General features: G+C 51.5%; 4 protein-coding genes and 1 long non-coding RNA gene across 11 annotated transcripts in view; 3 read left to right on the plus strand and 2 right to left on the minus strand.

Moving 5' to 3' along the window:
* TMEM269 (transmembrane protein 269) overlaps positions 1 to 11,343 on the minus strand; it is a 16,734-nt gene extending 5,391 nt beyond the window's left edge. The window contains exons 1-5 of one of the 5 annotated variants that reach the window (XM_047724504.1): positions 9,330 to 11,343; positions 8,107 to 8,215; positions 5,131 to 5,269; positions 1,068 to 1,165; positions 347 to 490 (exon numbers count right to left, since the gene is read on the minus strand). In XM_047724504.1, coding sequence (XP_047580460.1) covers positions 347 to 490; positions 1,068 to 1,165; positions 5,131 to 5,269; positions 8,107 to 8,215; positions 9,330 to 9,344 — 505 coding nt within the window. In that variant the 5' untranslated portion in view covers positions 9,345 to 11,343. The other 4 variants (XM_047724502.1, XM_047724507.1, XM_047724505.1 and 1 more) reach the window with 4 other exon arrangements.
* Positions 11,344 to 17,652: 6,309 nt separating this feature from the next.
* C4H1orf50 (chromosome 4 C1orf50 homolog) lies at positions 17,653 to 25,489 on the minus strand. Of its 3 annotated transcripts, none has more exons than XM_047724510.1 (5): positions 25,339 to 25,489; positions 25,095 to 25,210; positions 20,144 to 20,230; positions 19,495 to 19,626; positions 17,653 to 18,173 (listed from the first exon to the last, which is right to left on the minus strand). In XM_047724510.1, exons 1-5 carry the CDS (start codon positions 25,406 to 25,408, stop codon positions 17,976 to 17,978), a joined length of 603 nt encoding a protein of 200 aa, XP_047580466.1. In that variant the 5' UTR covers positions 25,409 to 25,489; the 3' UTR covers positions 17,653 to 17,975. The 3 variants fall into 3 exon arrangements, with proteins under 3 accessions (XP_047580466.1, XP_047580464.1, XP_047580465.1); XM_047724508.1 differs by having other exon boundaries at positions 25,095 to 25,219; positions 25,330 to 25,489; XM_047724509.1 differs by having other exon boundaries at positions 25,330 to 25,481.
* Positions 25,490 to 25,723: 234 nt separating this feature from the next.
* P3H1 (prolyl 3-hydroxylase 1) lies at positions 25,724 to 44,839 on the plus strand. The gene is made up of 15 exons (XM_047724501.1): positions 25,724 to 26,251; positions 29,372 to 29,524; positions 31,771 to 31,960; positions 32,226 to 32,357; positions 33,243 to 33,382; positions 38,288 to 38,377; positions 38,661 to 38,713; positions 38,883 to 39,004; positions 40,555 to 40,682; positions 40,854 to 40,949; positions 41,334 to 41,484; positions 43,104 to 43,221; positions 43,558 to 43,633; positions 43,849 to 43,989; positions 44,380 to 44,839. Exons 1-15 carry the CDS (start codon positions 25,787 to 25,789, stop codon positions 44,530 to 44,532), a joined length of 2,208 nt encoding a protein of 735 aa, XP_047580457.1. The 5' UTR covers positions 25,724 to 25,786; the 3' UTR covers positions 44,533 to 44,839.
* A 5,005-nt stretch (positions 44,840 to 49,844) lies between these two features.
* Positions 49,845 to 54,762, plus strand: CLDN19 (claudin 19). Its single transcript, XM_047724511.1, has 5 exons — positions 49,845 to 50,383; positions 51,555 to 51,719; positions 51,830 to 51,914; positions 53,729 to 53,881; positions 54,603 to 54,762. Exons 1-5 carry the CDS (start codon positions 50,161 to 50,163, stop codon positions 54,649 to 54,651), a joined length of 675 nt encoding a protein of 224 aa, XP_047580467.1. The 5' UTR covers positions 49,845 to 50,160; the 3' UTR covers positions 54,652 to 54,762.
* Positions 54,763 to 55,596: 834 nt separating this feature from the next.
* Positions 55,597 to 59,062, plus strand: LOC125099027 (uncharacterized). The gene is made up of 2 exons (XR_007127009.1): positions 55,597 to 55,801; positions 58,848 to 59,062. It is a non-coding gene; the product is annotated as an uncharacterized LOC125099027 (long non-coding RNA).
* The last annotated feature ends 936 nt before the right edge of the window (positions 59,063 to 59,998 follow it).

Raw genomic sequence — 59,998 nt, forward strand, 5'->3', positions numbered from 1 at the left:
CTACCCTCCCTTGCGTTGTGACCTTGGGCAAGGCAACTGCCCGTGGTAGAGCTCCGTTTTCCCCATCTGTTGTGGAAAACTGGAGGACGACCTCTAGTTCCAGATTCTGGGAATCTCTGTGCACCACCCGAAGGGCACACAGTGAGAAAAAGTTACAGCTGGTCGGAGAACCACAGGCCTCTGCCCCCCACCAGGGCTCTGCCACGGCAGCCTGAAGCCTTCAGCGGGCCTGGGGCACAGGTGAAGGAAGGAAGAGGGACTCCACAAAGCAGGGGGAGGAGTCAGTTACGCACCCCCCCAGCCTTCTGGTTCCCGACGCTCAGCTACAAAGCTGGGGTTCACTCACCAGTTGAATAGAAACACAGGCGGAAGGTAGCAGCTAACACATAGATGATGCCCAGGAACCCGCTCAGAGGCCCGTCCACGCCGAGGAGCATGGCTGAGGCCAAGCCGAAGGTGGTGTAGACCGCAAAGTCATTCAGCTCCACTCCTGCTCCAGAAAGCCAAGGTTAGAACTTATACTCATTTGTCTCACACCTTAGTCCACTGTGGTGGGCTCCCCCTGGCTCTGCCTCATGTTGACCGTGTGGCCTTAGACAACTCTTCCCCTCTCAGGTCTTACTTTCCCACCCTTCAGCATCCAGCACTGGACTATAACAGGATGCAAACTGACAAGCTATGGAACCCTTTTTGCAAGCACAATCTTCCACGAAAACATTTTCTTGTATTTTGAACGAGCTGCTCTGCTGGGGGAATTGTTCATTTCTCCACTCCTGACCACCACTGCAGCCACCCAATCCCTGGATCTGTCCCAACTGGGGAGGCGGGGCAGAGAAGGAAATGGCAAGGCCAGGGCAAGGATGGCTGAAGCTAACAAGTGAGCCAGCAGGGGGTTAGCTCTAGACTGTGGGGCTCATAGGCGGCTCTAGGGCTGCTTCTGCCATCCTTGGAGGGCTGGGAACAGGACTGGTGAATGATGGAGGCTGGCTGGATGTGAGATGGGGGAGGGGTGACCTGAGGTGAGGGCTCCTGGGGTCAGGGATCAGGGGTCTGAAGCCTGGACTCACCTGACTTGGAGCAGAGGCTGAGGTGTCTGGTTATCGCCTCGACTGCCATGTCTAACAGGAAGCTGATCAGAAGCATCCAGGAGGCACAGTGGCATCTCCTAGAGTGTATGGCAGCAGGCCCAAATAGGACAGCTCTTTCATGGTCTCCACTGGCCAGCCCCTCCATGTCCCCCCAGTACACCCACACACTCCTTACACTTGCACACAGGCACACATCCCTGCCCTGCATGTTCCCCCTCTCCTCTGCCATACTCTCAAGCCACCATCTGAAAGGGGTGCTTGGAGCCCCCTAGATAATCATTAAGGTCCCTTCCAGCTCTAAGTCCCAGGCATATCTGAAGGCCCAGGGGTCCTATGTTCTAGCCCAGCCTTTGCAACCACCTCACTGTGGATTCTCAGATAAATCATTCCCAACATCTCTAGGTCTCTCTTCCTCCATCTGTAAAATGAGGGGTTTGTGCCAAATGATTTAATAGATATAGGCCTATTTAGATGATCTATTTCTCCTAGTGCAAGTTTTGGTAACTTATGACTTAGGGAATTGGTCCATTTCATTTAGGTTATCAAATTTATAGAGTTGTTCATGATTCCTTTATTACACTTTTAATGTCTGTGGGATCAGTAGTGATGACTCCTCTTTCATTTCTGATATTTGTATCTTGTGTCTTCTCTTCTTATCTTTATTTTTCCTGTTTAGCTTGATTAGAGGCTTGTCAATTTTATTGATCTTTCCAAAGAATCAGCTTTTGGTTTCATTGATTTTCTCTATGGATTTTTTTTTCAATTTCATTGATGGCTGCTCTCATTTTTATTGTTTCTTCTCTTCTGCTTACTTTGGATTTAATTTACATTCTCCCCTCTAATTTGCTAAGTTGGAAACCTTACATTGTTGATTTTACATCTCCATTTTTTTCAGTTCTTCTAGACTTTTTTTTTTTTAGAGAAGTTTTTAGGTTTAGAACAAAATTTAAAGGAAGCTACAGAAATTTCCCATATACCCCTTGCCCCCACACATGAATAGCCTCTCACATTAGCAATACCACTCACCAGATGGTACATTTAGATTCTTGGTACATACCAAGGATGAACCTCCGCTGACACATCATAATCACCCAAAGTCCGTAGATTACCTTAGGGTTCACTCTTGGTGTTGTACATTCTATAGTTTTGGACTAATGTGTGATGACACGTATCCATCATTATACTATCACACTGAGCATTTCCACTGTCCTAAAAATCCTCTAGGCTCTACCTATTCATTTTCCCCATTCACCCCTGTCAACTACTGATCTTTTTATTATCTTCAGAGTTTTGCCTTTCCAAGTATCATATCATATTATTGTAATCATGCAGTAAGTGGCATTTTCAGTTTAGCTTCTTTCACTTAGTAATATGTGCTAAAGATTCCTCCATGTCTTCCCATGGCTTGATAGTTCATTTTTTTTTTTTAGCACTAAGTAACACTTTTTGGAAATACCACAGTTTATTCATCTGTTCACTTACTAGAAGAGATCTTGGTTGCCTGCAAGTTTTGGCAATTGTACATAAAACATCATAAACATCCAACTGCAGATTTTCATGTGGACATAGCTTTTAACTCATTTGGATAAATACCAAACAGCGTGATTGCTGGATCATATGATAAGAGTATGTTTAGCTTTGTAATAAACTGCCAAATTGTGTTCCAAAGTGGCTGCACCATGTCATACTCCCATTGTCGCTCCACATCCTTGCCAGCCTTTGGTGTTATCAGTGTTCTGGACAATTGGTTTGGCTGATGAGTGTGTAGTGGTATCCCATCATTATTTTAATTTGCATCTCCCTGATAACATATGGTGGGGAGCATCTTTTCGCATGCTTACTTGCCATCTGTAGTTCTTTGGTGAGGTGTCTGTTAAGGTCGTTGGTCCATTTTTTAATTGTTTGTTTCCTTACTGATGAGTTTTTAAGCTTTCTCTATTTTAGATTATAGTCCTTTATCAGATGTACCTTTTGAAAATAATTTCTCCCAGCTTGCAGCTTGTCTTTCAATTCTCCTGACATTGTCTTTCACAGAGCAGTTTTCTTTTCCAGTATATGCATTTGATGCTATACATTTCCCTCTAACTACTGCTTTTTCTGCATCTCACAAAGTTTGGTAAATTGTCCTTTCATTTTCTTTTGGTTCAAAACACTTTTCTTCTTTAAGCCATGTATTATTTAAAATCGTGTTCTTTAACCTCCACATATTTGGGGATTTTCTAGTTATCTTTCTGTTACTGATTTCTACTTTAATTCTATGTGGTCTAAGGGCACACTTTGTATGATTTCTATTCTTTTAAATTTAAATTCACTCTTATAGCCTGAATGTGTGAAGAGAAGAATGTGTATTCTGTTGTTCCTGGATAAAATATTCTATAAACATCAATTTGATCCAGTTGATTGATGGTTCAGTTCAGTTCAACTATCTCCTTCCTGATTTTCTGCCAACCGGATTTGTCAATTTCTCGTAGAGGGGTGTTGAAATATCTAACTATGATAGTGGATTTGTCAAGTTCTCCTCGTGGTTCTATCCATTTTCAGCTCACATATTTTGATGCTCTAAATGATTTCCAAGATCTCTTGCAGACCCTACATTCGAGGATTCCATGCTGCAGTCCAGCACATGCTCCCAGACAGCTCTGAAAGCAGCCACCGCAGACTCAGGCAAGGCTGATCTAGGCTGCCATTCCTGAGTCTACACCCTGACTGCAGTGCTCAGATTGTCAAGCAGAAGCAGAGAGCCTGACCCCAGACTTCAGCAGTCTCTAAACAACCTCAGGACTACCTTCCTTTAGATCCATACCTATGTGTCTATAGGAAGCTGGGTTTACCAACCTGCCATAAAAACTACACTCCCTGGCTCAGTCATTTAAATGTCTGTCTTTGGTTCAAGTCATGATCCCGGGGTCCTGGGATTGAATCGCGCATCGGGGGGTCCTTGCTCAGCGGGGAGCCTACTTCTCCCTCTGCCTATGGCTCCCCCTACTTGTGCTCTCTCTCTCTCTAGCAAATAAATAAATAAAATCTTTAAAAAATATATACTCCTAGGGGGCACCTGGGTGGCTCAGTGGGTTAAAGCCTCTGCCTTCGGCTCAGGTCATGATCCCAGGGTCCTGGGATCAAGCCCCACATCAGGCTCTCTGCTCAGCGGGGAGCCTGCTTCCCCCTCTCTCTCTGCCTGCCTCTCTGCCTACTTGTGATCACTCTCTCTATCAAATAAATAAATAAAAATATTTTAAAAAATATATATATATATACTCCCAGAAGATTAGACTAGAAGAAGATAGAAATTTTCTCTTGCAGGTATGATCTACTTTATAAGACTCCACAAATCCAGACTTAGAGAATCATAACATTTTCAAACTGGAAGGGAACTTAAACATCATCAGGTAAGATCATCCTATTTTATGGATGAGAAATGGATCCAGAGAATTCATGCGCTGATGGTTACAGAGAAGCAAACAGTTAGGAGGCGGATATCTGCATTATAAAAGATTTCTCTTTAAAGAACTGATTTGCCAAGGCATTGAAATATGATTCAATTTACAGAAATAGAACTTCCCTATAAAATATAATTTGCTTTGCTTTGTAGGGGCCCATATATATGTCTCAGATTTTCCACAATAGTGCTAATTGTAAATATTCCCCACGTCATAGGTTCAAATTTAAGAATCAAAAATTTCAAATGGTAGCCTGCCTACCCGAGGATTATGTAAGGGCCACCAGAACAGAACCTCTGATTTTTCTCGCAAAACTATTCTAGACTGCCATAGCCCGAAAGCACTACAGAGATCACAGTGCAAGCTCCTTGTTTTAGCGATGGGGAAACCAAGGCTCAGGATGTGACCTAGCCAAAGTCACATATCAGGATGGTAGTAGAACTGAGGCTAGGATCTTGGCCCCATGACTCCCAACCCACTCCGCTTTCTCCTGCCCCTGGTTGATTCTGTGCCTCAGTGCCTGGCTCCCTAGGCTCCCCACTCCTTCCTTCAAGCCATTGGCTCTAGCTCTTGACTAGGAGCCCGCTGGGCCCCAGACCTACTTGCAGAAGCTGCAGAAGATGGAGAAGAGCCCCAGGATCAGGTTGGCCAGGGACAAGGCGTTGGTGACATCCTTCCAGGAAAATTCATTCATCTGGAGACAGCTCTCGTCATTGGTCAGGAAGAAACTGGTGCACGGATCTGGGGCTCAGGGGAGAGGGGTAAAGGGTTCCCAAGGTCAAAGAGTCCCAAAAGAGGTTCCCAGGGACCAGGCAGTTCCTGTTCACCGGACCTCATTCCCGAACCGCACCCTCCCAACACTGTTTCACTGACCGTAGTGAGAGAGACAGGAGGCAGATGGCGGAGACCAGGAGGTAAAGACAAAGCTGCTGAGGATGAGTGTCTCGGGGAAGGGCAATAGCCAAGCAAGTGAGCCCGCAGGCCAGTTTCCACACCCTCTGTCTCTACCCCTTGCCTATAGTGCAGACCTCCCTCCAGCCCATGTGGTGAATTCTATTCTATTCTTTTTGAATAAAAAAGAATGCTGGGGAAAGGTAACCCTCTCACTCCCCAGGAGTAGCCCAGGGGGAGAGGGTCCCTGAGGGGTAGAAAGCTCAGAAGAGACGGCTATGGAGTCAGCTTCCTTTGTCCTGCCAGCTGCGCTCACTCCCTCAGGACAGAGCTGCTGTTGGGGTGCCCCCAAGGTCCTGTTCTGACAGGCCTCGACCAGAACAAGCAGGTCCAGCTCCCGCAGAGGAAGAGGTGAGAAACTAGAAATGAACATGGACAGCATAGAACGTGGACACCACACAACGTGGACAGGACAGTGGATAGTTCACAAGCCCCTTCCACTGTGTTCTCTCTCCTGATCCTGACGACCTCAGAAGATGGTGCTGTCATGATTTTATGGATGAGAAAACTGAGGTTCAGAGAACTGAGACATTGGCTCGAAGTCACATGCTAGGTGCATAGAAGGTAATCCTGTGGCTGGGTTCTCAGTCTGGTGCTTTCTCGGCTCAGGACACAGCTCTGGGCAGGAGGAGCTTTGTGGAGTAGGAGACCAAGGAGGAGCTGGGTTGGCCAGCCCTGGAGGGCAGCATCAGCCTCCCGCTGTGGGAGCAGCCGGCCGGGCTTCTCACACCTCCCAGTCCCTCAGGGCGGTGGGGAATCAGCTGGGCCTGACGATTCTCACAGCATGGCTGGCTCCACTCTTCCTCTAAGACCAAACATGCACTCCGTACACACAGACTGCTTGTGACACGAAGTCTCTTTGGGAGAAAGAGCCCAGGGGCTCTCTGGAACAGGGAGGCCCCGCTGTTTGCTGCCAGCACGCTACCCACAAACAGTAATCCTGCCCCCCCACCCAGAGGAAAATATACAAGTTCCAAGGTGTTTTCAGGACCTCTTCCTCATTTAATCGTCAGTCATTTGAGAGGGGAGGAAGTTGATCCTCTGCCTCCACTCAGCCTGTGTCTAGCCCTGGGCCCTTCTGGTCTGGGCAAGAGTTAAGACAGAGTAGGGTCCTTTCCCATAAACCCAGTCACGGAGATGTTAGAGGCTGGGAGGGGCTGGGTTTGGAGTTTGGAACTGGGAGTTTATCAGGGCAGCCTGGTGGGGCTCACTGCTCCCCCAGGCCATTTACCAAGACCCTCTGGACTCCTGAGACCCCTTCACATCAGGGCCCCTCCAAACGTAAGACAGGAAGAATGCTGCCTGAGAAATCAGGGAAGGGAGGAAGGAGAAGGAGCCAAGGGCTGGCTGCGAACTCCCTCCCCAGGAAGCGCCTCCTCCCAGGTTCTCCTGGGCCTCAGGGCTGACCCCCACAAGACGAAACACCTCAGCGCCCTGCCCAGCCCACTCCTGCCTGGAGAGCAGCAAGCCAGCCTCTCTGCCCCTCAGAGGCAGTCAGCACATACCTGGGGCATTTCTGCCAATTACCAGACACACCTCAACTGCACTACTTTGGTTACTTTTTAAAATTAGTGGTCAATTATCTATTATATTAACCCTTTCATTCAGGAAGCACTTTCACATTCATGGCTTCCATTGGCTTCGTGAGGTCGACCAGGTGAGGGTTACTATCCCTACTCACAGGGTAAGGCAAAGAAGACTCAGAGAGGAGAAGAACTTTGCTCAAAGTCACACCAGAAGTGGCAGAACAGGACTTACAACGTCACCTTAATTGTTCTTTCCCTCCTACTCTGTACTCTGCTGTCTACCAACCAATAGAACAGAGCATCATATTCCCTGTAAGCTCAGACCAAGCTAGGTCCTGGGGAAAATGTTCATGGCATGCCGTCTACCCAGAGAAACAAGACTCCTGCATGCATGTGGGGACTCCTAGACTGTTCGTCTTACAGGTGAGGAAACTGTTTTCAAGATAGTCAAGTGACTTGTCCCAGTGAATGATGGAACCAGGATTTGAATCTAGACTCCTCTTTTCCAATTAAATGCCATTTTCAGCTTACTCCACAGGTCCTGGGTATGAAAGAATGCGGACCTCAGAGTAAGGGCTCTAGAAATCCAGAGAAAAAAGGAGCAATCCATTCATTCAGCAAACATTTGGTCATGAGGAAGATTCAGTGCCTGGTGCTTGGGACACGGAGGAGATTAAGACCTGGTCTCAAGTCCCAAGGAGCTACGGAAGGCAGAGGTATTCAACCTCTGCACAGAGAAGGGGAAGTGGACAGGCTGCCAGGGGAGCACAGAGGAGGGGTCCAGCCTGACAGGGAGCTTAGAGAAGGCTTCTCGGATGAGAGGGTCCGAGCAGAGGCATTGCTGGAGTGTGGCCGGCAGGACTAGATCATGTCACTCCCCTGACTTTGTGCAAGCTGTCCGTGGCTCCCCGGGCGCCCAGGATATGGAGTCCATCTCTTTCCTTTGATGTATAAGCCTTTATGATAAGGTTGGCTCCATTGTCAGCCTCCTCTCTCGACTGCCCCTTGCACTGGCTCTCCCTCTGCTCTCAGGGAAGCCTGAGCCCCTCCCCTCCCCGGAGCCAGGCGCCCCTCTACACTGCAGCGTCTCTGTGTGCTCACCGTGAGACCCCGGGCACTCTGCATTGGCGCAGCCTATCCTGTCTTCCTCCTCTACTACAGGGGAAGCAACTGGAGCGCAGGCTGAAGTCCCCTGTGCCCAGCATGAGGCCTGACAATAGAAGTTGTTCGATGATTGTTGAGTTAGTAGAGGATGTCCCTCTGGTGCTCCCCCAACATCCTCTGGCTGCACCAGGTCACATCTCTCCCCTGCCAGAGTCTGTTCAGTCTATCCTCCGAGAAGCCTTCTCAGATGAACTCTCAACCATCCAGACCCTCAGCACACCCAGCATCTACCCAACGCTTACAATCTTCCATTTACTCATTTTTAAATACATGTGTTGATGCCCGCTCCGAGCCAGGACTGTGTTCTGGGGACGGAGAGAACAGAGCTCGGCTGCATCCTCAAGAGGCAAGGAGTCTGGTAAGGGAGGCAGATCCGTGTAGGGAAGTCAAGGCAGCGTGGCAAGGCTCCTGTGGGACAGGGCACGTCCCCTTGCTGCAGTGCGCCAGGGAAGACCAGCCTATCTGTGTCTGCTGTGGCAGCAGGGGGAAACATCCAAGGACGAAGGGGGCCCCCTCCTGGCAAAGCGAGGAAAGGTGCCAAAGCATAAAGAGGAGGCTGGATTCCGGGGGGGTGGGGGGTGGTAACTGGAGGTGCGGTGGGCAGGGAGGCCGCAGTTGGGGATATGCCCGTGTGACCCTGTATCGTCGCGGTGTTTGGCCAGAAGGTGTCTGGGTCAGATATGGCTGGGAGTGGAGGGGAGAACGGGAAGAAAAGGAAGCCAGTCCCGAGGGCAGCGAGGGCAGAAAAGCCAGCAGGAATGTCAGGCCGCGAAAACCGTGGGCAGCGGAGAAGAGAGAGGCGTATGGCCCCGGGGCGGTGCAGCTCCTGTGCCTGAAAGCCAGGCGCGAACTGGAGTGCGCATGCGCTCGGCGGGGGACACAGGGCGCAGCCACTCCAGTTAGAGATGCGCGCACGCCCCGCCCCGCAGGCCGCCTCTCGCCACAGTAAGCCACAACCCCCTCCCCGCCTGCGGTTCCTCCGGCGGGTCCCGGCCCCACCGGGCTACGTCGCCAGCCTTAACGCCACCCCGCACCGGAAGATGGAAGAGAGGGAGCCAGGCTGGCCTCCAGGACGGTTCCCACCCCCCCACACACACACACCAGCCCTCCTCCGGGGGCCTGGTCGCAGGGGAGGGACGTGCGCTGCCTCCGATGCCTACCTGGGGACCAGACATCCCTGGAGGGGGGTGAGGGCGGCACTCTTAACCCGCTTCCTGTGCGGTGGAGCAGGCCAGCCAGGGCCTGGAGGAGCCGCACAGGTCCCAAGCCTCTTAGCCCTGGCTCTTAGCTCACAATCCCCGCGAGGCAGGGGAGGGGCAGGGGGCTCTAGTTGGCAGAAAGACGGGCTTCAATTTGCAGAGGAGCCTAGGCCACCCTATGGGCGCCTTGGGGAATGGAGGGATCAGGGAGGAGAGGACTGGTCTCTCTATGGTGGCCAGCAAGGGGAGGCTTGGGCGGTGAAAGCCCAGAGTGCAGCCAGGGTGTGTGGCAGGCGGGCTGGAAGGGCTTTGGGGAAGGTAGGCATCTGGCTGGGGTCCAAACCGTGAAGGGCCTCCAGGGCAGGGCCTTGGTTGTCTGGCTCGCCACTCTATCTTTGCACCTGTAAGAACTGCTTAGGCATATGGTAAGTCCCCTTCCCGCTCCAGTGTCTGTCGGGTGGATGAATGACAAGCCGAGTTATTTATACTTAGTCCTGAAAATAGTTTAAAGTAGGGAAGTGACATGGTCAGGATGGTTCAGAAAGATGACTCTAGCAGCTACTGTGGATGAAGTCTCTGTAAAACTACAGGAGAATTGAGACAGCCTAGAGCAAGGACATACTGTGGGACCGCAACAGAAGGGAACGGGAGGAAGTAGCTGGACTAGGAGCGATTGTGAAAGCATCCCAAGGGTGTGGGAGAGAAATGAGAGGGAGAAGGTAAAAGCCGCTCTGAGGGGTCTCAGTTTGGCAGCTGGATGAATAATGTGCTACAGGAAGAAGCTTGGGTAGGTTCCCAGACACAAGTTCTGATACCTGCCCCACATCCTCCCACCTGCCCTAATGCCAAGTTAGCGCAGCAATGGCTTCCAGGACCCCACAGGACAATATGCAAGAGAAGAGATGGAGTTGGGTGGTCAAGGGACACTTTGCTTCTCCTAGCAACCTGGAGGGGAAAGAGGAGCGTGCCCTGAGTGGCGACTAGCCACCTGCACTGTGCTCAGTGCTCTACAGACATCATCATCATCTTCCTGGCCATTCTCAAATGCTCTCGGCATTAGTATTAGCATTCCTGTTCTCCAGAAGAGGAAATAGAGGATTTGTTGATTTTCATAAATGATGGAGCTACGACCTGAACACAATCCAACACTAAAGTCAGACCTAAGGTGTCCGAGAAAATAGAAGAGAAAACGAGGATGGAGGCAACAAGAACAAGAGTCAGGTCAGCTTCTTTCTACCCTTTGTACTTACCTTAATTTGTCCACGCCACATGGACCTTTAGTGGCAGATTAAAAATTACAGCATATGCATTCTAATGCTGGCTTTAACAATTAATCAAGTTCATATGGCCGCTCTAACACCACCAGATGTGTAAATCTGAACACGTTACTTTGCTTTCCTGAACCTATTTCCTAATCTGTAATATGGGATTGTTGTGTGAACTAAGCGAAGTGCTCAGGACAGAGCAGAAGCTCCGTCATTATCATTATTATTATTCTAAGGACTCAATCATGCCTCTGTTAGCCTGGACATCACCAAAGCTTCCTTCTGAAGAGGGAGAGGAAGCAAGGGCAGCTACAAAAGACACATGTCCCCAGCTGTCAGAAGTTTCTAGCTTCCTTCTGTTCTGGATCTTACAAGGAAGTAGAGGACAAGAACGGTAAAGTTAGACTGTTTACACTTGTACTAATATGGTTGCCACTGGCCACACATGGCTCTTAGGCACCTGAAATGTGGCGAGTCTGAATTGAGATGTGCTGTAGGTGTAAAAAAACACCAGAGTTGGAATACTTAGTTCATACATATACATATAAATAAATAAATATATATATATATAAAAAATTATATATAAATATAACTTTTTAGTATTTGTTGAAAACATTTAGGATATATCAGGTGGACATCAAATATATTATTAAGTTCACCTGTTTATATATATATATATATATATTTTAAAGATTTTATTTATTTACTTGACAGAAAGAGACACAGCGAGAGAGGGAACACAAGCAGGGGGAGTGGGAAAGGGAGAAGCAGGCGCCCATCTGATCAAGGAGCCTGATGTGGGGCTCAATCCCAGGACCCTGGGATCATGACCTGAGCCAAGGACAGATGCTTAATGACTGACCCACCCAGGTGCCCCACCTGCTTGTATTTTTTAATGTAGCTACTAAAAATTTAAAATCATTTGTGACTTCTATGATATTTCTATTAATTTCTATTTATGACACTGACTTAGATCCCTTGCAGGATATAAGTACACAGACATAGCTGTCCATGCACTCATACATTATTAGAGTATTTTTTATGTCCCAGGCACTATTTCAGGTGACAGAGCAGTAGACAAGACAGACACTGTTTCTGTCCTTACAGAACTTAAGCTTGAGGGCGGAGGAAAGGCAAGCAGTATGTCTGCTCATGAAAAGGGCGATGGAAAACAAAGCAGGCCGAGCAGTCACTCCGACAGGGGAGGGGTTGGTATTTCTGACAAGGTGATCAGTCAAGTGATATGCAAGCAATGACCTAAATGACGAGAAGCCGCAAACTATGCAAAGATCTTGGGGGCAACTTTCTAGACAGGAACACAAAGCCTCAGATGCAGAAATGAGCTTGATTTGTTGAAAGGACAAGGTCATCGGGAACAGGGCCAGGTATGGAGAACGCTCCCACAGAAACTTGGCAAGAGGCTTGGATTCTATTCAAGTGTAATGAGAAATTGTTGGGTCATTTTTAAACAGTGGGGTTATGCCCTGAATTCTCTTTGTAAAGGATGATGTCCCCAGTCTCTGTGGAGTTAGACTGAAGCAGGGGGAGAAAGAGGGCAGGGAGCGGAGCTGGGAGGCTGCTGCGCTAGTCCAGGCCAGAGTTACCAGTGGTCTGGCCCCAGGGGCTGGGGTGGAGGTGGTGAGAAGCTGTCAGATTTGGGATAATATTTTGAAGACGGCTGAGAAGACCTGTTGACTGCTGTGGGAAGAACAAGCAGAATCGAGGATAACTTAGACTTCTGGCCTCAAAAAACACAGGGAGCTAGGTGTTGATGGCAGGAGAGGGGCTCAGGATGAAACACGTCTGGGGCAGAATTCAAGACTTTGGGTTTGGACACGTTAGGGTTGTAATGATGTCAAGTGAGGCCGTTGATAGACAAGGCTGAGTGAAGCTGGGGAGAGACCGGGGCTGGAGGCAGGCTAATGAGTCAGCAGGATGGGGGTGGCGTGTGATCCCTGGGGACAGATTAGATCACCTAACAGGGAGAAGAAAAGAGGGCTAAGGAACAGGCCCCAGGGCAATCCAAAAGCTAAGTGTCAGGAGACAGAAAAGGTGTAGTCAGCAAAGTGGGAAAGAAGGCAGGAGATCCTAATATCCCGAATCAAAATGAAGAAACGAGCTTTCAAGTAGAGGGTGGTCCACTGAATCAGAAACTTCTTTAGAAATAATTACTCCAGGCACTTGTAGCTCCTTCCTCCCAAGCTCCAGCTCCTTAAGGGCTGAACCCCATCTTGTGCGTGAGGGTTTTGCACAGGCTTTAGTGCCAGAAACATGGGCTCCACACTTAGGAGTTGCATGACCTTGGGTAAGTTACTTAACTTCTCTGGGCCTTGATCTACAGCCCCTCCATGCTCATCACTACACACCCAAGGGAATGCCTCCAAAAGCATCCCATTAGCACAACTTACTGTCACTTTCGTGGTTTAACTTCCTTACACGACTATGTTAGGATCCCCTAGGACTGGTAATAGGCAGACTTGAATCAAACAGGACTGTTTGATCTATAGAACCATGGGACTGTTGCTTAATCTTTGGGCAGATGTTCCCGCTTTTTAAAACAGAGATACTGGGGCGCTTGGGTGGCTCAGTGGGTTAAAGCCTTTGCCTTTGGCTCAGGTCATGGTCCCAGGTTCCTAGGATGGAGCCCCGCATCAGGCTCTTTGCTCAGCAGGGAGCCTGCTTCCTCCTCTCTCTCTCTGCCTGCTTGTAATCTCTGTCAAATAAATAAAATATTAAAACAAAACAAAACTAGAGATACTATTGGTGCCTGGGTGGCTCAGTTGGTTAAGCATATGCCTGTGGATCAGGTCATAATCCCAGGGTCCTTGGTATCGAGCCCCATGTCAGGCTCCCTGCTCTGTGGGGAGCCCACTTCTCCTTCTCCCTCTACCCTTAGCCCCCACTTGTGCTTGCTTTCTCGCTCTCTCTCATGCTCTAATAAATAAATAAAATCTTAAAAGTAAAACAAGGATACTATATACCTCATAGACGGCTGTTATATGAAAATTAAATCTGATAATGATATGCTTGGCAGGATAAAAGCTCACTAAGCTGTATTTATCATCTTGGTATCTACAACACCAATACTCTCAATGCCTGTGGACTGAGAGGTAACTTGAGAAGGTAAGGACATAGCAAACCCTCCTTCCAGACAGCTAGGATGGAGAAAGGGAGGTGTAGTCAGCTGCTACTCACACCCAGTGAGCCGGGACAGGGCCGGCATGGTGAGCTAATAAAGCAAATATAGATCGCTCATCATTCTGGGAAATATCAGGGATGTCTCCCCCTTCCATATTTTGTTGAGTGGAACCCCACCATCCATATCAGTATTCAAGCTAGAAATTCAAGCATATCTGAGAGTCCTTCTTGTCAGTCATCCCCCGCCATCTTATTAGTTAACAAGATGCAGTCTATTGTGGCTTCAAAATGCCATACTTCAGGGCGCCTGGGTGGCTCAGTGGGTTGGGCCTCTGCCTTCAGCTCAGGTCATGATCTCAGGGTCCTGGGATCGAGCCGAGCATTGGGCTCTCTATTCAGCAGGGAGCCTGCTTCCCCCTCTCTCTCCCTGTCTCTCTACTTGTGATCTCTCTCTGTCAAATAAATACATAAAATCTTTTTTAAAAAATGCCATACTTCATCAAATCCAAGACGCCAACCCTTCTAAGACACGTGAGACACACCATTATGTACTGCAGGTCTAAGAAAGAAAAAAATGCTGCCACTGAAACTGACATGCCACTGACTTTTAGAAGCATCCAAGTTCCAGAGATATTAAAATGTGGGGGAAGAAGAGTACATCTTACAGTTGATGAAACTGTACAACTCATTCCATCACTGCTCCCTTAGCTCAGACCTCCACGATCGCTTGCCTAGACTAGGGATGGAAGCTCCTACTCGTCTTCCCTCCCCTCATCTTCTGATGTCAAAAGAGATTTATACAAGGCCAATATTACCAACTCCCTACCCCAAATCTTTCAATTAAGCCTTCTCCTGTGGCCCCTGGCCTGCATTCTTCACTTTAAATTGGCTGCAGTTCCGCAGATGTCATATTGCTTCTAGCCTGGAATCCCTTTTCCTCCCATTCTTCAACTACTTATCTCCGAGCTATTAGAAGTGAGAGTTTTCTAGCCAGGGCTTACCTCACCCCAACCCACCTGCCTGCCGGGACTGGTTTGGTTAACAAGGCTTGTTAAATGGAGATCCCTTTCTTCATTCACAAATAAATGAACCCTACTACAAACTCCAAAGACAACTGTCCTGCAGAGGACAGTCGGGGTCTCCAAATAAGCTCTAACTCTTGTTTTTCTTTCTTCCTTTTTTTTTTTTTTTTTTAAGATTTTTTATTTATTTGACAGACAGAGATCACAAGTAGGCAGAAAGGCAGGCAGAGAGAGAGGAAGAAGCAGGCTCCCTGCTGAGCAGAGAGCCCGATGTGCTGTGCGGCTCGATCCCAGCACCCTGGGACAATGACCTGAGCCGAAGGCAGAGGCTTTAACCCACTGAGCCACTCAGGCTTGTTTGTTCTTCAACACCTATGTGGGCGTCTGTTCTTCCAAGAAGTCTTCCCAGATTCTCCAAGCTGGGTTAGGTACTCTGAGGTGCATGCAAACCACTGTCCTAGCCCTTTTTATTCCATATTGTAATTGTTGACTCGGTTTCTCCCCCACTAGGCTGAGAGCTCCTTGGACACAGGTGCCTGTTTTACTCAGCTGTGTTATTCTCCAAAACCTGGATCCTAGAAGGCACTTAATACTTATAAAATGGTTGAATGGGATGGGGTGGAGGCGGGTTTTGGTGCCTGGGTGGCTCAGTTGGTTGGGAGTCTGCTTTGGCTCAGGTCATGGTCCCAGGTCCTGGGACTGAGCCCCATACTGGGCTCTCTGTTCAGTGGGGAGTCGGGCTTCTCCTTCTCCCTCTGTGCTGTCAAATAAATACATAAAATCTTAAAAAATAAAAATAAAATGGTTGAATGGGTAGATGGCTGGGTGAATGGAAAATGGTCACTGTCTATAGCCAGTGGGTGCTAGTTTCTCACTCTGAGATGCTCCCTTGCCATGGACTTTCCCGAAGCTTGGTAATTGGCGGAAGAGCAAAGAGCAATGGCACTACCTGGTGGTCAGTGCGGGAAGCGCACCTTACTGAACGCCAGGACTTTTTTTTTTTTTTTTTTTGGCTCCAGTGGTTATGAAATGTTGAGTGAGGAGGATTTGTATTTTAAAAAGTTCAAGCTGATGGCTGTTGTGCAGAATGGATTGGAGAATGGATCCATGAGGAAGCGGGGATGCCAGCTGGGGAAGTGATTTTGTCAGAGCGGAGTCCAGGTCCAGATCTGTGACTTGAACACTACCATGCTTAGCCACTTGCTAATACTGCCTCTTTTTCCCAGGACCTTCTTCTCTCCCTCTCAACTGAGCACTGTGGCAGGGATTCCAATGATTTCTGCCTTCTGGCATTCCTGCCCTTGTGTAATTCCTTCCTTCGAGCGTGGGCCTGCCTCTGACTTGCTTCTAACAGACAGAACACAGCCAAAGGATGAGCTGTCACTCCCGTGAAGAAGACTACACAATACTGGCACTTCCGTCCTGCTGGCAGACTCGTCCTTGCTGGTTTTCATCAAGTTGCCATGTCAGGGAGACCCATGTGCCAAGGAACTGAAGTCAGTTTGGGGTTAATAAGAGTCAACAGACTCAGTCCAACACCCTTGAGGAACTGAAATTCTGCCAACAGCCTAAGTGAGCTGGGAGACAGACCCTTCTCCAGCCTTCAGATGAGAACCCAGCTCTGGCCAACCATGGGATTGCGGTCTGTGAAAACCCTGAAGCAGAGGGCCCAGGGAAGTGTGCCTCAACTCCTGACCCAAAGAAACTACGAGATCATAAACATGTGCTGGTTTGAACCACCATGTTTTTGGTCATGTGTGCAGCAACAGACGACTAATAAGCACCAGCTCAAAATGTGTCATTAGCATGCAGGTCAGGAGCTTGTGAAAACCTCGGGAACCTTCTGCAGTCAGAATCAACTATTGTACCACTAATATGTGTGTGTGTGTGCGCACATGTGTCCCCAAGGCCATACCCAACAGAGGCTTTTACAGCTGACTTGTCAAAGCATTCCCCTGTGAAATGAGTGACGGAGTATTACCTGGGTGACCCTGTCAGGTTCTAGCCCCATCCTGTGCCAGAGCTGCACTAACGGCTAACTAGCCTTGACCCAAACTTTTTTTTTTTTAAATTTTCAAGTTTCTTATTAAATTCTAGTTAGTTAACATATATGCAATATTGGTTTCAATAGTAGAATTTAGTGATTTATCACTAAATTCGTAAATACGTAAGTACTAAATACTTACGTACAACACCCAGTACTCATCACAACAGATGCACTGCTCAATCCCCAACACCCATCTAGCCCGTCCCTCCCACCTCCCTCCAACAACCCTTAGTTTTTTTTTTTTAAGATTTTATTTATTTCTTTGACAGAGAGATATCTCTATCTCTCTGTAGGCAGAGCAGAGGGCAGAGGGGAGGGCGAAGGAGGCCCCCTGTTGAGCAGAGAGCCCCATGCAGGGTTTGATCCCAGGACCCTGGGTTTATGACCCGAGCCGAAGGCAGCTGCTTAACCAACTGAACACCCAGGTTCGCCCATACCTTTTTTTTTTAAGATTTTATTTAGCTCAGTTTGTTCTTTACAGTTAAGAGTCTCTCTCATGGTTTGCCTCTTTTTTCCCCCTGTGTTCAACCTCAACCCAAACTCAAACACTTTCAGGTACAAAAAGACAAAAAAAACAGTCTTCTCTGGAAAATGTCTCACCAACTTTATGTGAGAAAAAGTAACTCTTCTTTTTCTAATACTCTGACTTGTGGGAGAACAGCTGGAGATAAAGGAAAAGGAAAGTACATTGGCCAATACTCTGAAAGTGACTTGCTGGGTACCTGTGACCTAGAGAGGATCCAGAGAGACTGACAGGATTCATTACCATCCTAACTAAAAGTAATAATGATAGCATTTATATTCACACAGGGTCTCTTTTCTTTTTTTAATTTTATTTGAGAGAGGAGAGGTGAGAGAGAGAGCACGTGCACAAGACCGACTGAGTGCACACGTGAAATGGGGGAGAGGCAGAGGGAGAAGCAGACTCCCTGCTCGATCCCAGGACCCCAGGATCATGACCTGAGCCAAAGGCAGACACTTAAATGCTTAACCAACTGAGCCCCCCAGGCGCCCCACAAAGGGTCTCTACTCAACAAGTTCATGATTCACCCACAACACCTTAATTCGCATGCTACCTCCCATCAAGGCGGAGAGCGGCAACAAGGAGGTGACAGCACCTTGCCGTGAGAGCTGTTTATGAGTGTCCACTCTCAGTCAGTCCCTGGAAGGTGGGTTCAGTGCTTCGAGGCAGAGCTGCTGACTGGCTTAGCAACTTGTTCACTGTGTTGATTTTGGCGTCGTGTTTCTCAATGTCCTCATACGGAGTCCAGGACAAGTCATGCTGTAGCTTGTAGGCACCAAGGAAGTCATGTGGACAACCCGTCCCCCATTCCTAGAGAAGGCAAAGGAGTCAGTTCTCATCAGGGTAGGAGGTAAAGAAATTAGGTTCGTTTCCTCATTTTATGCCACGAATTTCTTTTTTGGTTTTTCCCTTCAGACCAGTCAGAATCATCCTCATTGCATCACACATCAGATACCTCTCTTAACAGAGATAATGACTGTAAAATAACTTAAGTGTATTTTTCATGTATATTTTTTCTAAGAGTCATGCCTGGGCTCACAACACCTCGAATTTTCTAGAAAACATTTATTAACCCTATGCCTACATTTTCCTCAAAGACCAGAGTAGATTTTTATGCAAAAATAAACTTTTTTTTTAAACCCTTGAATAATTAATTTTATTTCTGCTTATTAGGAAATTAATGGTCATTATTGGTTAGCCTGGATATATTTTGTTTCAAAAGTATATGCCATCCAGTTATAAACATGGCAGGAAAACCTGAGATTTTTATATAACTTTCAATATCACAATTGAAAAGTTTTGAGATTATTTTATAAATATGTAGACCCATATGCACATGATCCTTTTGGATAATTCTCAGTATATTCCAATCATCAGTTAGCAAGATGAAGCTTTTTTTTTTCCCAAACAGAAACATCACCAGTTAGCAAGATGAAGCTGTTATTTTTTTTAAATTTTTTTAAAGATTTTTATTTATTTATTTGACAGAGAGAGATCACAAGCAGGCAGAGAGGCAGGCAGAGAGACAGGAGGAAGCAGGCTCCCTGCCGAGCAGAGAGCCCGATGCGGGACTCGATCCCAGGACTCCGAGATCATGACCTGAGCCGAAGGCAGCGGCTTAACCCACTGAGCCACCCAGGCGCCCGAAGCTGTTATTTTTTTACAAACAGAAACACTGCCTGATATTTTCCAAAGTTGAGAATATATATAGTCAAGTAAAAATGTACTTTATTTCATCGAAATTTAAAAGAATGTTATTATTATTTGTTTCAAAATATTCACTGTAAAAAAAACAAACAAAAAAAACCAAAAAACAAGAAGGGGGGTAATTTTTTTTCACAGACAGTAAGAAAAGAAACATCCTCTGCCCTCAATTTGATGTATCATATTCATTTGAAAAAAATAACAGCTGGATTCTTCAGTAAAAAATTCAATAGTATTCAAACCCAACTTATTTTATTAATTGTCTTAAATATTGTCTTACTATCTAAAAAAAATCTTTGAAATATAAAAATGTCACTGGGTACTTGTTGATGTTTCAACAGTGACAAGTTTCTCATAATGACATATTAATATTGTGATAAAAGCTAACGACAGCCATTTCTACCAGTAAAAAAATAAATGTTCTTACCTTTGGAGAAATAATAGAAAAATACTGCTGACCACTGTCCCGTTTATAAAGGTAGTAAATGTTGCCAGGTTTTTTTACTATATTACAAGCTACGTGGTGTAAGTCAGCGTCTCTGTGAGCGTCTTCCAGTATCTAAGAACCGCAGAGATGTAAAAAGTTAAGTATTAGATGTAACAGGCACTCACACTGGGTGATTACCCCAGTCAAAATCTGGAAATTCCTCAATGCTTAGGAATTGCTCCCCCATAGCAATAGTCACTACTAGAATTCAGATGGTTCTGAAGACACAAAAGTTAAGACTGCTACTAAACTGTAAAAATGCCTTTAAAAGAATTATATTTCAAAATGTCGAACACAACTGGCTGTGAATGGCTTTTCAATTTCTTAACTGTGTTTCTGTGGTAAGTACATTTCTTTTATAACTGAGAACCTATCTTCCCCCTCAAAATGCTTCGCCTCACTGAAACTGTCTCCCAGTGAAAAAGCTTATCTTGTACATAACCTCTTGAGCCTGTTCTAGTTCACTCAACACTTCTCTATTTCTAGAAGGTACTGAAGACTTAAATAAGTTAAATGATTATAAGTGAGATCAGTCAATCCTGTGAATTAAATGAAGAAAATGAATGCCTGCCTAAAAGCCGTTACTTACCTTCCTGGCTTGTTCTTGTAAATGTTGGATTTGTTCAGCTATGACGGTCAGTTTGTTGGTGGCATTTGCTCGGATGAATTCATCAGCCTAAAAGTGAGACAAAAGCAAAGGGTGGGTGGAAAAAGGATAAGACTTCTACAATGTTCTTATTTAGAGCCCAGAGTGAGGAGTCACCTCAACATCTTCGCTTACGCCTAATATTCTTCCTGTCCTCCCCATAACCCCAGGAGCGCCCACTCCTCTCTTTCGTCAGCACTGCTTATGAGAAGTCTCCCCTGACATGGCCCCACACCACAGAAAGGTCCTCCTTCTCTTCTATGTCCCATAGCTTTCTCCCTTCTTCACTCTGTATTCTAGTCACCACTGCACTTCAGTCCTCCTCCATGTCCTACTCCCATGTGCTACCACATACACTGAATACATGTAACATGTTCTCATCCTTACTCTTTGCCTGATTAAACCCACTCATTCCTCAGGCCTCCCTCTATTTTCTCATGCTTAAGTGTTTCTGAAAGCAGGGACAGGTCTTACAATAAAAATCCAAAGTTACTTGTGATAGGGCTCTTATCACCTCTTATATAGTAATTTATATACAGAAACTACCTATTAATCTGACATTACCTCAGCTAAATTATTTACATCAAACCTAGCTATATTTTAACTTATATTTGTATTCCTAATGGTTATTTCAAATGTATTTTTAAAGACAGCACTAGTATGTACACCTGAAACAAAGTTATGTACACAGGAGACTGCCTGTCATGTGCTAGGAAATGCAACTGAAGGCAACTGAAATTGCTTAAATAATTTTCAAAGCCAGAGAGACAGGTGTGACCAATTTATGTACTGGGAAGGGTCATCACTCAGACATCAGAAATCTGTCAGAATTCCAGTTTACTTTCAAAAAAGCCGATTAGGGGCACCTGGGTGGCTCAGTGGGTTAAAGCCTCTGACTTCGGCTCAGGTCATGATCTCAGGGTCCTGAGATCAAGCCCTGCATTGGGCTCTCTGCTCAGCAGGGAGCCTACTTCCCTCTCTCTGCCTACCTGTGATCTCTGTCAGTCAAATAAATAAATAAAATCTTTAAAAAAAAAAAAAAGCTGATTAATGTCCAGTGGTATACAATTAAGTTAAAGTTAAGAAGAAATTAGGAGGGTGAACTAGAACTAAAAACTATCAAGAGAATTTGCTGGTTAGTTAAGGACGCTCAAAGTAAAAGTCAGTTATAAGGCAGTACCTGACTTATCATGCGAAAACACAAACAACTTAATAAACAGGGTCAATCACTTATCTGTTCCACAAATACAGATTGAGCAACCACTGTGTGTCAGACACCATGCCAGCCCCTGAGTACACTGGCAAGTCAGAGAAAGAGGGCCCACCTCTGACAAGATTATAGCCTAAAACACTAGCCTTTAGAATATGAATCAAGTAACATATGTAATTTTTAATTTTCTAGCAGTTGTGTTAAAAGTAAAGATAAGTAAAATTATTTCTAATAATATACTTAACCCAATATATCAAACAACTTTATCATTCCAACATTTAATCAGTATAAAACAATTTTAATGAGATATTTTATTATTCATACTAAGTGTGTTTTTTATACCCCCATACTATCAACTGGGATGCCAAATTTTGATGAGAAATCCTCAATCTGTATAAAATTATAGTTAAAAGAGTCAATTCACATACTCAGCTTGTTCCAAATATACTTTTTTTTTTTTAGTATATGTGCTGCCGAAGCGAGCACTGTTCCAAATATACTTAAGAGTGTCCAATAACTGAATCAATTATCAGATTTTAAAATGCAAATTAGTTAAAATTACATAAAATTTAAAATTCAGTTTCTCAACTGCACTAACCACACATTCCAAGTACTCAACAACCATATGTGGGTAGAAGCTACATAATGAACACCACAGCTCTGGTGAGTAATACAGACACCAACAAGAAAGACAATTAGAGCTAATATTATATGGACTCAGAATAATGATGCACTATTATGAAGGAAATAACTCTAATTATGTGGTAGAAGGAGATCAAAGGTAATGAGTGAAGTAACTGGTTTAGTAATAGGGAGTGAAGACGACTGTAGGGATTGGAATATATGTGTAGCCTAGAGGGAAATTCAATTTAATAATACTTCATTTGGATGGGGTGGGGTAGAGCCATTCTACAGACAAGGCCTCACCAAGGATGTGACATGTGACTTAGGTATGAACAAAAGGAAAAGGCCAGCCAGGCAAAAACTGAAGATGTGTCTTTAGAGTAGTTAGTGAGGGGGTTGTCAAAGGGGGGTGGGGCAGGGGGGGCGCCTGGGTGGCTCAGTGGGTTAAAGCCTCTGCCTTTGGCTCAGGTCATGATCTCAAGGTCCTGGGATTGGGCTCTCTGCTCAGCGGGAAGCCTGCTTCCTCCTCTCTCTCTCTCTGCCTGCCTCTCTGCCTGCTTGTGATCTCTCTCTCTGTGTCAAATAAATAAAATCTTTTAAAAGGGGGGGGGCAGGGACCAGATCACACAAGGCCTTAAGGCCCATGGTGAAAGTGCTGCATTTTGTTCCAAGGAGAATGAGGCACCTTATGGTCAAGATGAGAAAGTAGGTGGTTTCTAGAGCTAAGACAGTTTTAGGTTAGGAGTGGAGTGGCCTCATTATTAGTCTTTTTCTTAAGGGGGTTAGCAGCAAATCTCTTCCTTATAAACAAAAGAGCCTAATTCAAACAGAAATGAAGAGAAAAGTACTGATAATTACTAAACACGAACTCTGGTCCCAATCATTGTGAGGCTCTTCAAAAAAATTATCTCATTTAGTTTTTTTTAACATCTTATGAAGATGGAGATTATTTCAGTCTCATTTTAGGAATTATACTCAGAGAGGTGAAGCAACCTGCCCAAGAGTTCACAGCTAATAAATGGCAGTTGAAGATTTGAATCTGAATCAGATCAGTCTGATTCCAAATTTCATGCCTTAATACCGGCCCGTGTGTTTTCTGAACACACATTAATACCAAAATGGCGTTATCAGCTGTCAGTCCTGCTAGAAAGTACATTTCAAGACACAGACAGTAAATATGCTTGATTCAACCTGTTTGTCTCTAGTGTTTTTAATTCAGAGGCTCAATATCAATATTGGAAAAAAACAGGCAGCAGAATAATGCAGCCTCTGTATAATCTGTAGATTATATGCTGTAGGGCAAAAACAGTGTTCCGTCTCTGTTTCGGGCTACTCTAATAAACACGATGGTCACTCGGTAACTTATGAAAATGTTTGCCTAAGCTTTGGGCCTGGTTGCCTCCCTCCCAATAAGTGATCTAATTAAACAGACACATGAAATTCTCCTAATCCATAAAAGTTATACTTTGCTCCCCAACTTCTATAGATAAGAGAAGTTTGAATCAAAGGCACCTTCCTAAGCATTTGAATATGTCTTAATTAAAAACAAAACAAAACGCCCAGGGAGGGCCGGGGTGACTTGGTTTCAGCTGATGTTGTGATCTCAGGGTCATGAGATCGAGCTCTGCACTGGGCTCCAGACTCAGCATGGATGGAGTCTGCTTGAGAGTCTCTCTCTCCTTCTCCCTCTGCCCTTCCCACTTGTGTAGGTGTGCTCTCTCGAGAGCTCTGCCTCTCTAAAATCAATCAATCAATCAATCAACTTAAAAGACAAAAAAAAATCCCTGAAATACAGAGATGAATATGTGAGGGAATTTGAGCACATTAGTAATTATATATTTTTAAGCAAAATAAAGACCTCTGAATATAACCAAGGCCAATGCAAGAGTGCATACAAGGATGAAGGGATATCAGAAGCATTAAAGCAGCAGGCCTATATATCTACATTCTAAAGAGGGTTGTACAACTAAAAGTCTTGACAAAAATTACATGGAATTTGCTTTTTCACAGCTTTGGCTGTAGAAGCTCTCCTAGTTGAAACCCTGCATTTTACAGATAAAGAAACTGAAGTCAAGGGGTGCCTGGGTGGCTCAGTAGGTTTGCATGAGATGCTTGATTTTGGCTCACGTCATGATCTCAGGGTCCCGGGACCCACAATGCGCTCAGTGGGGAGTCGGCTTGAAGATTCTCTCCCTCTCTGATAAATAAATCTTTAAAAAGAAGGTGAAGCCCGAGAAAAGTAATTTGCTTCAAGTCACATGCAAGTTAATACCAAAAGGCGGGAGAGCGCCTGGGTGGCTCAGCTGGTTACAAGAAAGATTCCTGATGTCAGCTCAGGTCTTGATCTCAACTCGGTGAGTTCAAGTTGCATGGGAATCCACACTGGGTGTGGAGCCTACTTAACAAATAAAACAACAAAAAAAAACCCTCTAAAGTGGGATTAACACCCATGTGTCCAAACTTCCAATGCTTTTTCTGTTATTTCACATTTCCTCTTTTTTTTTTTTTTTTTTTTTTTTTTTTACTTTTGGCAATGAATGTCTAAGCACTGGGCTTGGGAATGTTGTATCCAGTGAGTGAATGACAGCACAGGACAAAACTTTTAAGAGTCCTTGTCCTTCCAGAAGATGTTACTTTCTAAAAGCATTCAGGTCACAGATAAAGATTTTATGGGAGGCAGTTTACAGTAAGTGGACTGCAGAATCTGCGTTAGAGCGATCCCGAAATTTCCACGGAAACTTCTCTTCACCCGTAAAATGGGAAGAACCTATGTACTTCTTACCTTCCAGGGCTGTCCTAGGGCCCAAATGAAATACTGAATATTGGAAATGCGTGCAAAACTTCCCACCAAAGAATACGGGCACTCCTGTTGCAGCTGAAGGAGCCTTTGGTCTCAGAAGTTCAGAGTTCGAGTCAAGGGCAATCGGTTTTCCCGTGTTGTAAAATGCAGACAAAACAAATGCTACCCCACACTAGGTGGCTGTTGAGGTCCCAGTCCTAAGACGCAGGGCCAAACGTGAACCAAGACGGTAATATACTTCCCCAGCCGCACTTCCTCACCTTCTGCACCTGCTCTGCGAGCGCCACGAGGTCTAAGGGGTCCCCGACCCGGTGGGTGTGGTAGGGGCTCACCAGGGCCAGGCCGCCAGGGGTCGCGGTGCGCTCCACCAGGGCTCCTGCGACACATACCCAGGAACACAGCCCGTGAGCGTTCGCCCTCGGCCTCCCGCGCAACCCGGGAAACTAGCTGCTCCGTGAGGGCTTCTTTCCCCGGCCGAACTCCCGCCCTGCCTACCTCCCCGACCTGTCGCCGGCTGAACTCTTTGGTTTTCGGGGACCTCCTCCGCCTGCCCCAGCCTCTTGGCGTCCTCCATGACAACACCTGAAAGCTCCCTACCACCCTCTCGCCAGGAGACGGAAGAGCATGCGCATAAAGGCCCGTGGGCGGAGCTTCCGTGTTCACCGGCCATTGGACATCACCGCCGAGGAGCACCGCCTGAGCCTGGGGGCGGGGCCCCGGCCAAGGCCCAGAGCTCCGCTGAGGGGCGGGGTCCAGGCTTGTGGAAAGCCGAAAAGGTGGTGCAACGTTCCCGGGCACGCGCTGCCTGGCAAGCGGGGACAGGGCTCCACTCAGGGGCGGGACGGGGCGGGAGGTAGGGGCGGGACGGGGCGGGGGGGGGCGGGACTCCTCGGGGGTGGGACTCCGGCCTCCGTGGCGGGTGGCTGGCTGTCCCGTTAGGTCAGAGGAGGCAATGGCTGCGCGCGCTTTGAGGCTGCTGACCACACTGCTGGCCGTCGCCGCCGCTGCCTCCCGGGCCGAGGTCGAGTCCGAGGCGGGATGGGACATGGCGGCGCCGGACCTGCTCTTCGCGGAGGGGACCGCGGCCTACGCGCGCGGGGACTGGGCGGGAGTGGTACTGAGCATGGAGCGGGCGCTGCGCTCGCGGGCCGCCCTGCGCGCCCTCCGCCTGCGCTGCCGCACCCGCTGTGCCGCCGACCTCCCGTGGGAGCTGGACCCCGGCTCGTCCCCGAGCCCGGCGCAGTCTTCGGGAGCCAACGCCCTGCACGACCTGCGGTTCTTTGGGGGCCTGCTGCGCCGCGCCGCCTGCCTGCGCCGCTGCCTCGGGCCGCCGGCCTCCCACTCGCTCAGCGAGGAGCTGGAGCTGGAGTTCCGCAAGCGGAGCCCCTACAACTACCTGCAGGTCGCCTACTTCAAGGTGCAGACCTGCGGGGGCCTGGGCGGCGGGGATCCTTCTGGGCGCGGTTGCAGATGACCCGGGCGAAATTGGGGGGCCGGGGAAGTGCCCGCGGAGAGGGAAGGTAGCCTCCTGGCCGGAGACCTCTCCTCGGACCCGGGGAAAACAGGGACCCTGCTGTGAGACCTGCCTCGCCCGGTTCGCATAGGCAGATGATAACCCCAAAGGTTCAGCTTGGCGTTAAGGCATGGACCTAGCAAAACTTGGCCTTGTGTTCCCGGGGAGGCCTCCTAGAGGCAACTAAAGCGGCAGCTTGGGTCTCTCATCCAGATTTCATTTTAAGTGCCCGAGTGAGAAGCTAGGACCTTTCTACAATATCTTCCTTCCGGTTCACTGTTCAGTGATGCTTTTCCTGCTGCCCGAGTCCAGCAGCTCTTTCAGGACGTGAGGTTGCCACGTCGCCAGTAGGGGCTGTCTAGCCACTCCCTGTAGCGGGACCCTCCAGCTATTGTCAGGTTTTCAAAGAAAATGAGTATTTTTAGGGATTCCAGAGTGGCTTAAGTCCAAGTGTGTGCATAGATTTGGAGTGCCCCTGGCATGCATGGTGATGATGATGACGGTGATGGTGATGATAACCAGCACATACTTCCAGGCACTGTTTTAAGTACTTTGTGTTTATTGATTTATTTGCCCAGATCCTCTCAATGTCCTGTAAGGTAAGTGCTATTATTAGCCCTATTTTACTGGGGGGGGGGGGGGGGGGGGGGGGGGGGGGGCGGGGGGCGGGGTAGGAAGAAGGAGCTGTGTTGCATATTGTTACATCCATAATTTAACAGACCTTCAGTTCCATCTAAAGAGAGACTTAGGGAACCGTGGGGACCACAGACTTCCGCCTCTGCACAAGTATTTTGCTTACACAGTTTGCTTACATTCCTCCTTGTTACTGGGAAAAGTACCGTATTTGAGACCAAAACACGTGGGTCACGTCTTTGGTCTTGTCACTTAACAGCACGCTCTCAGATACTTTGACTAACGTTTCCTGAATACCTGCTACATTCCAGTTCTGGTGCAGGTCATTGAAACACTTGACTTTATATTGTTTTGTCTTATATCACTTCCCTAGTAAGAATCACTGTAGAAAAGGCTATTAAAAGAGTGTGTACATAGGCTGTGGGAGCACAAAGGAGGGAGAATCTAGCTTCATCTCAGAGAAACAAGGGAGACTGAAAGAAGACGTGACAACTGAAGTCGATCCCAAATATCACTAGAGGAGAGGAAGGATGGCCATTCTAGGTAAAGTGAGGCCAGACTGCTAAGAGAGTTCTGCAGGCTTCAGGAGCCTGTGTCAGACTCAGCTTTTAGAATGCGAGTTCTGGAATGTGGAATAAGCCTTGGGAGAAGGAGAAAGTGGTGGCAGGGCTAACCATTAAGAGATGAGCTGGTTGTCCATTTGAGAGAAGGAAATTTGGTGCCTCGGTGCTTAGGGAGTAAAGGACTGGGGTGCAGAGAGAAGGTGGGAGAGACCAGGAAAATGCATGAGCAATGCACAAAGATAAGGGCAGGAGAATAAATCCATGAAAGGGACAGACTTGTGAGAATTTCTAATTGTACAGTTAACAAAACAGGTACAGAGATGGGGATTAATGATGTGGGGTCACCTAGCTATTCTAGGGTCAAAGCCAGGACTGACTCCTTGTTCAGCATGCATTTACTATTACTGATGGAAGAAGGAAAAGGAAAAAATTCTTAGCATATTAGTAATACCAGCTAAGATTCTTTGTGCACTTGTAGGTGCCCAGGACCAGGTGTTAGAAGCTGCATGTCTATTGCCTCGTTTTAACATTACCAACAAGCCTGTGAGGCAGTGAGTGCTTTAGCTCCAGATGGCAGATTAGGGAACTCAGTTTAGAGAGTAAGCTTTAAGTATCTAAAGCCCCAGCAAGTGATTAATTAAACCTAGCTTTGTCACAGGTCTGTCTGACACTTAAGCCCGTGTTAATCATTAGATCATCAGTGATTTATTTTGGCTTCTACCTAAAGAACCCGTGTAACATTGATAGGCTGGAGTCCATTGCTGAGGTCATTGTGGTGTGTGGGACACTTTTTTCTCCTCAGATTTCATAACCACTTGTGGGTTTTTTTTTCCTTTTTAATTAACATATAATGTATTATTTGTTCCAGGGGTACAGGGTTCCAGGTCTGTCAATCATCAGTCCTACATAATTCATAGCACTCACCGTAGCACATACCCTCCCCAGTAGCCATCCCCCAGCCACCCCATCTCTCCCAGCCTCCTCTCCTCCAGCAGCCCTCAGTATGTTTCCTGAGATTAAGAGTCTCTTATGATTTGTCTCCCTCTCTGGTTTCATCTTGTTTCATTTTTCCCTCCCTTCTCCTGGGATCCTCTGTCTTATTTCTCCAATTCCTCATATTGGTGAGATCATATGATAATTGTCTTTCTCTGATTGACTTATTTTGCTTAGCGTAATACCCTCTGGTTCGATCCACGCCATTGCAAATACAACCACTTAACCTCATGAGCCCTGGGCTTTGAGTCAGAAGATGCCATATCCTGATTTTGTATAAGACCTTAGGATTTTTCCATCACCCATCCATCTTTTCCTTGAATGTCTCAAAAACACTTGATTATATTTTATGCAAAAAAAAAAAAAAAGTATCTTCTAGGGAAATCCTTAGGCACAGTCTAATCATTAACTGCTCTTTCCTCCCTATTTCTAAATTCTTAAAGCCTTAGACTTTTTTCAGTGGCTCAGTTGCCACTTCTGAATCTTGAGAATATATTATTTGGGCAGTCAGTCTTCCATAGCATTCCCCCCAAGAATATGACCTTTGTTTAAAAATAGAATGTTTACACTGTTGAAAGTTTACCTCCTATGATTTGGGGAATTGCTAAACTTGATTTGGGAAATGGCTGAAATTCTGCTCAGGGCCCTGTGCTCCTGATTTCTGGTATGTAGTTCCTGCAGTAGGTGTGTTTTCTGGGGCTGGCAAGGTCTGGAGCAAACTGGGGAGTGGAAGGCTCAGGAAGGCTGGGATTTCCTGTTTACTATGGACTGCACATTTGGACACAAACCTTCAGGGTTTGGAGGTAAGGCTTATGGTCTTGTGTCTTATTCTTAGATCAACAAGTTGGAGAAAGCCGTAGCAGCAGCACACACCTTCTTTGTGGGCAATCCTGAACACATGGAGATGAGGCAGAACCTAGACTATTACCAAACCATGTCTGGAGTGAAGGAAGCCGACTTCAAGGATCTTGAGTCCAAACCCCATATGGTGAAAAAAACTTTGTTCCCCCATTCTCTTTTTATTCAAGTGATATTTCCTAGGCTTGTTTTCTTTTTCTTAAAGATTTTATTTATTTATTTGACACACAGAGATCACAAGTAGGCAGAGAGGCAGGCAGAGAGAGAGCGGGGAAGCAGGCTCCCGGTTGAGCAGGGAGCCCGACACGGGACTCGATTCTAGGACCCTGAGATCGTGATCTGAGCTAAAGGCAGAGGCCCAACCCACTGAGCCACCCAGGCGCCCTAGGCTTGTTTTCTGACTATAGAAGTAGTAGACATTCATTGTACAACACTATAGAAAAATGCAGATAAGTATAAAACAGAAAGTGATTATCTATAATACTGCTGCCTTAATAAAACCAGTAATTCATATTTTGGCCTTTTTTAAAAGATTTTATTTATTTATTTGTCAGAGAGCGGGGGGGAAGAGAGGTAGACAGAGGGAGAAGCAGGCTCCCTGCTGAGCAAAGAGCCCAGTACAGAACTCAATCCTAGAACCCTGGGATCATGACCTGAGCTGAAGGTAGATGCTTAACCAACTGAGCCGAAGGTAGATGCTTAACCAACTGAGCCAAACAGGTATCTCTATTTTGGCCTATTTTTAAAACTCTTCTAGATCTTAATTTTGGTGTTACATTGACACTAATTTGGTGTCATATTGTGTATGTATTTTTCATCATCCTCTGAACTAATACTATATCATGAATCTTCTCTCATATCTTCAGATTTTCTTTGAAAATACAATTTTTTTAAAAGATTTTATTTATTTCACAGAGAGAGACAGCGAGAGAGGGAACACAGGCAGAGGGAGTGGGAGAGGGAGAAGCAGGCTTCCCCCAGAGCAGGGAGCCCAATGTGGGGCTGGATCCCAGAACCCTGGGATCATGACCTGAGCTGAAGCAGACGCTTAACAACTGAGCCACCCAGGCATCCCTAAAGATACAATTTTTAATGGCTGCATGATAGTCCATTTTATGCATAATTGTATTAATGTACTATGTAGGTTTTTGCTTTCACTACTATAAGTGGTGCAGCATTCCTCAGTGTTCTTACTCTGTTTAGCAGAAGTCTGTGTTCCAAGAGAGATTTTGTCTGATGATATGGCATTTTATAAAGAGCTTATGTTATCATAAGTTTTAATAGTTTAGAAGTAGAGATATCAGAAACAAATAATATCTAAATGACTTTTCTTTAAGATTTTTATTTATTTATTTGACAGAGAGAGAGCACAAAGCAGAGGAAGCAGCAGGCAAAGGAAGAGGGAGAGGCAGACTCCCTGATAAGCAGGGATCCCTACGCGGGTCTCGATCCCAGGACTCTGGGACCATGACCTGAACTGAAGGCAGCCGCTTAATCGGCTGAGCCACCCAAGTGTCCCTCAAAATGACTTAAAAGTAAATTGTGTAGGGACACCTGGGTGGTTTAGTCCATTAAGCGCCAGACTCTTGATCTCAACTCTGCTCTTGATCTCAGGGTCCTGAGTTCAGACCCATGCTGGCTGTGGAGACTATTTTTAAATTAAAAAAAAGTTGGGGCGCGTGGGTGGCTCAGTGGGTTAAAACCTCTGCCTTCGGCTCGGGTCATGATCTCAGGGTTCTGGGATCAAGCCCAGCGTCAGGCTCTCTGCTCAGCAGGGGAACCTGCTTCTCTCTCTCTCTGCCTGCCTCTCTTCCTACTTGAGATCTCTATCTGTCAAACAAATAAATAAAATCTTTTTTTAAAAAAGTGGATTGTGTACATCTAGTATATTGCACAATCACACACAGCATTTTTAAGTGATTCTATGACAAACGGAAATGGTTATGTTCACAAGGATGGAGGCTGTGTCCTACAGATAGCAAAACCCATTCTGTAATCAGTGGCGGTCCTAATTCCCCCTTATGCTGGAAGGATTGCTCTCTTCAGCACAGACCTCATTCTAGCATCTAAGAGTTCTTTTTTATTAAACTTTTATTTTGAACACTCTTATCCCTACAGAAGTGCAAGAAAATTACAATGGACTCCCATGTATCTTTTATCTAGATTGAGTTTTATCTAAATTTTGAGTTTCCAGAGAAACCTGTGGAGACCACTTACAGAAGGCCTTCACTAGGCAGTGGCCACCCTTTTCCATCCCTAACCCTCACCGGAGACAGAGACAGGCTGTGAGGACGCAGTTGCAGGTTGTGGGGTGTGGGGAAGCAAGGGCCCAGGTTGTATGCAGGCGGGCAGTTGAGTCCACCTTCCTCCCAGTAGCACGAGTTCCGGCTGGGAGTACGGCTCTACTCGGAGGAGCAGCCGCACGAAGCCGCGGCCCATCTGGAGGCAGCACTGAGAGAGTACTTGGTGGCCGACGCGGAGTGCCGGGCGCTGTGTGAGGGGCCCTACGACTATGACGGCTACAACTACCTGGAGTACAATGCAGACCTCTTCCAGGCCATAGCAGGTGCATGGCCACGAGCCAGCCCCACATGCCTGCCCCCCTCCCCGGCCCTGCACCGCTGCCCCCCGCCACACACCTGTCCACACCTGCCCTCCACTGCTAGCCTGGGCTTCCGGGGCCACGTGCAGACAGTACCACCTCAAACCTAAATTTAGTACATCTGGGAATCCGACTGAAAATTCCTTGCACTGGAATTTACTCCCCTCCCCCAGAATTTGCATCCTGAAGATCGACCTGATGGTTATTCCCTGTCTTTGCTTCCTTTCAGATCATTACATCCAGGTCCTTAGCTGTAAGCAGAACTGCGTCACGGAGCTGGCTTCCCACCCAAGTCGAGAGAAGCCCTTTGAAGACTTCCTTCCATCACATTATAATTATCTGCAATTCGCCTACTATAACAGTAAGGCCTACTTTCTTCCGTCTCTGCCGCTTTCCAGCAGGAGGCCAAAAGCAAGGGAGGCAGGGCTGATGGGTGCTGTGCATATCAGCGTGTTTGGCTTCTCACTGTGACCTGGAACTCCGGGAGGCACGGTGCCAGGTAACCCCTGCCTGCTTTGTGACAAGCCACTGGCCCCAGCAGCCGATGCCAGCAACCCAGAGATCTGGGAGACGGAGACCTAAGACCTCTCTCCCGTCCCTTCTAGAACACTGATAATCTGACTCTGCATCTGAGTTCAGTTAGACCAAAGGCAAGGGTGTACTACTGTTTAAACCATCTCCCGGGACATTTTCCAGCGCTTCGTCCCAGGATGGCACTGATGCTCTGGGTGGGGGGCTGCCAGGACCCCAACCAGCAACAAGTCAGCAGGTGCTTACCGAGTTCTGACTGTGCTAAGCATCACTGCATATTCGAGAGTGTGAGGTGTTTATTGAGTTGAGACACACATGCGAGTGAGCTCTGCTCGCTCAGTGGAAGAGACCACTTGCTGTTGTAGTGTCCCCATCTCCTGAAATGTGTGGGGAAAACAAGGTAGGGAGATGGGGCCCTTCCTGAAATGCGTCTACTAGGAGGCCAGTGTTGAATTGTAAATTGTGAAATTGTAAAGATATGGGCGTCCAGTAATAGGCAGGCCAGAGGACCCTGCGTTCCTTACATCAGTTCTGCCTTCTGTGTTCATGTAATTCCTATCCTTCTCACTCTTCTAGAACTTCTCCCTCAGATCAGGCAGCACCACAATGACACCCATGTCATCACTGTCTTGGGCTGTGCTGAGACTCGTGACAGTGGTTCGTGGTACCCAGGATTGGACGCTCTCTTCTCAGCCATGTCTTTTTGGCTTTGCAGTTGGGAATTATACGCAGGCTATTGAATGTGCCAAGACCTATCTCCTCTTCTTCCCCAATGATGAGGTGATGAACCAGAATCTGGCCTACTATACAGCCATGCTTGGAGAAGAAGCAGCCAGATCCATTGGCCCCCGTGAGGTGAGAGACTTGCACTAGGGCAGCTGCCAGCTGAGCCCAGACCAGATGGTGGGAGGTGGGGGGATGGGTTGGCAGTGCTCAGGCAGGGGGCGGGGCCAGGCAGAAGTGTACTGACACACTTGTCACTCAGGAACCGGGGAGCAGCCTTACTCCCACCATTGGGGTCCAGAAGTCTGCTGTCTTGAGTCGTAAAGGAAAAACAGAACTGCAGTGCAAGCTCTCCTTTACCCCCTTTCGCAGCACCTCTGCTTTGAGATTTGTAAGCCAACAGGCGTGGTCTGAGTGTGTCCTGAGAGTTGTGTGGACAGGCAGCAGCCCGGACGTCTTGCTGATGGTATACAAGTAGCCAGCCTCTGACCTCAACCATTTGGCCAAGAGCTATCATTTTTTACTTCCAGCTAAATTCTTTTTTCACTCACCTGTTTCCTTGCCCCTGTTTCCTCCCTGTCCCTTCTCTGAGCTCTCCCTCCCTCAGCATCACTCCCAGTTCGGTTCCCAAGCAGACCCAGTGACCAAAGTGAAATGCACTGATGTGTTAACAGTGGTTATTTTGCTCATTTATGTTTTCTAAATTCCCTTCAGCAGAATTACAAACTTTTTTAAAGATTTTAGTTACTTTTTTGACAGAGAGATCACAACTAGGCATAGAGGCAGGCAGAGAGAGAGGGGGGAGGCAGGCAGAGAGAGAAGGGGGAAACAGGCTCCCTGCTGAGCAGAGAGCTATGCGGGGCTCAATCCCAGGACCCAGAGATCATGATCTGAGCCGAAGGCAGAGGCTTAACCCACTGAGCCACCCAGGCACCCTTACAAATTATTTTTTGTAGTTAAAAACATTAAAAGTTCTGTTTTTTAACTTAGTGAAATGTGATACTACGAACCACAATATTTGTACATACGTCTCACGCAGACACTAGACCCTCTCCTTCTTGAACCTAGAACAGTGAGTTGGATTTGAAGTCACGGGTGTGGGCTCAAGCCATGGCTCCTATGCATACGAGATTGTATGATCTTCCGCATGTGGTTGTGGCGGATCTCAGGCACCCTGTACTATGCCTCTGAGTCTCAGTTTCTCCCTCTGTAGAATGGGAATATGGTTCTTACTCTTTCTTTTTTTTTTTTTTAAGATTTTATTTATTTATTTGACAGACAGAGATCACAAGTAGGCAGAGAGGCAGGCAGAGAGAGGAGGAAGCAGACTCCCCACGGAGCAGAGAGCCCGATGCGGGGCTCGATCCCAGAACCCTGGGATCATGACCTGAGCCGAAGGCAGAGGCTTTAACCCACTGAGCCACCCAGGCGCCCCGGTTCTTACTCTTTCTTCAACACAAGATGAGCATCAGCGTTAAATGACATACCGAGTAGAAATGCACTTTGTAAGCCAACAGGCGTGGTCTGAGTGTGTCCTGAGAGTTGTGTGGACAGGCAGCAGCCCGGACGTCTTGCTGGTGGTATACAAGTAGCCAGTGACAGGTTTCCTTGCCTCTGACCTCAACCACCTCCTGGAATGGGGGGTGGCCTACTGTGGCTGCAGTGATCCCTGACATCAGAAGGGAGACTGTGAATGAGAGGAAGGTGAGCCTCAGTCACCCGGGTCCCACCAGCCGCTCTCACACCCTGCCCACCTTCTATGTAAAAATGTAGCTTTAGACCCGGTTTTCATTTTGATGGTGGAGAAATATGGTAACTAGAGATAATTAGAGGCAGCCCATTCATTTATGCAACAAGTATTTGGGACAAATATGGATGCAGGAGCGGACGTACTCCCACGCTGCTGGTGGGACTGTGAGTTGGACCGTTCGTTTAACCGGCGGTTCTTTTTTTTTTTTTTTTTTTTTAATTTATTTGACAGAAAGGGATCACAAGTAGGCAGAGAGGCAGGCAGAGATGGGGGGGGTGCAGGCTCCCTGCTGAGCAGAGAGCTATGCAGGGCTGGATCCCAGGACCCTGAGATCATGACCTGAGCCAAAGGCAGAGGCTTAACCCACTGAGCCACCCGGGCGCCATAACCGGCAGTTCTGCCCCCAGCGAGCCGCCACGGTAAGCGGTGTCGCACAAGGATGGGAAGGCAAGCGTCCCGGGACACGTGTCAGAACCTTTCTCCTGACAGCAACCAACCAAAGCAAGCTAAATGCCACCCGTTTGGGAACCGGCTAAATGAATCGCAGTAGACCCATTCCGTGGTGCACAAGACAATTGTATGAGTCGATTACTACACACCAGTGTGAGATGGTCTCTGTGTTACTACTGTAGGTAAAGAAAAAGAAGATCTAGAACTATAATTCTTTTCTATCCTACTTATGTTTTTTTAAAATACACATGTACCTTTTAAGTCGTCAACTCTGTGGACAGATTGCTAAGAAACTGTGCCTTGTCTTACCCCTGAGGCTGGGGCCTACAGGTCAGGGTGGGGAGGAAGACCAAACTGTTTCTATTTATGTCTGTCGATACTTTGTGGATCTCTTTTAGCTATACGGGCATGACCTTCGTGTCTTTTTGAGTGCCATCTAAAGCACACCTCAGGGACTAATGATACAGAAGCGGGCATGATCCAGACCTTGGAGAGTACTGTAGTGAATCTAAGAGTGGCCGTGGAGGCCAGCTGGAGTGGAGGAAGGAAGAAATGGGAGGCTTTGCAAGGGGAAGCGCTGTCGGCATTTGGTTTTAAAAGCCTTCATGTGGTGAATGAGGCAGTGGAGGGCCTCTGAGATGGAGGACAGCATGTGCAGACGGCCTGGGAAATTGCCCCCATATACCTGCAAGCTGATATGAGGAGTTACAGGAGATGAGACCCCGGAGGGTCAGATTTGGAAGGGTCTTGAGTGCCCTGCAAGGACTTTGGTCTCTGTCCCATAAGGCAGGCAGTGGTGGGCGCTCAAAGGGTTTTAAGCAGTAGCTGAGCCAGCTGTGTAAGGCTCAGAACGGGAGGGAGCTAGAAACGGGGAGACCAATGCAGGGCTACTGTGGTGGTGCCAAGGGGAGCTGCTGGGTGGCGGAGGGAGGGGGGACACTGGCTGGAGTGGGGAACTGACTAGGTGGGGTAGGAGATGGCCTTGGCAGAACGGTGGGGGGTTCACACCTCCCTCCTCATGTCTAATGAGACACGAGTCTCCTGCTTGGGAAACGCAGACATGGTGTTGCCCACCCAGCTCAGGACCGCACAGGGGGCACAGGATGCTTTCGTCACAGGTCTGCCCTGCCTGTACTCCAGCCCCGGGGGCTAAGCTCTCCTCTGTCCTCCGAGAGAAGGAGGTAGCGGATGGGGCAGTAGTCCACTTCCCGGTGTGGTTGTTTTCTGAGTTTGCTATTGAGGATAGCCACCTTTCACATGTGTGGGGCATCTCATCTGCAAAATTATTCCATAGCTTCTATTTTATTTCATTCGATTCTCATCACAACCTGCCCCGAAGGGAAAGACCCAGGTTCCGCCTTCCCAGCTCTGGAACCCGGAGTCTCCACTAGAAATGATCCAGCCCTCTCCTCGCCAGTGAGGATATTACCTTGTCGTTGTCCTCTTTGGCCACTAGATGGGGACAGTCTGCCTTTGAGAAGGCACTTCTCCGCGTCTCTTTGGCTTGCGGAGTTAAGAGCCCTCCTGCTACCCCTCACTTTATGGTCATAGTAGTGAATTGGGGCAGAGAGGGAAAATAAACCACTTTTAACTGGAACCGTCCTTCGGGAAAGAAAGTAACTAATATTTGTTGAGCCCTGTCCCAGTCTACAGGTTGTGTGGTTCAACCCCCATTATCCTGTTTCCTCCCCATGGGGGCTGTGGTAGGGGACGCTACTCTCCCATTTTAGAGATGAGAACATCCAGGCTCCAGGAGTTGGGACCAGCTTGCACGGTGGCCTGTGGCTGAGAGTAGTGACCCGGATCCCTCCCCGGGTCCCGCGTTGTCTCGGGGCTGGCGCAGTTCCCAGCTCGTAGCTCCTACTCCATGAATCAGTGCCGAGCAAATAAACGTGGGCCTGCGATTTGCTTCGCGGCTGCCTCAGGGCTGTGGGAGAGGGTTTAACAAGAGAACGCCCCAAGCGTGGTGTCTAGCACTCGGTGAATCACTTACATGCCTTAGGAGAAAATTTTTATCTCCCTGTTGGGTAAATATGCTAGATAATGTAGGACTTGTTGAGGTTTTGCTAACATTTTCCTTACTGCCTTCATCTTGTATTTCAACTGATGATGTCTTCTTTTCCTTTTCTTTCCTCTTCCTGCTGCTTGGAGACTAGCAGGGCACCTAGGGAGAGCTGTGGCCCCAAAAGGTACTTAGTCTCCCAGCCCTGGGTCAGCCCTACCTGTGAGCACGTGTGGGAAGGGCCAGAGGGCCCGGGCCAGCGGCTCCAGATGCCGCAGCCCGACTCCAGGAGGGGCGCATCCAGTATGTTCAGAGTCTCAGGGGAGGCAGGGGGCCTAATGAAAAAGCACCGAGGCTTTGTCCCTTTCCTGTAGCGTCAACTATGCCCCCTGCCCCCCAGTGTCTCCATCTGTAAGACAAGGAGCACAGTGTCAACGTCAGACGTGGCTGAGAAGGTTCAGTGAATAATACATGGGTCACCCAACCCCTAGGTCTCCCGCCTCCGCCTTAAACCCCTACGGAAGTCAAGAAAGAACGCTTCTTCTTTGAGGACTATTTCCACGTCTCCTGAGAGCCTCAGCTCTCCTGTCTAGGAGATTCATGGGGGACACGATGGGAGGTTAGGTCACCCTCAGAGGTGTTGCTTGTGCCAGGCCAGAGCTACCCTTAGCGCAGGGGTGAGGCTGCTGTCCCACACTGGAGAACAGACACAGCAGTGGTGGTGGGAGAGGAAGCTCAGGTCACACTGGGAGCAACAGCCCAGAACATGGGGCTCCCCCCACCCAGAGTTAACAGGGCTGAATTCCAGGGCATCCCTTCTACTTGGTTTTCCCAGAGTGCCCGGGAGTACCGCCAGCGCAGCCTGCTCGAGAAAGAGCTGCTCTTCTACGCGTACGATGTCTTCGGAATTCCCTTCGTGGATCCGGTGAGCCCGGCTGCGGGAGTGGGGGACCGGGGCGAGCCTTGTAGCTCTGTTTGGGGGCTTGAGCCAGACACGGGATCTGTGAAACCCGTGGACGAGAGGCAGAGCAAGACGGAGGGGAGTTCCGGGCAGCCAGAGGTGACTCCGGTTTGGAGACTCACTTTCTCTCCTGCGAGGAGGTGGCTGATAAGACGGATTCTCCTGGAGGCCCGGGTCTCTGCGCAGGGACCCGGAAGATGAAGCAGGTCACCCTACAGCATTGATCTTCCTCCTGATCTGCTTTTAGGATTCGTGGACTCCAGAAGAGGTGATTCCCAAAAGATTGCAAGAGAAACAAAAGTGAGGACCTTGAGGAGGCTGCATGGCTGGAGCAGCTTGATGGAGCACCTGAGGCCTCCTGAGCCCAGGCAGATGTGCACTCCTGGAAGGGGGGGGGTCCAGGTTGAGAAGCTAGGGAGGGAGCCCGGGTGGCCCCAGAACGCAGTCCTCAGAGCGGCTGTGCACGCAGGTCCGAGCGGGAAACGGCCGTCCGCATCTCCCAGGAGATCGGAAACCTGATGAAGGAGATTGAGACCCTGGTGGAGGAGAAGACCAAGGAGTCGCTGGATGTGAGCCGGCTGACGCGGGAAGGTGAGAGGACAGAGCAGAGCTCGGCAAGGCAGGCGTCCTCGTCCAAGCTGGCTGGCCTCCAGAGCAGGCTTGGCCTCTCCTGGAGCCCTTCCTGACTCCCCTGGGCTTCCACCCGGAGAAGGCACTGAGATTGGCCTCTGATGAAGACGTAGGACTCCTGGGTCACAGCAACACTAGTTTAGCTCGCTGCAGTTCTAGCACAAACCTCATCTGTCTCCCCACATCCATCAGGCATCCTGCTTCCAAGCCTCCAAATCGGAGGTACCTTCCCCCAGTCTGCCCACTCCAAGCTGCACTGAGACTGCTTTTCCTCGCTTCTCTCCCCAAGCCTCTCCTCTTCACCGTTGCTGCAGGGCCCCCCTGCCCCCCTCTCCACCACTGCACCTGCTGTCTGCCCTCCTGTCCCTCCTTGATCTGTGCTTCCCCTTCCCCTGCGGTGGCTAGAACAGGCTTGCAAACACGGAGGCCTGGCCCCTACCCGCCCTGCCTGCTCCTCCAACCACCTGCTTCTACCTTCTGTTCATCTGCCCCGGGATGCTCCTGCTCTTTGGGCCCATCTGTCCCCAGGCCAAGCTCATGCCTGTCCTTCCTCCCTGTATCCTCCCATTGCCTCTGCACACGAAGCCTTGCTTCATCTCCCAGTCCAGGGGATCCCCTCCGTCTTTCTCTGGAACTTCCACAGCAGCTTTCTCTGTGTTTGCATCATTGCTGGGAGAGGTGCCGTCTTCAGGTGTGAGACCCTCACCTCTCTCGGGCAGGGCCTGACGCCCACCGTGGCCTCAGTAAGTAGCCAGAGCTGAGCTGAGTCTCCTCCAGCAGGTCCAGGCACAGAGGGACACCATGAGAAATAGAAGAGAAGGTTCGCCTTCATTCCATTGTTGCTTAAATGAACGGTGGTTAATTTAACAAGATGAGCACTTGAAAAGAATTTGTCCCGCATTCCTTGGTTTTCAGGCAGCTTTCACTGTGTTGTTTCTCTTCTCTGGGGGAGGTGGGCTGGGCAGATGGAGGGCCTCGTTTGAAATGAGGGCTGCTGGCGACTGGTGCGATGGCAGCTAAGATTCTGAGCCTTTCCTGTGTGCCCAGTACTGTGCTGAGCGTTTAACTCGTGTCGTCGTTGCTCTTTACGTCAAACAAGCACCCATCTCAGGAGGTAGCTGCTGTCTTACAGATGAGGAGAGGAAAGCTCAGGGAGGTTAAGTAACGTGCTGAGGTCACACAGCTAACAGATGGAGGATTCAGGAGTCAAACCCCTTTCTTTCTGATTCTGGAGCTCAGGGTTTTAAAGAGTTTGTTGGTGATGTTTCCTCAGCAATTGGCGGAGGCCCCAAAACCAATAACTGTTCTAGAAGGGAGCTAGGACTAGGGCGTGGCTCTCCCACCTTGTCAGCTCCAGGTGCTGTCCTGTGGGCCACGCCACCTTTGGAAGCGACCGAACAGGAAGTTTCTCTGGTGACCTGGAAACAACTGGAATTTCTATTCCCATTCAATGGAGAGTGTCTGGACAGAGCTGCCGCTGGATTCAGCCCAGTCTTGTCGTTGCTTTGCAGGTGGCCCCCTACTCTACGAAGGCATCAGTCTCACCATGAACTCCAAAGTCCTGAATGGCTCTCAGAGGGTGGTGATGGATGGTGTAATCTCCGCAGACGAGTGCCGGGAGCTGCAGAGACTGACCAATGTAAGGGAGGTCCCTTTTCCCCAGGGCCCAGCCTCCCCTTCACCAAGTGCCTCCAGGTGCTGAGCTCGCCTGCCCCTCGTGGCACATCGGCGACCACCTCTCTCATTGGCAACCACCTCTGCGGGCCCTCAGCTGCCCTGTCTAAGCCCCCCTGTGTTTTGGGCCTTGCAGGCCGCAGCGACCTCAGGAGATGGCTACCGGGGTCAGACCTCCCCACACACGCCCAGTGAGAAGTTCTATGGTGTGACGGTCTTCAAAGCCCTTAAGGTAGAATCAATTCTCGGCACTCTAGAGTGTGGGGAACGGGGAGAGGGGGAGGCTTAGGCTTTGGGGGGCATTCGGGGGTCGGAAAGGTGAAGGTGTCTGCTAGCCGCATTGCAGCAGCCACGGAGGGGGATGAATTAAGTTGAGGGAGGTTGACTTTTGCATCCTAGCTGGTGAAGCTGTGATCAAAGTGAGGCAGGCGAGACAAGACTGATGTCCAGAGTGCTTTCTGCCCACAAAGAGAAGCATGGAGGAGGGGCAGATGTAACATGGGAGGGCTGTTGTGCATGGGAGCAGAGGTGGGGGGGTGGGAGGTGATGCCTCAGCGGGTTCTGTTGGCCCGCAGCCAGGGCGTTCAGGGCAGCTGACCACTGGTCTCCTCGACAGCTGGGACAGGAAGGGAAAGTTCCGCTGCAGAGTGCCCACCTGTACTACAATGTGACCGAGAAGGTGCGGCGCGTCATGGAGTCCTACTTCCGCCTGGACACCCCCCTCTACTTCTCCTACTCCCACCTGGTGTGCCGCACCGCCATCGAAGGTGGGCCTTCTCTCTGTCCCTGGCACGGGTGCTGAGGGCATGGAAAGGCACAGGATATGGTCCTTTTCATCTTAGCTGAGGAACCAACACAGAATGTGGCAACCCCGTGCGATCAGTGTGGTGGAGGAAGTTCTAGTCAGCCCAAGAGGGAGTCAGGAGGACTTCCTGGAGGAGGAGGTGACCATTGTGCAGGATAAATAGGACTGGTGGAGTGTCCAGGTGATGAGAGACCGTTCGAGCCAGAAAGAACAGCACATACAAAGAAGGGCAGGCACTGGGCAGCCTGGTGGTGGGGACTAAGAAAGTGGCCGTTTTGGGGGTGTGGGGTTGAAGTTGGGGGCATCAGAAGGCTTTCAGAAGCTAAGCTGTGGAGAGCTACATTCCAGAGTGTGTTTTCATCCTGTAGGCCGCTGGGTCTCAGCGATGCTCTTGGGCATCCAGGTATCTGGACCAGTCATGGTCAATACCAAACCCGTGAGAGATGGACTTTCACAAGTCAGAGCCAAGTCGAGGTCCTTCCTTGTCAGTTGTCCTGAGGAGGGTGAGGTGTGGCCAGTGCCCCAGGGGTCGCAGGTGGCCCACAGCTGGATCTGTCATGCCTAAGCCTTCACGGCCCCCCCACCCCAGCACTGATGCACCACTAGGTGGCATAAATGAGAGGGCTTGACTGCCCCCAGAAGGTTTGGAGTTCTCTCAAAATCTGGACACACCCAAAGGAATGTGTCAGACACACCCTGCACCTGCCCCAGCCTCTCCAGGTGAGGGCCGGGCAGTGGGAAGCCAGGAAGGGTCCTCAAACAAGAAGGACTCGGTGAGACCTCTGTGTTCCCAAGGTTAGTTCTGCCGCTTTGTGGCGAGAGGTTTGGAGGGTGTACATCAAGCCCAAGGGAGGGAAGCTGGTCAGCGGTGAGCTGGCTGGGCAAGGACAAAGGCCCGGACCTGGCCAGTGGCAGTGGGAGTAGAGAGGAGAGAGCAGGTGAGGGAGATGGAGGAGGTGGAAGGACAGGCCTGGCGCCTGGCCAGACAGGTGGGGACAAATAGGAGGGCTCTACCGTGACCTGACGGTGCCGCGGCCCGCTCGGGGGGTGATGGTTCCGTGTCACGAGAGGCTTGCCTGGCAATACGCAGTACACACTGTGCCCTTTCACGGCCTTCCTCCTGCGTGGCTTCCCCCTGCGGAGCCCTGCGGAAGCGAACTGCTTACCTTCGCTCCGGTCTGTTCCCCTTCATGCCGTCCCCACCTCGTCTCCCGCTGCATAGTGAGTCTCGCCGGGCTCTGCTTCTGGCCACCCTCCTGACCGCTCAGCTTCACCTCCCTGGGGATTCCTGGTTTATAAATTCGAGCCAGAAAGTCAAGGTCGTGCCGCTCAGACCAGAACCCACCCTCGCTTAGAGCCTCAAGACCCTGCTTGCCCCACCCAGAACCTTCCTGGGAAGCCTGCAGATTCGTCCTGACCCGAGGGCTGATGCTTAGCCAGAGACCCCATAGTTCACTGGCCATTCCCACAGACCCAGGCGCATTTTGGGAAGCACCCCGCCCCCCCCCACTCCGTGCCAACAGGAGAGCTACAGTGTCTCCTGAGGTGTTCCCACGCTAACGTGCATTACCTTGGCTCCAGAGGCACAGGCTGAGAGGAAGGACAGTAGCCATCCAGTCCACGTGGACAACTGCATCCTGAATGCCGAAGCCCTTGTGTGCATCAAGGAGCCCCCCGCCTACACCTTCCGGGACTACAGGTGCCAGCTGTTTCTCTGAGGCTCCCAGTCCCCTGCGCCTTGCCCCATCCCCAACACACACACACACAGGTGTGTGACCAGCTGTCCCCAGAATACAGTACCCATCCCCACGCCCTCCAGCTAGAAGGTTGGACAGAAAGGGAGTCATTCCGGTGTGGTGTGAGGAGGACAGTGGATTCTCTGGAGTGAGGGTGGCGTGGTGGGAAGACCCGTCCTGTGGCAGGCCCCGTCCAGCTGCTGGAGGAGAGCGCCTGGAGACGCAGTCACGGGAGCCATGGACTGTCGGGGAGCGGGGCAGGGGGAAGCCCATGACGAGACCCTGTCTGTCGTTCCCAGTGCCATTCTTTATCTAAATGGGGACTTCGATGGAGGAGCATTCTACTTCACTGAACTAGATGCCAAGACAGTGACGGTGAGTGTGCCCTCGTGCCTGTCCCTGGGGGACAAACCCTCACAGTGCTGTGGGCAGAGTGGCCAGACCTCGCCTCCTCAAACCTGGGGGGCTCTGAGTTATGTCGCTCACTCCTCTGACTGGCTGCCTTTTCTCTCCAGACCCTAATGATCCTGTGTCCCCTCTGAAGGCAGCTTACAGTCTCCTGTGTCCCCCCTGCTTTGTGTCTCCTTCAGGCAGAGGTGCAGCCCCAGTGCGGGAGGGCCGTGGGATTCTCTTCAGGCACGGAGAACCCGCATGGGGTGAAGGCTGTCACCAGAGGGCAGCGCTGTGCCATTGCGCTGTGGTTCACATTGGACGCGCGGCACAGTGAGCGGGTGAGAGCTCTCAGTGGCACTGGGATCTGCCCCTGGAAGGGCCCGGGTTCTGCTTTCCCCTCCCCCAGTCTCACTGCCGCGGCTTAGACACCAGAGGAACACCGGGCCTGGTGTCCACAGAGACTCTCCCTGGTCCCATATCCTTGTCCCCTCTGGCCCTTCTCCTGTACTTGTAAATGGGGCTCCGGGGTGCGGTGCCAAGATGGGGAATGGTGCCAGCACTGGGCCGCCTGGTTGGGCAAGACCTCAGCTGTCTGAGGACCTGCCGGGAAGCAGAGGAGCTCAGAGGCCATGGAGGAAGAACTTGTTGCTCTCCAGGAAGCAGCCCCCGAGCGGAGCTGAGCGCTGGTCCGGAGGCCTCTCTAAATAGGCAGGGGTTTGTCCTTGCAGGACCGGGTGCAGGCGGATGACCTGGTGAAGATGCTCTTCAGCCCGGAGGAGATGGACCTTTCCCAGGAGCAGCCCCAGGAGGCCCAGGAGGGGCCCCCCAAGCCAGAGACCCCTCTGTCCGGCGGTGAGGTGGGACACAAAGATGAGCTCTGACGGCGTCTGGCTCGCTGTGGATGGGTGAGCGGACCCACCTTGAGGAACTGTGTCCTCCACCAGCTGGCCCCCGGGGGCTATGTGTCTGGCGCTCAGCCAGCAGGACCCTGCTTGCGGCCGTCCGCACGGTGCTACCGCTCCCGGAGTGGACATGGCAGGACGGCCATCTCGCCTCTGGACTCGGCTGAGGGCTCAGGACACAGGCCAGAGCCGCCCCTGGGGGCCTGGACGGGCAACTGAGTGACAGCACTACAGTATTTAAGTGTCTGTGTAGACAACCAAAGAATAAATGATTTGTGGTTTTTTACTCAGGAGTTGGTTCAGAGAGTAGGAGTACGGCCACCTGCTGGCCCACTCTCACCGCAGCCCGCACAGCCTCAGGCCCCGCATGGAACCCCAGGCGCCGCAGACTTGTCTGTAGAGCGGGGACCCCAGTGCTCACTCGGCGCCCCTTCTGGGTGGATTCAGGACCTGAGGCGACGGCCCTCTGTCAGCGGGAATGCTCTGGATGGAGGGCAGGGATTATGACTAAGCCCTCTCCGGCAGCCCCGGCCGGTCAGCAGTGCACTGGCATTTCGCCCCCTGTGTCGGTCCCGCTCCACTGTCCGGCCTTGGAGGCCCCAGGCCCCAGGAGAGCACACACCTCTGGGAGACAGACCACAAGTGAAGGTTCTGCCCCTCTGGCCACAAGCCCATCTCCCCTCCCGGGCTCGCGATGCTGTATGGTGCCGAGTTCGGGAACCTGCACTCTGGGCCCTCCTCTGTTCAGCTGGCCAGTGGCAGTTGACAGAGCCCCAGCTCAGGGCCCAGGGCTGGGAGCACGGGAGCAGACAGAGCAAGTCCCTGCGGTCCCACAGCTGCTGTTTCAGTGGGGAAGACAAGTAACACACGTGTGTGTGCGTGTGAGTGTGCATGCTTGCATGTGTGTGTAAGCCTTAGAGGTGGAGAAGGAAGCCAGTCAGGCCCCGAGGAGGGCCCAGCAGCAGGAAGGCCAACGGGGCACAGAGTGGGCAAGAAGGGGGACAGCCAGGGCAGGTGTGGTCTCGGGGGCCTCGTCAGTCACCGTGGGCATGTGGGCTCTGTGTCCCTGTGCCAGGAGTGGAGGAGTGACAGCCTCAGAGAAGGGGCTTTAGGGCAAGGACCAGCTGAGGAGAGGGGAGAGGCGGCTGCAGTCCCCAGTGGGCGGGGAAGGCGGCGTGGAACAGGGTGCCGGCAGGAGCAGTGGTGGAGTCCATTTCTGAGGTAGAGCCCACAGGAGTTGCTGATGGGTCAGGTGGTGTGAGAGAAAGGAGCATCAGGAAGGCTTCCAGCCTCAGCAGTGGGGAGAATGGAGTCACCTGCCCTCTGGCAGAGGGGCCGTGGGGGGATGGCACCGGGCATGGACGCTGGGACTCCAGTACCATGTGTGTCGTGCTTGAGTCCCAGGAGCCCGTTAGGCCTCCAAGCAGAAATGTCAGCTACACAGTCTGATGTGTGGATCGGGAGTTCAGGGGGAAGAGGAGGGGAGCCATCATTCTGGGAGTCGTCACTGGCGTGGATGGTGTTCAGAGCTAGGAGACTGGGGTCTGTGTGGACAGGAAGAGGCAGAAAACCAAGTCTGCTGGAGGCAAGGAGGCTGGGGACTGGAGGGGGCCCAACGGAGGACAGGGGCCAGCTGTAAGCAGGGGACCCAGAGTCTTGGCGGCTGATGGCAGCAGCTCACGGAGGACTGGGGAGCAAGAGGTCAGTGCTGCTGAGCCTGAACCAAGGACAACTGAGGAGCTGCTTGGGACCTGGTGACATGGAGATCCGTGAGAGCTTTGGCAAGAGATGCTCTGGAGGGGCTGCATGGACGGAAAGTGGCTGGAGGAGAGTGAAGTGGTGATGGCGGGGTAGACGGCTCATCTCAGGAGCTCAGCCCTACGTGGGGACAGAAGGACAAGCTGGAGGGACATGCGAAGGGGAGGAGCAGCCGTTCTGAAGCTGGGAGACAGTAGCACATGTGAGCACGTTCAAGGGCGGGACCCCATAGGCACAGTCACTCCTCTGCTAGTCACCTGCGATCATGTCCTACTTGGTGACGCACTCGCCACAGGGAGAAAGGATGCACTGATGGGAAGAGCTTAAGCTTTGCCCCCGGGCTGAGCTGGGAGAAGCTCACTTCCGCCCTTGGAGTCATGTGAGGTTGGAGTGCGTGTCCCCCTCAGTAACATGGGAGATACTCCACAGAACAGAAAACTCCATCAGCCTGATTCTGGTCCAACAGAAGTTTCCACATCAAGGCAGATGACCTTTACTATTTCAATGTATGCTAACCACACAGAGCCAGCCCACTGTCTCTGCTTAATTCATGAAAGGCCAAAAGTTCTCAGTGTCCACAGGACTGGGGATACGTGTGTGTAAGGCGGGTGGGCTACAGGTCCAGGCAGATAGCAGGGCTCTCCACAGGGGTGCCAAAGCAGCCTGTGCCCAGGGTTGTTTGGGGTGAAGGGAGCACCCCAGCAGCCACACAGGTTGCACAGATCCTGCCCCACCCCTACCCTGGGTGACACGTGTGGGATCCCCCAAATGAGGCTGGGGTCTGGAGGTGCTTGCAGTCCCGGGGAAGGGAGCAAACACCATACCAAATGCTATGAGTGGAGGGAGGTGCAGAGCATTACAACACCGGGCGCTTGGCCCCGCAGGGACACCGCTGGTGGCCTGAGGCAAGTCCCCTCCATTCCACGGGGGAGTGAGTCTGAGTTGCCGGGGGAGTAAGAGCAGCACCACCTCCTGAGCCCCCAGCATTTCAGGGGGTGCCTGCCGAGCGTGCTGGATAAAAACCATCTGAATCAGACCCTCCCAATGGGCAGAGGGAGGCGGCCAAGGAAACCGCTCCAGTATGTCGCTGGAAGGGAGGCAGAAACACAGAATCCCCAAACCAGTCAATGATCAACACATAGCAGCAGAGCCTGGCTCTCTGCCAGGCACCACTGGGCACGAGGGGGCAGTGGGTCTCCAGCCACAGGCCGCGCTCACACCCAGGATGAGAGGGCACTGGGTCTCATGCAGGAGGGAGGCCTTTGGGAAGAGCTTTCATTAGCCGGCCTCATTTCTCCAGGCACAGTATGTTTTCCAAAAGCGCTTTCACCCATTATTTGATCCCTGTAACTCCCTCATGACCCAGACAGGGCCAGTGCCATTATCCCTATTTTATCTCAGAGAGGCTAAGGGACTTGCCCAATGTCACATAGGTTTTTGGTGGCAGAGGTAGAGCTAAGCTTCTTGTCACATACATGAAGCCACTTGTTAGGAAGCGTGGCACCCAGGGCGGTTTCTAGTCAGCTCCAAACAGAGGCTGGGCCAGGACCCTGAACCATCCCACTCTCCCCGCATGCCTGGGAGTCACTGGACTGCAAGGGACCATGGGGGCAGAGGTAGGGAACTCCCCCCAGTACTGCGATCTGTGGATCTGAAAGGATTTGGAACCTTGGTGAGGGAAGGCCCTCAGGGTAGGAGAGGATATTCTGACAGAACAGACTGGAAACCTCAAATAGCAAAGAGGAGGGTTACCCAGAAGAGCTTCAGAGGAGACGAGAGCCTCATTCTGGACCACAGAGTGGCTCTGGGGCCCCAGTGCAAGGGAGGGAGGCCCTGGACAGAGGGGCATGCAGGCATCCTGACATCTCTACGGCCTCAGCACCCCTAGACTTCGCTCCTGGGGGCAACTGTGTGACCCTAAGTGGTTCGCTTCCCTTCTTTGGCTCTCAGCCCCCTCATTCGTCAGAGTCCTCCTCAGAAAGCAGGGTGTGGCACTAGCGCACTGATCTGCTGCATTCTGGACCCACATAGGTCCCCTCTTGGCCTGCCCAGTGCCAACGGCTGCCTTGAGGACCACACAGCTCATGCGCAGAAACTATGCTCACTGTGTCCCCAGGCGTCCTGCTCTGGGCTCTGGCCAAGTCCTGTTTCCCCTGATCGCACGGTCTCCAAACTGCCTGTGGTAGAAGAGGGATCCCAACTCAGGACTGACTTCTCTACTCTTCTAGGCCCCCTTTGAATTCGGGGACCCTTGGTCCATCCCAGGAAGCCGGTCTGTGCGTCCGTGGGTCCACGTGGCTCTGGCCTTCTCAGAGCAGACGGGACCCAGCGTTGGCCCCGTGTGCAGAACTGCAAGCCACACAGCGCCCACCCCTGCCCCCCAGCTGCTGGAGCTGCAGGCCATACCAGGGGCCCACGCCCTGGGCGGATGCACAGGGCAGCCATTGTCTGCGCAGTGCCTGGCACCCTCTCGTTTGCATAGCCATGTGAAGAATGTGAGGAAGCAGGCTGGGGACGAGTCCCTGCAGAGGGCACCCCCTCCACCGCCCTGCTGCTGCGGGGGAAGAAGCCTATGGGGGAGCCTGGGGGGTCAGCAGCCAGACCCTGCTTTCCCCCAGTGCGGTCCAGGAAAGGCAGGTGGGCCGCTGGGGACAGAGGGGGCAGCCTGGGGCTGGCAGGAGTCAGAGCAGGATTGTGACATTCCCCTTGCACCCACGCCCGCTGGAGCCCAGGGGGCCAAACTGAACGTGAGGGGATTGCTAATGAGCTAGAGGAGAGTTAAATATTCCCCCGCTCCAAAGGGCTGAGCTGGGATGGGAGAGAGAAGGGGGAGGCCACTAGGAGGGGCAGCCTGAACCCCAGGAATGTGCAGAGGCCACAGCTCCTGGCTCCCTGTCAGGCTGTTCTGGAGCAGGGGAGGGGGAAGGTGTGCCTCCAGCCCCAGCAGGAGCTGCTAAGCAGCCAGCCAGCAAAAGGATTAGTGGGGTTGAACAGTCTGCCTTCCCTCAGGCTGATGCCAGATGGTCAGCGCTATCTCCCACCTCCCTGGCCGGGACCCTTGCTGGCTGGCCACCAGGTCTGACCCAGCCTTGATGGGGTCCCTCTTCTGCCCCACTCAGATCTCAAACAGACCCCATAAGTGCATATTCCCTGGCCTGGCCTCCCCTGCTTTTGATACCTATGGTCCCCCAAAACCTGGGATCCCACCTCCCTAACATCCAGCCCTGTCTTTCCACCTTTGGCCTCAGAGTCCTCTCCAAAAAGTTCTCCCTGATGTCTAACTCTAGTCTTACCTGCTGCAAAGTAGAATTCCATTTCTGTCCTACAGTCAGAGGACTGAAAACCCCAAGGGTCAGGTCAGCCATGCAATAGCAAAATCCATCATCTTGGGGCTGGTGCTTGGGCAGGAACTAGAACTTGCATGGTTCCTAAAGGGGGTTCCCAAGCAGGAAGGCCCTGAGGGCAAGCAGGGTCACCCCTCCCAGGCCCTCCCCTCTCTATCCCTGGGAGGTGGGGCAAGGGCACCCACCTGGGCCATGGCCCCGCCCCCCGCCCCCAGAGGGCTGGCGGGAGCTCAGCTGGGGACCCTGTCCTGGCTTTGGCAGCTGCTGTGGGCGGGCCCCTGGCCTTTCCAGCCCCTGGGCCTCCCCCTGCATTCTAGAGCCCAGAGCCGCTGCCTTTGGCTCCGCTGCTCCTGCTGGGCTAACACCTCTCCTTCTCAGCCTCTGGCCACTCGCTGCTCCCCCGCCCTCCACCCAGCAGCTCCTTTCACCTGGCCATGACCCCAGCCCCCTCAGGGACCCTGGCCCAGCCCTGAGCCCTGGAACCTCCAGCCCCCTCCCCTGGGCCATGGCCAACTCAGGCCTCCAGCTCCTGGGCTACTTCCTGGCCCTGGGTGGCTGGGTGGGCATCATCGCCAGCACAGCCCTCCCGCAGTGGAAGCAGTCCTCCTACGCGGGTGACGCCATCATCACGGCCGTGGGCCTCTACGAAGGGCTCTGGATGTCCTGCGCCTCCCAGAGCACCGGGCAGGTGCAGTGCAAGCTCTATGACTCCCTGCTCGCCCTGGAAGGTAGGCCTCCCTCCAGCTGGGTTGGGAAGGTGGGATGCTGGGGAAGGGGAGGTCCAGAGCAAGCTCGCCCACAGGCTGCCGCCTGCATGGGGCTCCATTCTCCACCCACTGCCCCCATGTGCTTTTGAAAACCCGGGCCAGCCTGGTGCTCCGTAGAGGGCAGGTACTCCAGGCTCCAGCCACCATGGGCCCAGATCCCAGCTCTGTCACTGTCACCTTTAAGGAGTCGCCAAGCCTCTCTGTGTTCTAATGTCCTCATCTGTAGAGGGGAGCACTAAGACGTCACAGGACTGTGGAGGGTTAGAGGAGATAGATGAGTGCCCGAGTGCCTGGCACTCAGGCTCCCCTCCACCTCCCCCCACATGCTCTGTCTGCAGACACACTGTGACACACACCTTCATGCCAGGCCTGCCATCTGAACAAGCATGCTCCATTTGGGTGTGCCAACACACACGCACACACACGCGCGCCTATGCCCACAGGTTCTTGGGTACATAGGTCCCTCTCCTTCTGGGGTGTGCATTTGAACTTGACAAGCTGGCTTACAAACAGGCCCGACTGCAGCCCCAGCTCCGGCTCTGGGCTGACCCACCCACCCTCTGCCCAGGGCGGCGCAGGCCTGAGCCGGGCAGTTATCACAAGACACCCATCCAGGCGGGTCACCTGGTCTCCTTCAGGGTGGCCCGCAGCCCAGGACTGAACTGCGCACGGGTGTCCAGCTGCCGTGGGTGACTCAGAGGGCAGAGGGGAAGGTGACCAGGAGCCAGAATGGCTGATGGGGAAAATGTCCCTTTCCGAGAGCCGGCTTGGGGCTGAGATGGGCCTTAGACGCCCTCACTCCCTCCTGCTGAATCTGCCCCATTGCTTGGGAGGCCAGGCCCCCAAAGGGAGTCTCACCGCCAGGGAGCAGCAGAGGAGAGAAGTCCTCCAAGTACCCTGGCATGGCACACAACACCTGAAGGAACCTGCAGTGGGAGTGAGAGACGGGGAGGCAGGGGTGGGGGGTGTAGAGGGGAAGCTCAGGCGCACAGCCTGTCTGCAGGGGCCCCTCACACCTGCTGCAGGTGCTCCCGGGAGGCGCTTCTGGCCCCTGCCCCAGCCCCTTCCCTGCCAGGCTGCTCCTACCCGCCCGCTTCTCCCGGTGCCTGCTCAGTCCCCCTGCTCTGCCCAGGTCACATCCAGTCAGCGCGGGCCCTGATGGTGGTGGCCGTGCTTCTGGGCTTTGTGGCCATGGTCCTCAGTGTGGTCGGCATGAAGTGCACTCGGGTTGGAGACAGCAACCCCATCACCAAGGGCCGCATCGCCATCTCTGGGGGTGTCCTCTTCCTCCTGGCAGGTCAGTGTCCCTGGCTCCCTGTCCGCCATCTCAGTCATGGCAGGTGGCCCCGCTCTGGGGGGCCGGCCGGGGGCCAGAGCAGAGCTGAGCGCTCCCTCCTCCATCCTTAGGCCTCTGCACTTTGACAGCCGTCTCGTGGTATGCCACCCTAGTGACCCAGGAATTCTTCAACCCCAGCACACCTGTCAATGCCAGGTGAGTGCCGGGGTGTGGCCTGGACCAGGAAAGGAGCTGGGCCTCCCCTCCGCTGCCTTTGTTTAGCAGGACACATGGGTGGGAAAAATGGGGGCAGGGGGAGCCACGGGTGCTGTCGGTGAGAAGGTCTCTGGAGTGGGGGGCTAGGCAGGGTGTGGCTGAATCCTCTGAGGGGGTGAGAGTCTTGTGGGAAACACCGCAGGAGCTCAGCAACCTGGATCTGCGTTGAAATCCCAGCTCTGTGCATGCTGGTTGTGTGAAGGGCGAGTCCCTGTCCAAAGGAGGAGCTGGGTCCCAAGGGCTCGGGGAGATGTTGCAGGGAGGACTCAGCACAAGGCCGGGCCCCTGAGAGCACTCAGTGAACCCCTTGCTGTGACTCCTACTCAAGGCGGCAGGTGTCCTGGGCTGGGAGATGGCGATTGGACAAGTGGTCAGGGCAGATGTGGGGGGCCTTACAGCCAGAGGAAGATTTGCTTCCCCATCCTGGGTGGAAGGCAGCCAACAATCCAGGCTCTGGCACGCAGCACGGTGGGGGGAGGATATGACCAGGAAGGGGCAAAAGGTCTGGAGCAGGGCTTGGGGCCCCAAGGCTAGCAGTGCAGAGTAGGCTCCGGGACATTTAGGAGCTAGAATGGCCAGGACTAGGAAGGCTAAGGGCAGGAGGGCGGAATAGGGGGCTCTGTGAAGAGCCTGGACCCACCAGGCTCCACCCCCACCTCTCAGCTGTGCCAGAGCAGAAACTGGGACGGTCTCAACCCCAGACATCCCAACAGACCTGGGGCCCTGGGCCTGAGGGAGAATGAGAAAAGATACCCAAGCTACTGCAATCAGGAGGGCTGCCTGGAGAAGGCAGAAGTGTGGCAGGGGAAGAAAAGGAGCCCACAGGTATGGTGATCACTCCCTGAGGTGGGCAGCTGTAGCCACAAAGATCTCTAACCAAGAGGCAGCTCAACTCAGAAACAGACTCCGTGCAGGCACCCCTCCCTACTCCTCCAGCACTCCCCAAGGCACCTGGTATGCAGGCCCCGTGCTGGGTCCTGGGGAAGTGGAAATCTGGTGCTGTCCGCCCTCCAGGCACTCCCAAGGGAGCCAGGCTGAAGCCAGGAGCTGAAGGCCACCCAGGAGGCATCAGCAGGAGGCACAGCAGGAGGGGTCAGGGAGAGCCCCTGGGAGGAGGGGGCCATTGAAGCGGGCCCTGAAGTCAGAGGAGCATAGGAGGCGCAGAAAGGGGGACTTTCCAGGAGGGGGCGCCTCCAGCAAAGGCATGGAGGCAGGGAGCCAGGGGCGGGGCGGGGGGCGGGGGTGATGGTGGTGCCCAAAGCCGAGTGGGAGTAGGGGCTGCCGCCCGCTCGCCGCAACACAAGGAGGGGAGCCCTGAGTGCCAGGGGAAGGGCCCGTGTGCCCCGGGAAGACAGCGGGAAGCCTGGGCTGGGCGTTCTGTGGGCTGGAGGGGCACCGAGAGCAAGATGGCAGGAATTGCCCTGCTCCTTCCCACGGGATTCGGCAGCCCTCCTGGACCACCACCTCTGGCTGGGGGGCAGTGGGGTGGGGGGGAGGGGGAGGTAGGGGCCCAAATCTGCACCGAGCAGACCCACACTGGGCCCGGGTCCCCGTGGGTGGTGGAGGTGTGCCGGCTGGAGGTCGGGAGGAGCAATGGGCACGCCCCAGAACTTCTCTGGAGAGACTGAGGAGGCTTGGGAGGCCCCCGGTCTCAGCCCCCCCCTACTCTACACGACCCCTGCCCCCACGTGGGGATCGTTGCGGTGGGGAAGGCTTGCAGCCACCCCTGATGCCATCCTCCCTACCCCTTGCAGGTACGAGTTTGGTTCAGCCCTGTTCGTGGGCTGGGCGTCCGCCGGCCTGGCCATGCTGGGGGGCTCCTTCCTGTGCTGCACGTGCCCAGAGCCTGAGAGGTCCAGCAGCAGCCCGCAGCCTTACCGGCCCGGCCCCTCGGCTGCAGCCCGAGAGTACGTCTGAGCCCTGTCCCCGCTGGCACCTGCGGCACCTGCAGCACCCCAGGCAGAGCCAGTAGGGGCATAGCCCTGCGAGGACTCTGAGCAGCTTGTCCCCACACAAGCACCCACCCTGCGCTCTGAGACTAGACCCAGACACTCAGAGGGAGGCTGGAGGCAGGCCGAGCCTGCAGGTGCACACTTGTGTCCCGGTCTGGGCATGGACCCATCTGCACAGCTCATGGGCACCAGCCCGTTTCCTGTCCAGGCGCCGTCACCTTCCCCCGGCGGCTTATTTACTCCCTGCAGGGCGACACAGGTGTCTGCTCTGTGCTGGGCCCTGGGGACACAGCCACAAAGATGGCTGTTGGTGCCCCATGCCCTGGGATGGCCAAAGCCTTTCCCCTCTGCAGGCCGACAGGCTCCTCACAGCAAGCCCAGGCAGGGGCCAGTGTGCGGGGATGAACATCCCCCTCACACACCAGGAAACAGGTTTGGGGGGACCGAGAGGCTTGGCCTCACTGTTCCTGAGTTCAGGTCTCAGGCTTTTCGTGGACACCACCCCGCATGGCTAGGCCAGCCTGCCCCCGCCAGGAACGGACCCCAAGAAGGGCCACTGTGGGCTCCCGGGGCCGACTGCGCTGGTCAGTCCCTGCGTCCGGGCCTGTACCCTGCAGCCCCCACCCCACCCCACTGCTCACCCCACTAACCAGCTCTCCTCTCTTTTGACTTTCAGACCAGTTGTTAAGTTGTCCGCCTCCACCAAGGGCCCCCTGGGTGTGTAATGTCCGGGTCCCCAACCTGACTCTGTCCCCCTGCCACACCTAGACCGTGTGTTTGGTATTTTTTGGAAAGAGAAGTGGACATCAGCCCTGAGTGTGGTGTCATTTGATGTGTCCCTGGTATGACTACAGTGGGTCCTGGCTCGGAGAGGTCAGAGCTGGTCCCTGGGGTCTTCAGGCGTCAAGATGGGGAAACAGACCTGCACGGTGAGTCACACCCACATCCAGGGCCAATCGAGGTTCCAGAAACTTCCCTAGCCTGACTCTTACCTCAGAGCTGGGGTGAGGGGACCCTGGAGGAGTTCACTACATGGAGAAGGACCTTAGGACCTTCCAGCCACCAAGACTGTCCCGTACAAGGTTGCAAGCCCCCTAATGCTGCCCCTTCTTCCACACCCACCCTTCCTCCTCTCCAGTCTGCCGAGCTCCCCCTTCCTCCCTGCCCTGGATCTAGAGTAGAGAGAGGGGTGGCCTCAGGCTGTGGCCAGAGCCCCACCCTAGGCAGAAGACTGTGGTCCAAACTGAAGGGGCTTTCTGTCTTGAAGTACAGATACCACCTTAGTCCAGAAGAAGAAGACATCCTCAGAGAGACGGAAGGAAAATTAACCTAGATCAGCACCTTTCCTCATGCTCCGGCCTCGCCCACCCCATGGGTCTCTGGCCCCTGACTGCCCTGTGTCTCTCATCTGGAAGGAGCCTACCGTAACTGTCCCCGCCTTCCTCAGGCCCTCCTCAGCCAGCTCTGGCTGGCTGGCTGGCTTCCTCCAACACCTGTCTTGGGACCCCAGCTCTCACCAGCTCACTGAATCCCAAGGAGGCAGCTGGGCCTTCCCCGCCCCCCAGCATGGCTGGAGGGAGGTGCAGTCAGATAGGATGACTGTCCCGAAAGCTCCCTGGGAGGTCGGGGATGGGAGGAGGGGAGCGAGCTACGGAGCAGCTGTGGGATTATGGGCTCGGGGCCCCGGCCTGGCAGCTGCTGCACAGCCACGGGGCACCTCAGGGGTGGCCGTGTCCTGTGGCCGGGCCAGCCGCTGGCTCCGGGGGTGGGACCCGCATGGGTTTCCCGGAGCCCTGCCCCTCGAGCTCTGAGTGAGGACTACAGAGGAGTCTCTGTGGGGGCCAGAAGCTGTGATGCTGTGGTTCTTGCCCCTAGGTGAGCTTTCAGATCACCCGAGGAGCTGGGCCCAGGCTCCACATCCCGACTGAACGCGCCTGGGGCCGACCCCGCCCCAGCTCAGGCCCTTCCTGAAGGACTGCGGTGTGTGGGCACCTCTGTGAGGCCTGCAGCTGGGGGCTGTCTGGCCCGCATTCCTTGCCACTCTGCAGGGGTCTGGGAGGGAAGAAGGTAACTTCCTGAAGAGGTGAGCCTCGGAAAGAGCAGGGGAGGCCCGTCTTCCTCTGCTTTTCCTGAGAGCAGGCTGCTCCATGAGGTTCCCACTTTCTCCCAGTACATAGCCACCTTTTTGCCAAAACAATTTTGAGGTTGACTTCTGTCACATACAGCCAGAAGAGCCCCACCAAATTTGCAACCCGGAAATTGAGAGTCTGGGTGAGGGCTCCTGTCACAGGCACCAGCTGAGCAGGCTGGTGGGGTGGGGGTGGGGGGATGTGGGGCCCAGAGCCTGGACCTCTGCCGGTCCCCCAGGACCTCCCTCCTGTCCTCAGCTGGGGATTTGGCCAACCTTGCAGTATGGCCACAAAGCAGTTGGCCAGAACAACGTGTATTCTCTGGACGTTCAGGGTCCACCAGAGGCTTGGGACTTGGGAACGCTTTGGGATAGAATATGCTGGCTGTCCCCCATGGGTTTCAGGGACAGACTGCAAGAGAGAAGAGCTCTGTGCCAGTGGGTGGGTCTGACGGCTGCAGGAACAAGCTTCCCTCTCGTCCTTCGTGGAGGGATGCCCTTTCTGCCTCTAACCAGGGCCCGGAGAGGGGCAGAGTGAGGTCACCGCATACAGCCCCGCACACTAACAGCATAGCAGGAGGCTGGCCGTGGGAAGATGTCCAGGAGAAAATTAGAGGAGTTCAAGGCTGGAAGAGTTTGGGAAGCCTGATCCCCCAGGCCTCTCTTGAAACAACTGTTTTCAAATACCTACATCAAGGTCACCTGGGCTGCCAGGGTGAGGCGGGGCCAACTTTCCGGGCCTCCTGACCATCGCTGCTGTTTACTGTCCCAGTCTCAGGGCTAGAGGACAGGGCAGAGACCCAGGAAGGGGGTCAAAGGGCACAATCCTCAAGCTTTTGCTGATGTTTATTAACAGAGTTCTCCCAAGAATGAAACTGGCCGGCCATAAAACACAGTTTGGGAAGGAAAATACCTGCGTTCTCAGCCAGTGAGGAAAAGCATAGCGTAGAAGTAGCTGTGCATACAGAAGGAGCTCCGCAACAGGAGGTGTTCCTCAGAGGACGCGAGCTTGGGGCTGGGGAGGCAGGGACCGGGGACCCATCCAGTGCCTGCCTCTGGGAATATGGATTGCACTGAGTAGTGCATGGTGTCCAGGAGTTACGTTTTTGTGTTGTATGTATTGTTAATTCTGTGTGATAATGACTCTGTGGTTTGCTTGTTTGTTTGTTTGTTTGTTTGTTTTTAATCCCTGTTAGAGGAGCACACTGAAATGATAGAAGGCTGGATTTGCTTTAAAATGCTCTAAGAGGGGTGCCTGAGTGGCTCAGTGGGTTAAGCCTCTGCCTTCGGGGGCACCCGGGTGGCTCAGTTGGTTAAGCGGCTGCCTTCAGCTCGGGTCATGATTCCAGGGTCCTGGGATCGAGCCCCGCATCAGGCTCCCTGCTCAACAGAGAGCCTGCTTCCCTCTCTCCCCCTCTCCCTGCCACTCTGCTTACTTATGCTCTCTCTCTAGCTCTCTGTCAAATAAACAAATAAAAAAAAATTTTTTTTTTAAATGAAAAAGAAAAAAGCCTCTGCCTTCGGCTCAGGTCATGATCTCAGGGTCCTGGGATCAAGCCCCGCATCGGGCACTCTGTTCAGTAGGGAGCCTGCTTCCCACTCTCCCTTTGTCTGCCTCTCTGCCTACTTGTGATCTCTCTGTCAGATAAGTAAATAAAATATTTAAAAATAAATAAAATGTTCTAAGAACAAAATGGTCAGGGACAGGGGAAGTTTGGTAAATGCTAGCAATATGTAGGGGTTCCCTCTGTTCTCTGCGTTTGTGTATAGGTTTGCAAATGAAAAAAAAAAAAGTTAAAAATGCCTGTAAGTTTTGCTGGTCGTGCCATGTAACCACCCCTCACTGACCACTGACTGGGACAGAGGGGATGAGCAATCTAGAGAGTCCTGCTACCTGGAAACTTGGTAGAAACATAGCCTGTCAGCCTCCCCCACCACACCGGGTAACACAGGCTCGACATTTTAAGGAGCTCTCCGGGTGACTGGTGTACACACGAGTTTGGGAAATGCTGATCTAGGCTCAGGCAGGAAGAGCAGTGTGGTGCGTTGTCTTCCTCCATCATTTGAATACTGGATGCAAGGAGGGCAGTTCAATGTATGATTTCGTCTAGAGTTGGCAAGATTACAGGAAGCCATGGCTACACGGGATCCGGGCGAAACTGGAAATGAAGAAAGATAATGCCCAAAGTAGTGCTTCCTGACTATCTCTCCTACTGGGCACAGAAAAATAATATTTGGCTCAATTTATGAGTACATTACAGGCATTTTCTTGACAACGCTCTTGTTCAAAACAACTAAAAATGTTGGGGAGAGGGTTAGGAATTCTTTACAGGAATCAAAGGAAAAGGCTGATACAACGCTCTGAAATCGCCAAGTTAACACCCGAGAAGCACTCCCTTTTGTCTATGAAGACCACGTGGTGACCAGAAAACTGAGTGGCCCGTGGCTGCCCAGGTCGAAGCTGAGTTACATATAAGGGGATTGAACAAATAAGTAAAATATTGAAGATAAAGTTTCCACTGCCAGAGGATAGATTTGCAAAGATGAAATGGGGAAGATTCAAATAAATCCTGGGATGTTGGATTGGAATTGGACGTATGTGGATGAACACCTGGCTTTAAATATATTTAGATGAATATTGAAATAGCTCTAGTTGTGTATGTGTATACATAGGTGTGTGATATACACACGTCCATACATCTAGGAGTTCTGCCTCTTAGAAAAGCCTAGAAGCAATGATAACCCAGTGGCTAGACCCTACCTTGATTTCTGAATACCATTCTCCATTAACAGGTACCAGGGCTCCATGGAGAAATGGCTGATCTGTAGGCTGAAAAGGGAAATAATAAGCCTGGAGCATCTTGATGTTCCAGAAAATAAGAAAGTGGTCAAGGAATAATGGAGACACAGCTAAAGGATACAGAAACCAGATTAAAGAGATTCCCACTCACTTTACTGGGACAATTTGATATCAAAATAAATAATGATAGCCATGGATTCTAACTCAATGAATAAAATAAGAATCTGTTAGTTCATACTGATACAAATAATTAAATAAATGGGGGAGAAAAAAAGCTCTACAGTAAAATGGCAACTAATATAATTTATTAGCTAGTAAGTATAAAATATTTAACCTTACCGTAGTGAAAACACCACAGACATATCTTAATCAAGTGACAAGAGTTAACACCACTGGCAATGGGGCAAGTCAAAATTGTGTGTCCCTTGACATAATACACTGAGAGGAACACAGCATCATTTCTGTGACATTCCTGCAAACATGTACAAACTGAACGACTTATGAAGAGACAAAAAAGTCGAAATGGAGGTTATTCTACAAAGTAACTGCCTGCACTCTTCAAAACTGTCCATGTTATGAAAGGCAAGAAAAGACTGACAAGACTGAAGAGATATTAGAGCTAAATGACATGAGTGATCCTGGATTGGATTCTGGACCTGTAAAAGACGTTCTTGCGACATCTGGTGACAACTCAATAGTCTGTGGTTTCTATGGGTAGTACCGTTTCAAAGTTAATTCCCTGAATTTGATAGTTTCCTTGTAGTCTTAGGATGGTGTCCTTGTATTTTATTTTATAAGATTATATTTATTTATTTGAGAGAGAGAGAGAGAGAGAGAGCATGAGAGGAGAGAGGTCAGCGGGAGAAGCAGATTCCCTGCCGAGCAGGAAGCCCAATGTGGGCTCGATCCCAGGACTCCAGGATCACGACCAGAGCCGAAGGCAGTCGCTTAACCAACTGAGCCTCCCAGGCGCCCCTCCTTGTATTTTAGAAATACACACTGAAGTGCTAAGAGGGTAATGAGGCATCAGAAATAAATATGCATAGATAAACACATGAAAAGTTACAAAAAATATCTGCAGTGTATTAATCGGGCAACGTAAATGACGGGCATACTGGAGTTCTTTGAACCTTGCTTGTACCTT

Source organism: Lutra lutra, chromosome 4, assembly GCF_902655055.1.
Source record: "Lutra lutra chromosome 4, mLutLut1.2, whole genome shotgun sequence".
NCBI classification, from domain to species: domain Eukaryota; kingdom Metazoa; phylum Chordata; class Mammalia; order Carnivora; family Mustelidae; genus Lutra; species Lutra lutra.

Coding starts and splice junctions, on each gene's coding strand:
- C4H1orf50 (XM_047724508.1), bottom strand. CDS start 25,408: ATGGAGGACGCCAAGAGGCTGGGGCAGGCGGAGGAGGTCCCCGAAAAC. Junction 20,231..25,094: donor TCGCAGAGCAGGTGCAGAAG/GTGAGGAAGTGC, acceptor TCTCACTTTTAG/GCTGATGAATTCATCCGAGC. Junction 18,174..19,494: donor TTTCTATTATTTCTCCAAAG/GTAAGAACATTT, acceptor TGCCTTCTCTAG/GAATGGGGGACGGGTTGTCC.
- CLDN19 (XM_047724511.1), top strand. CDS start 50,161: ATGGCCAACTCAGGCCTCCAGCTCCTGGGCTACTTCCTGGCCCTGGGT. Junction 50,384..51,554: donor CTCCCTGCTCGCCCTGGAAG/GTAGGCCTCCCT, acceptor TGCTCTGCCCAG/GTCACATCCAGTCAGCGCGG. Junction 53,882..54,602: donor CCCTCGGCTGCAGCCCGAGA/GTACGTCTGAGC, acceptor TTTGACTTTCAG/ACCAGTTGTTAAGTTGTCCG.
- P3H1 (XM_047724501.1), top strand. CDS start 25,787: ATGGCTGCGCGCGCTTTGAGGCTGCTGACCACACTGCTGGCCGTCGCC. Junction 26,252..29,371: donor TGCAGGTCGCCTACTTCAAG/GTGCAGACCTGC, acceptor TCTTATTCTTAG/ATCAACAAGTTGGAGAAAGC. Junction 43,990..44,379: donor ACGCGCGGCACAGTGAGCGG/GTGAGAGCTCTC, acceptor TTGTCCTTGCAG/GACCGGGTGCAGGCGGATGA.